Source organism: Miniopterus schreibersii (genome assembly GCF_964146895.1).
Source record: "Miniopterus schreibersii genome assembly, chromosome: 3".
Taxonomy (NCBI): domain Eukaryota; kingdom Metazoa; phylum Chordata; class Mammalia; order Chiroptera; family Miniopteridae; genus Miniopterus; species Miniopterus schreibersii.
Window position 1 is genome coordinate 4,169,569 of NC_138103.1, and position 62,713 is coordinate 4,232,281.

The 62,713-nt window shown below is 50.1% G+C and overlaps 1 protein-coding gene across 2 annotated transcripts; it reads right to left on the reverse strand.

Annotated features, from left to right (window-relative positions):
- Positions 1 to 3,140: 3,140 nt before the first annotated feature.
- On the reverse strand, positions 3,141 to 60,732 carry EEF2K (eukaryotic elongation factor 2 kinase). Of its 2 annotated transcripts, XM_081132229.1 has the most exons (18): positions 60,362 to 60,732; positions 45,721 to 46,042; positions 33,348 to 33,448; positions 29,317 to 29,377; positions 28,037 to 28,074; positions 27,455 to 27,626; positions 24,200 to 24,346; positions 23,764 to 23,896; positions 23,407 to 23,534; positions 22,500 to 22,701; positions 20,829 to 20,896; positions 19,340 to 19,417; positions 18,478 to 18,540; positions 17,004 to 17,138; positions 16,668 to 16,856; positions 11,237 to 11,361; positions 7,792 to 7,970; positions 3,141 to 6,487 (listed from the first exon to the last, which is right to left on the reverse strand). In XM_081132229.1, exons 2-18 carry the CDS (start codon positions 45,964 to 45,966, stop codon positions 6,378 to 6,380), a joined length of 2,175 nt encoding a protein of 724 aa, XP_080988355.1. In that variant the 5' UTR covers positions 45,967 to 46,042; positions 60,362 to 60,732; the 3' UTR covers positions 3,141 to 6,377. The 2 variants fall into 2 exon arrangements, with proteins under 2 accessions (XP_080988355.1, XP_080988356.1); XM_081132230.1 differs by lacking the exon at positions 17,004 to 17,138 and having other exon boundaries at positions 60,362 to 60,728.
- Between the last annotated feature and the right edge of the window lie 1,981 nt (positions 60,733 to 62,713).

The window sequence follows — 62,713 nt, forward strand, 5'->3', positions numbered from 1 at the left end:
AAGAAACATGTCACAGAGGAAAAAACAGAAGAAATCTCCAGAAAAGGAACTAAATGAAATAGAACCAAGCAAGCTACTAGATACAAGGTTCAGGATTTTGTTTATAAGGATATTTAAGCAGACTATTAGAGAAATAACTGAGAAAATCGATAACATAATAAAGTACCAATTTGAAACGAAGGCTACAGGAACTGAAATGAAGAATAATTTACAGGGAATCAACAGTAGAGTAGAGGACGCTGAAAATCAGATCAGCAATTTGGAACATGAGAAAACAAAAAACACTCAACCAGAAGAGCAAAAAGAAAAAAGAATCCAGAAATATGAAGATAGTATAAGGAGCCTCTGGGACAACTTCAAGAGGCCCAACATTCGTATTATTGGGATACCAGAGGGGAAGAAAGAGAAATTAAAAACCTATTTGAAAAAATAATTACAGAAAACTTCCCCTACCTGGGGAAAGAAATAGACTTACAAGTCCAGGAAGCACAGAGGGTCCCAAACAAAGGAACCCAAAGAGGCCCACAGCAAGACACATCATAATTAAAATGCCAAAGGTTAAAGATAAAGAGAGAATCTTAAAAGCAGCAAGAGAAAAGCAATTAGTTACCTACAAGGGAGCCCCCATAGGACTGTCAGCTGATTTCTCAACAGAAAGCTTGCAGGCCAGAAGGGAGTGGCAAGAAATATTCAAAGTGATGAAAAACATGGAACTACAACCAAGATTGCTCTACCCAGCAAAGCTATCATTTAGAATTGAAGGTCAAATCAAGAGCTTCTCAGATAAGAAAAAGCTAAAGGAGTTCATCACCACCAGACCAGCACTACAGGAAATATTGAAGGTTCTTCTTTAAGAAGCTAATGAACAAAAGAATCTGACGAACTAAATGGATCCAGAGACATTGACGCAGGCAACAGACGATCATATTTCAGAGAGAAGCGAGAAGAGGGGTGGAGGGTGGGAAGAGATTAACCAAAGAAGTTATATGCATAACCCATGGACAACGGGGTGAAGGCCTGGGGACGGGGTGGGAGCGAGGTGGAGGGGATCAATTGGGGGGGAAAATGGGACACCTGTAATACTTTCTACAATAAAGATAAATTTAAAAAGAAAAACAATTACAACTGTTCCCCTGTGGAACAGTAGTGCAGCCGAGTTTGCCTGTTCCTCCAACTCCTAGAATTTTCTCTTTTCCTGGGAGATTTCCTCAACTATTTTCCCACCTTTGTTACTCATTTTGGGGGTCACATTTCGTTTACAGGAACACTTTAGTTGTGAGTTCTTATAGTCACATCTTGGTCTCTTTCCATGGATACCCTATCCTATGTAAGTACACTAATAACTTTGTTTTTAAAAGTTTTCTTCTCTCTGGTTTCCTGCAAGACATTTTCTTCTGTTGCTTTATGTGTTTTATATGACATGCCTTCCTTACATATGGACATTCCTTACATATGGCTGTTTTTTTCATGCTTAAGAATGGGCTCTCCTAAGTTGTCTAGGGATTTCTGTGGGTGTGGGTAGAACTTGGTGGCTGCGGATTCTCCTGTGAGGTACTCCCGCCAGCCTGTTTCATTAGCCAGGAGCACCTCTGTCTTTTATCTTTGGTCAGATTCCCTACAGATTTCTTCAATTGCTGGCCTCCTGTCAGGAGGGCCAAAGTCAGGCTTCCAGTGCCTGGGAGCGCAGGGGAAAAGGCTGGGGGAGCCTCCACATCCATTATGGAAGCTTCCACTTAACTCTCCTTTCAGTAGAGTAGCCTGTCTACTGTGGTTGGTGTCCCAGCTTCTGCAGGCTGAGAGAGAGGCAGCGGGCTGGCGGGCTCTGCAGGGGAGCACATCTACTATTTTGACTCTTGAATAGTCTTTCAACTGACCCTACAGTTTTACCCCATTTTATTCTCACTTCCAGAATGTAGACAGTACCTCTTGCCAGTGCCTCAGCCCCTTGGGGGTTCTTCAATGATGACAACTGGGTTGTTCCTCAAACTTCCTTACTGCTGACCTCAGATTTAGTCTTCTTGGAGACATTCCTAATTGCTAATTCAATTGCAGTCCATCTGCTTTCCAGCATCCAAAGCTTTGTTGCTTGTGATGCCTCTTTATCGTCATCCCCTTGGGCTTATGCCATTAACACAATCTCTTTCTTGTCATGTTCGTGGGGACTTAGGAGCATGCACCTAAATATGTTCAACCTACCGTCACAGCTACGCTAATGTGCACATTTCTTAAAATTAAAAAACATTCACTTGAAACGAATGATCATACCCGTAGCCAGGATTTTCTTAAGCTTTGGATCACAAACCATCTTTAATATGCATATTCTTCTTTGAAGCTGATGACAACTCTGTAATGGTAAAGATTATTCTTTGTTTTATAGCTGAGAAAAATTAAAAAGAGACTCATATACTTTATCTAAAGCAGAGGGACAGCACCCGGGCCAAATCTGGAAGGCTTTTAAGAAATCAGAACTGGGCCCGGCTGGTGTGGCTCAGAGGTTCAGTACCAACCTAGGATCCAGGAGATTGGGGTTCCATTCCTGGTCAGGACACAAGCCCGGGTTGAGGGCTCAATCCCCAGTGGGGGGCGTGCAGGAGGCAGCCAATCAGTGACTCATCATTGATGTTTCTCTCTCTCCCCCTCTCCCTTCCTCTCTGGAATCAATATGTATTTTTTTTTAAAAATGAGAACTGGGCAGGCTGGTGTGCTCAGTGGTTGAGTGTCAACCTCTGAACCAGGAGGTCACAGTCTGATTCCAGGTCAGGGCACATGCTGGGGCCGTGGGCTTGATCCCAGTAGGGGATATGCAGGAGGCAGCCAATCAATGATTCTCTCTTATCATTGGTGTTTTTCTCTCTCTCTCTCCCTTCCGCTCTCTGAAGTCAATAAAAGTATTTTTTTTTAATCAGAACTTATTAGAAATGTTAAAAATCAGAAGACCTTGCATTAAAAAATTCAGTTTTCAAAAGCTCTTGAAACACCAGAAAATGGGGCAACACTGGGCACACACTCTTCATGGTGACAATTATTTGGAGCTGAACCACAGTTGCCCCTTTACAGCCCCCCCCCCCCCCCCAGTTTACCTCTGCCTCCAGCCAGCTCCTCCACGCTTGCTAACAGGAGACAATGAATTTGAGACCAGAAGGAAAGAAATTGCTTTATTTGGAAACACGAAATGGAACTTAATACATATGCAAAAATAAATCTATATTGCAAGCCACTTCTCTGGGCCCACCTTGTCCAGGTTAAATGGTTACCCCAGAGACTAGAAACACCAGTAACAGGTACAAATCCACACAGAGAATATGCATATTTTGTCATCACCCCCCCTCAGCTGCACATACTTATGTAAACATTTGTTGATTAGTAAAACATGTCCAGTACTGCAAATAAATGTGCAGTGGCCGGGGACAGGAAGAAATGAAGTCACTAAAATAGCAAAAGGGTAGTTTATCTGGCTGGGTCATCAAAGCAGCATTCAATGATAAATTCCCACAGTGCCTCAAATGAGGGGGAAGGAAGAGGGATATTTAGATACACTGGGGTTTGGGACTTTTTTCCCTTTTTATATCAATACAACCTTAAAAAATATTTTTTCTTTATTGATTTTAGAGAGATAGAGACATCAACTTGTTGTTCCACTGATCTATGCATTCATTGGTTGATTCTTGTATGTGCCCTGACTGGGAATCAAATCTGCAACCTTGGTGTATTGGGACGATACTCTAACCAACTGAGCTACAGGGCCAGGGCCAAGGCTTTTTTTCCCACCTGTAGCAAAACTGAAAGGGACATTACAGTCCAGTTTAACTTTAAATTTTATTCCCAGGATCTTCTACATAACAGCAGCTCTCAAATCCCAACTCCAGCTTAGCAGCCAACCAGCAGTGTCACTGTGAAAGGTTCTACCTTCCAGAACCTCCGTTTCTCCATCTGTGATCGAAGGTACCAGATATCCCCAACTCTCCTTATCTAATCTCAAAGACTGTCTGATATTTTCTAGTGGGGCTGGACTGTCCTGGGATTTGGCAGGGGGTAGGGGGGCGGCAATTGTTTGCATGCTCAGCATTTGTGGTAAAAGAAGATGCCCTAACCAGTTTTAGAAGGCACAAAACTAGGTTTTTGAAGGTGAAGTTCTGCTGGCTCGGAAGGACCTCAACATCCTACAGATCATCCTACTCTCAATGGTCCTTAAGGAAGCATTTGCTTAAACCTATATCCAGGCCACTGCAACCTCTTGGAGAAGAGGGCACCAACAGCTGACACTAAGGCCATGTGGGTGGCTGGGTGGAAAGGCAGGGGTGGTGGTTCAAGCCAATCCAGACAATGAATCATTAACTGGATGGAGGAACCAGAGCTACAAAGAGTGAGTGCAGTGACTAGCATTGGCTCTCCATTTGTTCACATTTATTGAGTGCCTACTCTGTGCCAAGGCACAGTGTGTTTGAGCTGGCAGTTGGAAAATTGTGATACCTCATTCCTAGAACTTACTATAGTAGCTCCCAGTCAAGGATTAGAGCAGGGGTGGGAAAACTACAGCCCAAGCAGGCCACCTGCTTTGGTAATAAAGTTTTATTGGAACACCAGCCACACCCATTGGTTTAGGTATTGTCCATGGCTGCTTCTGCTCTACCACAGCAGGACTGAGGCCCTGCCAAGCCCATATGGCCCACAGAGCCTAAAACATTTACTATCTGGCCCTTTACAAAAAAAGTTTGCCGATCCCCCGTGTTAAAGGAAAGCACTAATGCGCGTAACTAAGAAAGGACAGAGGTGGTCAGGAATCTGCATCATAAAGTCTCAGAAAGAGCAGATTGGCTGAATTAATGACAACAAAGGAGCATGAATTATATGAGACTTGATTACTTTGAAGATATTAAGTCACAATAAAGTTGCTTGTGGCTTACATTTAATAATGCAATTTAACTGTATGCACTGGTTTAAAAAACAAAAAACTACTACTTGATCTGCTGCAAATGGAAAAAGAGTGATCAGCTCTAACTTCTAAAGGGAACTGGCTGTGACAAGTCCACATACAAACGAGGGATACTGTCATTTATAGGTACGCTAGGGGTGATTTTAGCTCTGCTTGGTTTTCCTCTGGGCACGCTGGACTTTGGAACCCAGTGCTTGCACAGGTTCATGGCTCCACAGCAAGGCCTTTTCAATGAACAGATCAGAATGGTTTATATGTCACACTCTGCTTTATGTTTTGACTTTTCAACAAATAAAGAGAAGCTCCTTAACCACCTGGTGATCAAAGCAGTGTTTTCTTTGCTATTTGAAATACCAACTGAAATCCTACTGCTACTGAGGTCTTTTTAAAGAAAAAGCTCATTATGTACAATTAGCCACTGTCTGGCCATGTGGAAACTATTGTTAGTTCCTGCTCTCTCATTCTTCAACGTGGGAGGTAAACCTCAAGGTGCCGCTGCTGAGTCCATCCTGCTGTGACTGACAAGAAAATCCGCCTCGCTTCAAGCAGAAGATGCCAAGGATGAGGGCTGGACATCAGATGCTGAGAGAACACGAAGGAATCCTGTACCAGGGGCACTTGAGTCACACTGTGGATGCCGCCAGAGGCGCAGAGGACAGGGCCGCTTGAGGAAGGCCTTCACCATGCCAGGCCACTGTCCTTCCACGGGAAAATCTCCAGGTACACCCACTTCTACACTAGCTTACAGAGCAGAGGCAGCCAGTGGGTGCATGCAAACATCAAACTGTTTTGTAAAGCCCATTGTAGAAAGCATGCTTAAAAATGGAATTTGGCTGTATTCCAGGAAATCAGCTGCCATTTCGGGAAGGAAGTTGAACCACAAGATGAGAAAACAGTCCATGTGGGCCGGGCCCTCCGCCATGGCAGAAGGGGGCCAGGGTGTCGCACCATCTCACATTCAGAGCTACGCCGTGCATGCTTCCGAACGCTGAGGGGAGGCTGTGCACTGTCGGGACCGTCCACGCCCCCACGGAGAGCTCGCGCGCAGCCACACAGCCCCCTCCGGCTCAGGAAACTCGGGCTCTGTGGGCCTGAGACTGCCGTCCGGCCTGAAGGCGCCGGTGAGCGAAGCCCTAGTATTTTCCACGGCAGAAAAGCACTTTCTCACATCTCGTGACAAAACAAAACGAGGGCCTCAAAACGATATGCTGGTCCGTTAGGCTGATTTTTCAATCCCCACTCCCCCAAAATACTGCCCTGGGGGACAGCTACAGTGTCTCTGCTGAGAGCAAAGGCATTTTCAAGAGTCAAAGAAACATACAAAAGTTCATTTACAACACACTAAAAATACTTGCCCCTTCCCCCCAAAGGACCCCTAAGTAGCCTGTGGGTCCTTTTCCCGCGCAGCCCTGTCGCTGGGCCTGGCCCGCAGGTGTCCCGGCCGCTACTCCTCCATCCGCGCCCAGGCCTCCTCGGCCTTCTGGTAGTACTGGTTGGCCAGCCGGCCCTTCATGGCTTCCATCGCCGCCTCGGCCGCCCGGGTGTACAAGTCGCCTGCAAGACAGCAAAGGGGGCCACAAACGGCTCAGCCACCCGGCGTTTTTGGCAGCCCCGGGACCCCGACCGTCCCTGGGAGCAGCACCCCAGCTCCTGTAATTCCCTCTCGCGCCACACCACCTGGGTGGGGCTCTGGGTGGTCATGTGATCCGAGTCTGACCAATCAAAGCACCTCATTCCCCACCAGGCCCGCAGGGATTGGCCCAGACTGAGGCATAGCCAATCAGAGTAAGCCGTCTGGATGGGCACCGTGACTGGCTAAGGGGCGGGCGGTGGTTCCCTTTGAGCCAATGAGAACCAGGCGGCGGACTTCCGCGGGGCTAGTGGGCGAATGTACGGAAGCGGAAGAAATAAAGACCAGCAGCAGCCACGCGGCGGTTGTGGGCGGGTTTGGCCGCCGCATGAATTTGTGCCGCACGAACAGAAGCGCGTGGTTTTCAGACCTTTGGGGATTTAGAAGTTTCAAATAAGGGGTTATAGAATTGAGTTATTTGCTTGATCTTTTACACACCCTTAAAATTTTTCTTAAACTCATCCCATACCTGTGAAATAAGGAAAATATTATTGAGTTCAGTGTGTTTATTATGTAACAGAAAAAAAAATATCTAATGTGTGTGTCAACTGCTGAATGGATAAACAGGACATAGTACATCTATGCCATGGAATATTATTAGGCAACAGAAAGGAACAAAGTACCAATTCATGCTACACCGTGATGGACCTTGAAAGTACTATGCTCCGTGGAAGAAGCCAGGCACAAAAGCCACGTACTGCATGGTTCCATCTATATGAAACGTCCAGAGCAGGTAAGTCCACAAAGACAAAAAGTAAGCTAGTGGTTTCTAGGAATGAAGGGGCGGGGGAGGAAGTCACTGTTACCAGGGACGGGTTTCCTTTTTGGCCTGATGGAAACGATCTGGAATTAGACAGTGGTGAGGCCTGCACAGCATCCTGAAGACACTGAGCACCACCGAACTCGTACATTTTAAAATGGTGAAGTTTAGGTTACAAAAATGTCAGTTCAATTTCTTTTTAATTGTAAAAAAACCCAACAACCCCCAAACCCAAGTCCCTAATATATAACCATTACAACAAAAATGTTCATCTGCACACCAGCTCCATGAAGCCCCCGCCTAAGCCAGCACCATGGGGGTATCCCGCCTGGCAAAATAGAGGGCCTGTATGCACCCTCCTCCCACCAGTGAGAGAGAGACTAGCCTCACGTCCTGCCATAATTCCCAGTGGGACAGGAATCACGTCCCTCCCCGTCCCACCGCAGGAGCAGGTCTGCCCGGCCCTACCTGATCTCTGCGGGTCCTTCTCCAGCCCGAAGCCGCCTGCGAACAGCATCTCAGCCTCCCTGGCCAGCAGCATGTACCGGGGTTCGTCTTGCATCCCGTCATACTCACCGCCCTCGTCACAGTCCGTTGTCTCCAGGACAGTGTTGTACCAGTGCAGAGCCTCTGGCCAGTCTTGGGACCTTGGCAGGGGATAAAGGAGGGAGGTTACCGTGACAACCAGGCAGGAGGGAGAAGGCCCATCAGCAGGAGGAGCAAGTCAGGGATCCTAGGGGGGCCACCAAATATGAATCATGACCCACAGCACCCGATGTCACCATATCTAAGGGGCATCGTTCACACCTCAGATTTGTAGATTTACTGAGAGAGCGGTCTTTAGCTTTCCCTAACAAAACTGGTATATTACAACAATTTTCCAACAGTGGTAGTAAAGCATTTTGAGGAAGAGAGGCATTTTTCCAGTTTAAACAAGGTATCACCCTGTGGGCCAGCATTAGCAGTGGCTGGTATCCCAGTCAATCTGCCCTCTGACTGGGTAAGAGAGGAGGTGAGTGGGGGCCCCTGTGTAAGGCCTCCAGAACCATGTGAGGGAAGGGTATTGTGTGGCCCCATCTCATGGCAGGCCTGTGCAGCCAGCTCCGGCTCCCCTCCAGCACTGGGCAGGGCCTGCCGGGGAAGAGCTGGCTCCCTCTTGGCTCTGGCACTCTAGCCTCAACTCTCTCTCCTGCGGCAGCACGTGAATGGCCAAACCACCAAGGGCACACACAGGTTCCAAGCAAATCTAAACACACAATACAGAGCAAACAGGGCAGCGGGCTTTCTCTTTGGGTGTACTAACTGTATTGCCAGGCACATCAGGAAAGAGCAAAGAGACGCAGATAAGAAGGTTCCAGGAAAAACAGCTACAATGACTTGCGGTCCTCTCCTCCGAGGCGCTCCCTGACCTGGCGCAGCCCCTAGTTTTAGCTCTTGCTGACCCCGCACGCCAGGCTTTCTGTTCCCAGACACACCAGCTCCTACCTGCTCCCTGGCATTTGCCCCTGCTGCTCTGCTTGGAACGTTCTTTCCCCTTCTTTCCACACCTGGCTCCTCATCCCTCCAACCTCAGCTCATGTCACTCCTTCAGAGTGGCCGTCCCCAAACACCCTATTTCTTACAATTGCCTCAGTCTGTGGATTAGTTTCCCCAAAGAGAACGGGAGCCCATGGAAGCAGGCACCGATGAAGGGCAAATACATGCCTGGCTAGGACAGCCTTCAGGAGCTAACGCTGACTCCTCCTTGTTTTACAGAAAAGGGAAATCTTTTGAAAATTATTGGTGACTCATCTAACAAACTAAGGTTTTAACATTTGTCTGGAAGCCACTAAACTAGATTTTCACCCCTTTCACCTCTGACCCTCCCTGGTCTTGCAGGGCAAAGCAGAACTGCCTGGAACTATTAAATGGGAAGAGGGGAGGGCCTAATCTCTCTCTCCCACCCCAACCACCCCACCCCCACCCATCTGGCTCCACACCCAGTGGTCAGGGTGCCCACCCTGCTTTGGAATCTCCAATGACTTTTTCTTCCCCTATTAGGTGGCAACTTCTGAGGAGGTGGAAACCCCTTACATGCAAGTTTGGGCCTACATGGGGCCCTGCCTTACCCAGAGTGGCCCTTAATTAATGGTCCCTGAAGGGAAGAGGCTGGAGCTGCTTGGAATGAGGAAGAAAAATAAATGACTATAGTAAAAGCTATATATAAAAAACTTTGATAGGTTTAACTACATAAATATTAAAAATCAATGTATCCCCAAACCCATAAACAATGGTAACTGAGTGGCACCCGTGCCAGCCCCTGTCCCCCCACATCTATGGCAGTTATCTCTGAAAAGAAATTTTTAAGTCAACTCATGCTGAAGAGTTAATAGCATTAATATATAAAAAGTTCTTACAAATCAACAACAAAGACTATCATGTCAAAGAAAAAGTAGGCAAAAGAGACGTGAAAACACAAAGAGCAAAGATTTTAGGTGCCCAGCGCGAGCACCCCCGCCCAGGCCATGCTTCCCCACTGCACTCCATGGGCACCACGTACACTGGTGTTTGATCCGACACAATCATGCCGTGTCTTTTTTTGTTCACCTCCCCTCTGTGACAGTATAGTTCTGAGTCCACTAAGAAGCAGGCCATGTAGATAGTCCACTGCAGGAGAGGTAAGAAGACCTAGGTTTCAGCTCTGCCACTTACTTGCTCTTTTACCATGGGCAAGTCCCTTCACCTCTCAGAACTAGTTTTCTCATCCATAAAATGGGGCCAAACATCCCTGCCCTGTCAGTGCCAAAGAGATGTGTTGGTTCATTCATTCAAACAACTACTGAGCCAGGCCCTGTGCAGAACACTGGGACTGCAGACAGTGAAGACCCGATTCTTATTCTCAGTGAAATAAAATCACCACTGTGAAAGAGTGGTTAAGATTTAAGGGGGCAATACAGTAGGTGTCCGATACATTTTTGCACAATACAGGCAGCAGGTCACGTATCCAGATGTTTTAGACTCTGAGAGCTTGATATGATAAGAACCAGGATCCTGACTTTCCTTCCAAACCCAGTGAGAGGGAGATGAGACCTTGATCCACAAAAGAGGAACTGCCAGGTTGCTCCAACCCTGGAGGTTTAGATGATGAATGTGCTCACCCTGCTCCCTTCCAGAAAGCCACGGGCTCCTGAGGACAGCAGGGGGTAGCTGAGATCCAAGGGGAACCACAAAGTGTCCCATTACCAATTCAATTCCCCCAACTGTCTTCTGCTCAGCCTGGACTTCTGGGACGACTCACTGGTCCAGCCAAGGAGAAGAGATGGAGCTGGGCCATCCTCCCCTCCTCCCACTGCAGAAGCCAGTCCTGGCATCTCAGCCTGAGCGGTAACTGAAGAAGAGTGAACACCTGCAGTCCTACCCTTCAGGAGTCTCAGAGCCACTCTGGAAAACTCACACCAGGCCTGAGCTCACCCCTGGAGCTTGCCTCCTTCCCTCTCCTCCCTCTCGGGAGTGAAAAATAACAAAAATAAAAACAGGAAGAGTAAATTCTAATCACCCATAATCCTAACATCCAGGGACAACTCCTCTGGGCCCGACGCTGCTGTCCTTTCAGACTCTCAGGCAAATCTTTCCCTGTATCGGCTAAGCTGGCCGCCAGGTATCTCATGCTTTCTGGGCCAGGGACAGTGAGAATTACAGAAGCCATCCCATTTAACCCTCACAAACAACCCTGGATGTAGGTTCTATAATTATTCCCATTTTACACAATGAAGAAACTGAGGCCAGGGAAGTAAAATAACTTGCCCATGGTCGCTGGACTGTGACTCCGTGGGGAGCCAAGCCTGGAACCCAGGTCTGTGCTGATACTGGAGGAGGAAACTTCCACCTGTAGCCCAGGTTCCCACCAGCTCCACCTGAGTGGCGGCCACAGTACCTGTCTGGGCTGAGATTCTGGCCAGTGTCAAAGGCCCGTGCCACCAAGATCATGGACTGTCTGTCGCCAGCTCCAGCTGCCTTCAGTAAGTAATCAAATCCTTTGGTTTTATTTTCTTCTGTCTCCTGTCAATACCAACCAGAGAGGGGAGAGAAAAGGGCATGAGACTTGCACTGGCAGGGCTGCCGGGATCCCACTGATCAATCTTCTCATTTCTTGAATTGTTTCGAGATCTCTGGGCTGGGGCTGCTGTAGAACTGCACATTGTGAGAAAGGGAGAAGGGCTAGCACCCTGCTGCAATGAGCTCCTTGGGTTCCCATCAGGAGGGGAGACAGAAGCTTAGCTCTCTCCCACTCATTGTCCTCTGCCTGCTCTGATTATTCCAAAGAGCCACCCATCCCCTGCCTCCAACAGGGCACAGCTCTCTGCTTCCACTCTTTTTATTTTATTATTTTATTTTATTTTATTTTTTTAAATCCTCTCCTGAAGATAGTTTTTTCTATTGCTTTTCAGAGAGAGTGGAAGGGAGAGAGACGGAGAGAGAGAGAAACATCAATGTAAGAGAGACACATCGATTGGTTGCCTCCTGCACGTGCCCTGACCAGGGCCAGGGATCGAGTCTGCAACCAAGGTACATGCCCTTGGCCTGAATTGAACCTGGGACCCTTTAGTCCGTGGGCTGATGCTCTAACCATTGAGCAAAACTGGTTAGGGCTCTGCTTCCACTCTTTAAAAAAATTTTAGCAGCTTTATTGAGATATAATTCACATATCATACAATTCACCCAATTCAATCGTTTTAGTATATCCACACAATGTGCAACCATCACCGTAACAACTTCAGACAACCCAAACACCAAACCCCTTAACTGTCACCTCCAAACTGCCCCATCCTACCCAGGCCTGGGCAACCACCCATCCACCACTTGTTTCTAGAGACTTCCCTGTTCTGGACATTGAATATAAATGTCACCATACAATATGTGGCTGGCTTGTTTCATTTAGCATAAAGTTTTCAAGGTCCACCAACGGTGTAGCATGTGTCTGTGCCTCATTCTTTGTTGGCCAAATAACATTCCATTGTTTGGATAAACCACATTTTGTTTATCCACTCACCAGTCATCAGTTGATGGATATTTGTCCTTTTCCACTTTCTGGCTATTATGAATAATGCTGCTGTGAACATTTATGTACCGTTTTTTTGTGGGGATGTATGTTTTTAATCTCTTGGGTATACACTATGGAGTGGAATTGCTGGGTCACATGTAAGTGTATGGTTAGCCTTTGAGGAGCTTCCAGGCTGTTTTCCTTGGCGGCTGCATTCCCACCAGCTTCCATCCTGCTCCCCCAAGACCTAGTCCATAGCAGCAGGCAGAGGGAGGCCTTTGAAGCCCAAGTCAGGTCACATTACTCCATCAAAGCTGCTCCAAGGCTTCCTGTCTTCCTCAGAGACAAATCCAAGCCCTCATATCAGCCTCTGAGGTCCTTTTCAATCTTTAGGCTTTAGGAAGTGTGGCAGGGACTACCAGTTGTCCTCCATATCCATTCTCACCCACCATGTTTTTGCTGGTGCATGGCTGACCAGCTAGACTACATTTCCCAGCCTCCCCCGCAGCTGGAAACTGTGGCCTAATACAAAAGGCTCTACAGTCACTCTTGATCACACTCCCTACCATATTTTCTCCCCAGTGATACTGTTGTAATTAGCTAGTTATTAATAATAAGAAAGGAGCAAAGGAAAGGCCAGACATTATAGGCACGTAATCTGGGCAGCTTCACCAGGAAGCTGCAATTTCACACTCCCCAGGGAGCCACCGGCCCATTCCCTGGAGATCACTGGGGGAAGGGGTCCAACAAACAGGAGACAGATGCATATGCAGTGAAGTTGGGGTGATATAGGAAAGGTCCTTGCCTGTCAGTCACACCTGGGAACAGAGATCATTGGCCAGAATGGGTGTGGTCACTGCAAGCCCATGAAAATGTGGGAATGCATAATCCCCTAAACAAAGAAATTCTCTCTCTTGTGGCTCTTGCATACGGACCCCATACTCAATCAACTAATGGACTGCAGCTGGTCTGATGCTGGACTGGACTCTTCTTCAACATGGAATGGAAACTCTGGACACTGGCTCTAATTCTAGCCATATTAAAGCCACAGCTACACTTTTATGGCGGAACTGAGGGAGAGGGGGACTTTGGAAACTCAGGGATTTAATTCCACAGAAATAAAGCTTTCTACAATATGTCATCCTGCCATGGGGGCCTCCAGAGATGCTTATTCCTGCGGTACCCCAAGAACCCTATTTCCACCGGTAACTCCAGCACTTCAGAATAATACTTGGCACAGGAAATGCTCTACAAAGGTTATTTTTAATTCTGCTGGAAATTTTCATTTGTTAATTATTATCTATATTATATCCTTCCCCACCTGAGAAGTTTGCTGTTGTGAATGAGAAGTTAGGATGGTGCCCAGAGTGTAGAAGATGCTCACAAAGTATGTGCTGGATGAATGTCTTGGCAAGACAGCAGAAAACGGCCCCCAAACAGGGACACTAGGGAAAGTGGGACAAGGTTCCTAGAGCACACAGCAGCCCTCAGGGCTAGCAACCACTGTTTTCCTTGCTAAGCCCTAAGCCTGACTGAACACAGCTCACTTTCCGCCTGCCTGCCCTGCCCTAACCACACCACCCTATCCAATGGCACTCGTGCTAGGGGGAGCTGCCAGAGTCTGTACTCGACGGAAAGGCCTTTGGGACTCCTGCAGATGAGGAAACTGAAATTGTCTCTCGGTCTGCTTACAGAGTAGGTGCTAGGGTGCAGCTGGCATATATAGTCTGAGATCACAAGGACAGTTACCAGGGAGTCTCAGAGAGAGGAGATCTCCACCAGCCCTGACCCTACCCCTCATCCTGGGCCCCGGCATTCCTTCGCTCAGGCCTCGAAGCCTCCATGTGTCCTTGCTGGGCCAGGCTCCTTGCCACATGCAGTGGTCCACGGGAGCTGGCTCTAGAGGCTCAGGAGACTGACTAACATTTTCAGGGATTTTGAAAGCCATTATTAAAAATTAAATTATGTAAACTTACAGTTAAATGAATGGTAATAATTACTCAGTTCATCACTTCCTAATTATTTCACTATGTGTTACTGATTACGCTCTTGAAGTTATTTCCATCTATTTCCGGTTTCTCAGCCTCAGCACCAATGACATTCTGAATCAGATAATTGTGTGCTGTGGGGCACCCTGTGCCTTATAGGATGTTTAGCAGTATCCCTAGTCTCTGCCCAGTAGATGCCAGTTGTACTCCCAGAGTTGTGACAAACAAAAATGTCTCCAGACATTGCCAAGTGGCCCCTGGAAAGAGAGAGGGCAAAATGAATGGTTGAGAACCACCGTCTTTTGAACCCATATGGTGACACATAATGGTGTCTCCTGACATTTCTTCCCAAGTCCATGTTCAGTGATGTCATATTTACCATGAAGCCGGCCATAGTAGGAACATTTACACCACAGAAAGCCGAAAATGCTACAAATCAAGGTTTGTTTTGGTTGAAAAAAAGGGATAAGTCCAGCGGGCATGGCTCAGTGGTTGAGCATCGACCCATGAACCCAGGAGGTCAGGGTTTGATTCCTGGTCAGGGCATGTGCCCGGGTTGCGGGCTCGATCCCCAATGGGGAGTGCGCAGGAGGCAGCCGATCAATGACTCTCTCATCATTGATGTTTCTCTCTCTCTCTCCCCCTCTCCCTTCCTCTCTGAAATCAATAAAGACATATTAAAAAAGAAAAGAATAAGGAAGCTTTATCTGCACCACTGAGGAACCATGTCTGTAGGATGCTGTAGGGTGAGGAAGCCTAGGTCTGGGTGAATGTGTGGTGTGCCAGCTTTGGAGAAAAAAATTGGGTGAAAATACTCTGTGTTGGCATAAGGAAGCCCTGTGTACTGGGGTAAATAGCGTCCCTCCCAATTCACATCCACCCAGGACTTCAAAATGAGACCCAATTTGGAAATAGGGTATTTGTATAAGTTAATTAGTTAAGACGAGGCCATCTTGGAGTAGTGTGGGCCCTAAATCCCATGTGACTGGTATCTTTTTTTTCAATCCTCACTGGAGGATATTTTTCCCATTGCTTTCCAGAGAGAGCAGAAGGGAGGGAGAGCGAGAGAGAGAGAAACACCAGTGTGAGAGAGACACATCGAATGGTTGCCTCCCACACACACCGTGACCCGGCCAGGGATTGAGTACGTGCCATTGGTCTGCGGGGAGATGCTCTAACCACTGAGCCAAACCGGCCAGGGCATGATTGGTGTCTTTATAAGAGGAGAAGAGATACAGAGATGGAGACAGACAGAAGGACATGTGAAGATAGAGATGGAGAGGGAGTGATGAATCTATAAGCCAAGGGATGCTACAGAGGCCAGCACCCACGAGAAGCTGGATGGGAAAAGAGGGAGGAAGCATGGCCCTGCCAACACTTTAGTTTTGGACTTATAGTCTCCAGAACTGTGAGAGAATAAATTTCTGTTGTTTTAAGCCACCCAGTTTGTGGTCATTTATTATGGCAGCAACAGGAAACTAATACACTCTAGAATTCTATACAACTAACTAAGATTTTAAAGAAAATAATTTTTTAATTACATAAATCTCTTATCTGTTCAAAAAGTTAAATCAATAAAGGACCCTGGAGTACCTTCCACCCTTCACTGAGGAGGGCTGATGCCCTGGGCCCATGCTGAGCTGAGCCCTGCCCCGCCCAGCCACATATCTACGCACGCTCCTGGCCCACATGACAGACAGGATGGGAAGAGATACCCTGGGACCACACGCTCGACAAGCGTCTCTCGAATTCTCCAGAGAAAACTGAATTCAGACCCTGCTGGGACCTGTTCACTCATCCTTTCCTCACTGCACCCATGGACCAGGGAAGCAAAGAAGCAGCAGACCTCGTGGGCGTCCCACACACCCACACCCGGCTGCCTCGGGCCCACATCCAGCCTCCTCCACCCGCCACGCGCTCTAGCCGCAGCGGTCACCTCCAGTTCTCTGATCCGCCATCCTGTCTGTCACTCTCTGCCTGACTGCTCTCCTCTCGACGACCATCTGGCCTGTAAGTCTAACTTAAATACCACTCCATCACTGCTTTCCTAACAAACCCTGAGCACCTGCTGCTGCATGCTGGGCTGTTCTGGCCTCTAAGGACCCCGCTGGGACCAGCCCTCAGGAGGCAGGCGCTGACCCCTGGAGACCCCAGTCAGGGCCTGGAAATGGAACTGTCACCTTCCATTCATTCCCCAAGGGCAGAGACAACTTCTACTAGTTTCAACCAAATCAGACGCGCCTAACTGGTGATCAGGAACTGTCTGTGGCATAAACCCCAGGATGGGGGAAGGTGGGCCGACGGAGGCCACCCCAGCGGGCCCCAGCCCCTCTCACCTTCAGAGAGACGTCAGCCAGGATGTGGTGGGGCAGCTGCGAGTACAGGAGTCCCAGGCCCACGATGGCCTCCAGCTCGCCCAGGTTGGCCGCATGCTCCAGGTGGAAGACGGCCGACTCGCGGTCCCATTCTTCATTCTCCCTGCAGAAGCGCCCGCCCTCATGGTAGTGCACCATGGCCAGGTGGACCTGCCACATAGACATGGGTGTTGGCCGGCAGCCTGGGAGGCCAAAGCCTTACCCGGGGGCCCCAGCCAGCCTACAGGAGGAAGTTACGAGTGGAGGAGGTGAGAGCCGGGTTAGTGCGGAGGGCTCTGAAACAGGCATCACTGATACCTTCCCCAAAATGGACTTCCCGATTTTCTTTTCAAGGTCCAGAGCATTAAGCCTTTGCACTTCCAGGGCCACAGCCGAAGGCCTCGGCAGGTGGAGGCGGGAGGAGTTAACGAGATTCCACTTCTCCACACAGACCTGAAGGGAGAGAACCGGGCATGGCTGGTTCCAGGCCAGAGGGGTGGGAGGCTGGGGACGGACAGATTGCCAGCAGCTGTCAGCGGCTCCTACTACACAAGCCTGGCTGGAAAGATGGGGAGTGAACCCTGATGGTGTCAAGTTTTCTTGGACAAACGGAGCTCCACTTCTAGTCACTCAAATTCTGTGAGCTCGTGGGCACTAAGGGCCTATGATAGCAACAGGACACCAAGGCCAGCAGAACAGACCACAGCAGTTCAAAGAAGTGCTCTCCTCATTTGTAAATCTGGGTGGGCTAGGGAAGGGGGGGTTGGACTCTAAGCTGCTCACTGGTCAGCTCTCCACACAGCACCAGAGTCAGATGTCAGATCTAGCAGCATATTGGATTACTTTCCTCTGGGCATCAGCCGGGTGCGTCTGGGAATGTCTCCCAGCTAAAGACACCCCTGTCTAAAGGTCCTCAAAGAACAGAGCCAGGCAGCTGTGTGTGCGCCAAACATCCTCCAAGGCACAGGGCAGTCCCTCCAGCAAAGGATGGTCCAGCTCAGAATGCTGATGGTGCCACGGTTGAACAACCCTGCCCCATGCCATGCTGAACCTTTGACCCACCCAAGAAACAAATGGTCAATATTCTGTGCTCTAGAGGGAGCAGGAGCGAGGCCTGCTGGGGTGACCAAGGCAGGCTCCTGGGGCAGGATGTGTTGGAGGAGCTGCAGGGGCCGGTGTGGGGGCGCAGGCAGGCTTGGAGGAGATATGCCCACAGGGGCAGGAAGAGCCTTGCAGGTGGGAGAGGCTCACCCGTAGCAAAGGCTGGAAGGTGAGAGTTTCAGGTGTGTTTCAGAGTCAGCTAGAAAGAGCACAGCGCTCCTGAGGGCTGGTCCCTCCTACACCTGCGAGATGGTGATGATCGCCTAGGATGCTTGTCGGAAATACTGGCCAGTAACCTGGGGAAAGTTGCTTAAGACCCCCGTTTCCTCATATGTAAAATGGGGGTGAGTAACATTAGCTTGTTTCATTGGGTGGTTGTCAGAACAAAGTGAATTAATACTACAAGTCACTGATATGGGCAGGACTTTAACAGGTGAGCTGTGGCTGTTTTGATCTCCCCTCCAGGGTGGGTGACCCTGGCATCCCTAATCCTCCCCAAAGGTCCCCCATCATCCCACCCAGGGCAGGGGCTCAAAAGTATTTGTCAAGGGGATTGGCTCCTTTGCAAAATCTTCCTTTAGATGCGTTAGGCGCCTGGGTAGGCTGCAGTGATGTGAGGGAGGAGAAACAGAAACAGAGTCTGGGGAAGGCAAGCATGCAGCCATGACAAGGGTTCCTCGGGGGGCATTACCCGTCCGGAGCTGCCCAGGCTGTCTTCATCCGACTCGTACCTCTGGTTACTGTTTGAGTTGCCCTGATGGATAGAGAATAGAGTGATCCGGAGAACAGCTCTTCCTCCCAAGACTGGTCTGGCCAAGAAACTCCTCCGGAGAAACTGGGCCAGCCCTCCCTGGGACCCAGCTCTCAGGGAACTGGCCTGACCCCTACCAGGGAAGCTGGAACCCTGCCTGGCAAGCAGAGAGGATGCTGGGTAGTAGGCAGGACTGATGTGCTGGGGAGGCCACAGCCTTCCTCTCGCTCTCCCTCTGTGCACAGACGGGACTCAAAGGCACAGGATCCCAGAGAATGGGCCAAGTCTTTACTCTAGCCAAAGCTCCCATCACATGCCTTTACTTGCAGCAACTAAGCTGAGACCAGAGGGCTCCAGCAAGACCGGCCTTGATGCTCAGACTCTGCCCCAGGGCTAAACCTTTAATGGCTGTGACACAGCTGTAGGCCACCTTCACCACGATGCTATGGGAGCTGCCTTGGAAACCTGTCCTCTGGGGTGCTCCCCAGGACTGCCAGAATCCTGTGCCTAGGAGCTGGGCCCTCCACCCATACCAGCAGTCTTGCCAGCCTATTGCCCAGCATCCTCTCTGCTTAGCCACTTTCAATCTGGTGTCTAAGCCCCCATACTGGGCTCCTTACTACATTTACTGGTCCCCATTACTCTGTTTTACCTTGTGCCCTGCATTCACCTTTTTCTGAAATCTTATTTAGTAATTTACTTGTCACGTTCTCATGACCCACTCGCATTCCCCCCACCTGTCTACCCTCCCAGACAATAAAGCAAAAGAAAACTCTGGTCTTATTTCCCAGGAGTTCCTTACATGTTCTTGGGGCTGTGCGTCATCCAGCTCACCCCGCTTCTCACTGGGGTATCCGCTGTCCCCACTGTTCTCAGAGTCCTGTGGAGAGAAGATGGCCCGAGGGTCTCAGTGGTCCTCTGTGTACCTGGTGGTGGTGGTGACACCTGGACATCACATCCCAGCCATCTGCTTTCTCTTCTTTGTCCCCATCATCTCACTTAACATTGTCCTTCTCTTGCCCTTGCTGGTTGGAACAGTAAAAAGTAGAGGTGAAGAGGTTGGGCTCTGGAGCCAGACTCCTTGGGCTCAAATCTGAGCTCTGTGACTCACCAGCTGTGACTTCTCTGAGCTTTAGTTTCCTTAGCTTGGGGATTTAGTAGCACCTACATCAAAGGGCTGTGAGGATGAAACCAACAGTGGGAATCACCCATTGTTAAATGTGGCTCACCCATTTCACAGGCAGGAAAACAAAGGCTGGTTTAAGGGATATAAGCCATAGACAAAAATGCAGCATTGAGAGCAATATTTACCACAACTAAACCCTCTGCCAGAAGGGCACAGGTCACCTGGGCATTTTGTTTGTTGTTCCGGATCTGAGTTCTGCTCAGAAAGGGAATCTGGGGTAATTTACAGCCTCTAGAACTACAACCATTTGTCCACCAGCGCTGAGTTCTGACATCACCTGCATCACCACTGAGCTCACACTGTCCTTTTTCCCTTCTTCATTTCACCGAAAAGAATTTCCAATGCACAAATGAGAACAGAGAACACTAGGATGCACTCCCTGCACCTGCCCTCCAGCTCCATCAGCTCTCAATGTTAGGGTGCACTTGTGGTCTGGGAAAGTATGACAATTCTACAAAGTTTGTTTTAAAAATTCCTATGAATTTAAGCCAGGCCGGGCATGGCTCGGCGGTTGTGCATCAACCTAGGATCCAGGAGATCGCAGCTCGATTCCCGTTCAGGGCACACGCTGGGCTGCGGGCTCCACCCCCAGTCGGGGGGGGGGGGGCAGGAGGCAGCCGATCAATGACTCTCTCATCATCGATGTTTCTCTCTCTCTCTCCCTCTCCCTTCCTCATTCTGAAGTCAATAAAGATATATTTTTAAAAAGAAAAATTCCTATGAATTTAAAATTTGACACCAGGATATGTTTGCCTGAATGCAAATACAATGCTTTCAGTTTCTTACCACTAAGTCACCCAGAGGCTGCAAGAACCTGTTCCATTTTCCAACCTGAGCATATCCCAGCTGACTGTGGCCCATCTGAACTCACCATACCCCTCCCCCAACACAGCTGTCCACACAATGTGGCCAAAAGCTCAGGGCTGAGCCAGCAGCTAGCAGGTCGCACTGCTGCTGATTTGGATCCCCCTCTTCTCTAACCCCTGGGGGAAGGGGAGGACCCAGACCTGGGCTGCTCACCTCTGAACCTGAGCATTCACCTTCAGTTCCCCCTGGGACTGAGTCCCCTCCTCCCAGCCCTGCTCCTCCACCCCTCTCCACTCACCCGGTGGTTGTCCAGATGGTCGTGATCTCGGGGGGCCATGTTATCGAGGTCGCTGAACACAGGCCAATCTGGGCAGGGGGGAAACAGACAGACGATGTGCTGGGTGCGCTGCTGGGCAGTTCACAAGACCAACCTACATCCCAGAGCTAACTGCACCTGGAGAAGCCCTTTTGTACTTTAAATTTTTAAAAGTGCAAAAAAGGGAGAGAATGTTGTCAGTACCTGGGGCTACCCTTCCTCCCTGAGAATTTTTCCAAGTTGCCCACTCGCCAGCCGTGCGCCCTGAGCAAGCGGCTTTGTCGGAGTTGTCATAATGCAAACATGTCTGTGTGACGCGTGTGGAAGCACATGGGTGTGGCCCACGGTGGGCCCTCATGGGGTGCAGCTGTGAAGGCCATTTGTACATTTGGGGCTCAGTGAGGAGCTATAAGTGGGGGAGCCCCAGATGGCTTCAGAACCAACCACTTCCTGGTGGTTCCCAGTCTCTGTCTCCTGCCTGGAGCTCCCGTGAGCCAAACCTGGCTTGTCTCCTGTTTTCACATGGTTTTTTAAGAATGGTTTTTACTTTTTTTAATTTTTAAAATTTTATTTATTGAGTTTGAGAGAGAGGAAGGAAGGGAAAGGGAGAGAGAAGGAGGGAAGGAGGGAGAAGGGAAGAGAGAGAGAAAAAGAGAAAAAAAACACCCATCGATTTATTGCTCCACTTATTGATGCATCATTGGTTGGTTCTTCTATGTGCCCTGGCCGGAGATCGAACCCACAACCTTGGTGTATCAGGACAACACTCTAACCAACTGAGCTACCCGGCCAGGGGTGACAACTTCTAAATGGTTGAAAAAAGTCAAAATAATAGTATCTTCTGATATGTGAAAATTATATGAAATGGAAACTTCGTGTCTGAAAAGGATTGTTGGAACAAGAGCCGCACCTGTTTGCTTAAGCCTTGTCTGTGCTGCGGTCCAACTGCTAAATATTTACTCTGGCCTTTTAAGAACAAGTCTGTGGGCTCCGGCTCAGACTGCTCGCAAGGCCTTCCCGAGATGGCTAAAGGCCCTAATATCTGACACTGAAATCTCCTCTTGCTCCCCTGCGGCCTCCGCCAGTGGAACCAGTGGCTACCCCACCCTTTCAGTTCTTCAGGCCAAAACCCTGGTGTCAGCCTTGCTTCCTCTTTCTTGCAGACTCCATGTCCACACCCTCAGCTGTCACTTCAACTTCAGAAATAACGATTTTCTCCTGTAACCTATTCATATGATATTAATCCATGTCCCACTGCCGAGCACCCCTCAGGTTCCTGTGAAAACCCTATGTGACTATGACAGACGATGCCCTTAAGACACTACCAGTCTTATTTATCAATACCTTATTTAGAATTTCTGTAGTACATATTTATAAGTGCGATTTGAATATAGTTTTCTGGTGTTTTGTCAAGTTTTGCTAGTTTCATAAAACACTGAAAAATGTTTTCTACAACATGGGTTGTTTTATAGCATCCAATGACGTGCATCTTGGACGTTTCTTGAAAGGACTCACCCGTAAAACCCTCTGGGCCCTGAATCTTTTTGGTTAGTATGTCTAGTTTTTTAAAGTTAAGTGAAAGCCAGTTTAGCTCTGTAGGCCTGGTGCCTGCTCCCTCCAATCACAAGGACCAGGGACCAAACCATCACTCACGGAGGTGGTCCAGCTTCTGGCTGTGCGGTGTGGCTGAAGATGGGGAGGAAGAGAGAGAGTCGAAGGTCATGTCACTCATGTTCTCATCTCCAGAGTTCTCTGAAAGGCGGAGAAGCAGGGGTGGCCGGCTCCCAGAGAGGGTCTTCACTTGGGGGCTCCCACACTTTTCTTCTGTCCCCCTCAAGATGGTCTTGGCTGATTGCTGGAGAATTAACAGGGACACTCATGTCACATAGGCACCCTCTGGGGAATGAGGGACTCTGCCTGTTACCTGTTGTTGCCCCGAACTCTGAGGCCCTAGGGTTCTTATACATGCCTGTTTAGGGACTGGTAGAAAAATCTAAAAATAATCAGTGAGGATTAACCCAAAGGGGCATCTGGGATAGGAGCCAGCCAGCTAGCATTCCCCGAAGCGCTGACCACACTTCCAGCCCTGAGCTGAGGAATTCATACATATTCAACATCCCAAGCTGGTCTTGGCCAACATTCTCTTGTATCCATCTGGGCCATGCAGTGGGAGTGGAGTGGGCACATCCTGGACACAGCGAGGTGCCCAGACAGCCAAGTCCAAGTCTAGTCCAGCTATTTGTCAACACACACAAACTCACGCAAACACACACCACACACCTTTCTCCCAATCTCTGCTCACCTGGTCTTCTCAATCTGGTCAAAAATGGGCTCAAATCAAGCAGACTCCAGTTACTCTATTAGTGGGACATTCAAGAGGGCTTTGTGCTCTGATTTGGGACGGGTAAGGGGCACAGGAGGGACTGAGATCCCCCCTCCTTGATTCTCTTTGATTAAGCCCCTGCAGGTGGGGGCCGCTGTCACACAGTGAAGTGTGGCTCGCCAGCCCCGGCAGCAGGAGGTCCCCACCAGTCCCTGCAGGCTCACGCCAGGCACCCACCAGCAGCTTGGTGTTCTGATTCACTGCATCCTGCTCTCTTGGCGAGAGGTCGAAGGGAGTGAGGCCCATGCTCTTGCAAATCTGGTTGCAGGCGTGGGAGTAGAAGAAAAGCGCCATGCCCCGGACACCTGTGGACAGAGCAGTGGTGCTGGGAGCGTGGCTCTGCTTTTTGACAGGCGTGAACACAAACCATGCTAAGGGGTGGAGGGGGGCATCAAATATCCCAGGTTCCCACCGCCACAACCTTGGCAAGGCCCATATGCAGACTCAGCCTGTTTTTCCTGAGTGTACAAGAGCTGGGAGATTTGAGGGAGGGGTGTGTGGTTTCTGTGGAAACGGGCTGGCTTTCCCATCTACCTAGGTTGCCATCTCCAAAGTCAGTGCCCTTCTCGGTGTGGATCTGTGGGTCGGTGTAGAGGTCACCCACACCCTGGATGTCCACCACAATCAGTTGATGGCCCGAACGCTCAAATGTGAAGTGGCTGAAGGCCTATGGGGGGAACAGGAAGAAAAAGGTGACAAGAGACCAGGCTGTGGGCTGTGTGGACATTGGCCAGCCACTACTCTGAGAGACTGGGACACTGCAGCACTGCCCACGTGGGCCTTCTCTGCAAAGAGGCGTTGCTTAGAGGAAAAGACAGAGAAAGGGGACCTGTCTAATTTGGCAGGGACCTCAAAGGGGCTGACAGAACCGGCAAGGGGTAAAGGGTGTCCTTTAGGATGTTCCACGGGTTTGAGGGCCTCTGGGGGTGAGATCCCTCCCCAAAGGGACCCTCCTCTCCAGGGGCCTTACCTGCGGCGTCAGGCGCAAGTCGTCACGGACAAAGCCCGAGTTGGAGTTGTACTTGATGTACTTGCCCTCGATGTAGTGCTCCAGGTGGAAGAGGGGTGCGCCCGGCCTCTCCTTCAGCTCCACCACACACATCTGCATGATGTCCACCTGGTGGGGGTTGGGGGTCAGGGCCCAGGCAGCAGAGGAGCCGAGAGGAGCCAGCCCGCCAGGGCTCCATCACTTACCAGCTCTCTGCTGACTGTCCCCAGAATCCACTGCCCCCTTTTCCTCTGAGCATGAAAACCCACGCTATGGCCTGAGTGTGTTCCCCTCCCCGAACTCACAGGTTGTAATCTTACCTTCAAAGGTGATGGTATTAGGAGGTGGGCCCTTTGGGAGGTCATTAGGCCATGAGGGTGAAGCCCTGATGAACGGGATTAGTGCTCTTAAATAGGGACCCCCAGCTCCCTTCCTCGCCCCTCCGCCCCGTGAGGACACGGCCAGAAGGTGCTGGCTACGAACCAGGAGGAGAGCCCTCGCCAGGAAGCAACCATGCTGGCACCCTGATCTTAACTAGACTTCCCAACCTCTAAGACTGTGGGTAATAAACTTCTGTTGTTTATAGGTTACCCAGTCTGTGGTATTTTGTTATAACCGTCCAAATGGACTAAGACAACCCCCACTCTGAGTTTTAACAAGATGCACAGCCACCCAGCAGGGATGCTGCCGTGTGACCGAGCCCGGCCAATGCGAAGCGAGCAGCAGTGCCGACGCAAGTCCAGCTCCACCCCTCCTCCGGTCCCTTCCTGAGGCTGAAGGCGGACAGAGAGCCAGAACTGACCCCAGGTCCAGAGCAACCCCAGGGGATGGCAGAGCAACAAGACAGAAGGAACCAGGCCTCTGGATGACTTAAGGAGGCAAGGGACCAGCCACCCGGAGCCCTCACAGTCCCCCCACCCCCAGCAACGAGGGATTGTTAGGTGGAGGAAAAAAACAATTCACATTAGCACACATTTGTGTGTCTGTCTATGAAGTAATTTAGCTTGTGCGTTACATTAATACTGAGTCTGGGCAAGTTATTTCACTTCTCTGTGCCTCTGCTTCCTCACCTGTGCAATGGGGATCTCAGACTCAGTACAGGATGAAATCTGCTGGTGCAAGGTTCGCTGATGTCCTTATCACCAGTGGACAATTCTGGAGTAATATACGCCAAACTGTAAACAGTGGGCGACTGTGGGGAACTTAGGCATTCCTTGCTGAATTTTGCACCAAGTGTATGTTTAATTTGTACATGGAAGAAAATGTGTCAGTGCTGTGTTGGATGTGAGCGGGGTAGGGAAGACCTACGACTCTAACCTGTGCTCTGTCACACAAGGACTTGCCCACAGCACCAGGCCCCCTCAATGTCACCCACAACAGAAGGGGCCAGGTCGGGGCTCCTCAAAGCCAGGGAGCTGCTTGGCTGTCACCAAATGGAAAGACAGCAGCTGCAGAGGCTGAAGGGGCCCAGGGCTGAGGGCCAAGAGCTGCCCCAAACAGCCTGTTCCAAGAACCAGCCTGAGGGGCAGGCGGAGCCAGTTCTCAGAGGGTTTTTGCCCAAACGCTGGCTGCCTCCCTACAGGGAAGCCTGTGGCCTGCGGGCCACTGGCCTGGCCGGAAGGCTCACTGGTGAGAAGCATTGGTAGGGGTGCGGCCCAAGGAGACAGCCAGGTCCTCCTCAAACACCCACATTATCATTTACTGAGCACCTAGGCACTGGGGTACAGGGCAAACAAGACAGATAAGTCCCTGCCCTTGGGGAGAGAAGCCACTAAAATATTAACGAGAGGAACAAAACTCCTTCAGATAGTGCTAACTGCTACAAAAAAAAGAGAAACCAGAACAAACAGAATGAGGCGGCAGAAGGTAACAACGGGGGAAGGGCCACTTCGTTAAGGATGGTCTGGGAGGTCTCTCGGAGCAGGTGACATTATGTGCTGTGACCTGAACTAAGAGAAGGAGCCGAGCAAAGATGGTGGAGACGGAATGCAGGCTGGGGACGGCCAGGGCAAAGGTCCTGAGGCAGCAACAGCCTCAGGAAGGAAGAGAAGGGAGGCCAGGCCAGAGACCAGCCAATCACTGAGGAAGTCGCAGGCCCTGAGGGTAAAGACTGGGGCTTCTTGCACCCACCTCACATGCACTTAGTTAAGGACCCTGCAAACAGCAGGCACTCAATAAATTCTGCCCGTTGCCTGGGAGCGTGGGTCTCCTGAGGGACCCAGGAGAGTGCCCTGTATTTAGTAGGTGCTGAAACAGTGGGAGAGCTAAACTGTGAACTGAGTCCTGGCAGAGGCCGGGAGCCCTGTCCTCAACTGCCCACAGGCCACAGGGACTTCTGCTTCGCCTCCAGTCACTCAACACCTGGGGCTCAAATAAAGAAGCCAAACAGGAAGGGGCTTGGAAAGCCTGGATTTGAGCCCCGGCTCCATCTCTGCCCGTTAAGACAGGTCACTTAACCCCCTTTGGGTCCTGGGTCCCCAGGAATAGAAATCCATTCCCCCCTTCCCCTTCTGCTTCTTCTTGGGAGTCACAATCTCAGTGCCAGAAGGACCCACATTCCTGGCTCTAACAGTGGGCACATGGCTCAGGTCAGCCCAATCTGCGTATTTCCATCCCCTGGCATTGTGATTGGCTCAGAGACAGGCGCCTGCCTTAATAAGAGCCCGTGAAACCCAGTTCTGAGACTTTCATTGGGACTTCTGGGAAAACTGGTGCTGTCACTTCACCTCGGTTGCTAAGAGAAAGCCAGGCAGCAGCTGCTGGTGGCTGGCACGCCACTGCAAGTCGAGAAGCTGCCTGGGAGTGATGCCCGCAAGGGACACAGAGGCTAGAGATGGAGGAAGATTCCCAACAATCTCAGCTTGGTCCTGGGTCCTGCCATGCCTGTGCTCAGGGCAATTTCTCAGTCCCATGAGGCAATAAATTTCCTTTTTGTATTAAATCCCCTTGTTTTGGGTTTCTGATATTTGCACACAATAATCCTATCAGATCCCACCTGTAAGTGGGATGAAGGCATTCCAACCCACCTTAAGCAACTCGAGCCCTGTTTTTAGGAATAAGCGACTCTGCGTGTACAGCACCTGGCCCTTGGTGCTCGATAAGTGGTGGTGGTTATTAGCTACTACAGTCAAGACAGTGAAGAAGGGAACCTGTGACTGGCAGCGCCAGCGCCCTTGTCTCCTGACACTGCTCCTGGCTGCCCTGGTGGGGGCAGGTGGCAAGGAGGGCGTCACACACCTGCTTGGGGGGCTTGTGCCGATTATACTCCTCTCCCCAGAGCTTGGCCTCCATCTGTAGACGCACGTCCTCAAAGTACACATCCCTGTCCACCGACTCGATGTAGCGCTTTGCCACGTAGTTGGAGGCCCCCTTCCACTGCTGGGCGTGCAGGAAGTTGGACAGCTTCTTCCTGGGGGGAGAGGCAGCAAGGGGGCCCGTCTGGGCACTTGGGTTCACCAGGGACCCAGCCCTGAGTCCTCAGGAGGAGACCTGGCTGAGTCAGGAACAAGATGCAGCGGGAGGTAGGAGGGGCTTCCCTACTGCACCGCATCCTTCCAAGAGGTGGGCAGGGGACTTAAGGGACATTGGTAAAGGTCTCTTTTCCCACATCCCTTGGCCTCCAAGGACCAGAGTGGAGATGAGTAGGATACTATGGAGTTCATCATCACCACAGCCAGGCCCAACGTGTGGTCCTAGGGAAGGCAGGTGGAGAGGAGCTTGGGCCACTGACCATTCCCAGGCCAGAAATGTCACAATGACCCAGCTCAGGAGCCTGAAGGAATCTGGCAGGGCCCCCCCAAGAGCCAGGCTGTCACTTACGTCCTGAAGCACTCCCTCATTGCTCCACGGCTGAAGGGCTGAAAGACAGCACAGGGAGGGTTCTCAGTCCCCATGCCCCACCCAGAAGCAAACCTGAGTCAGGAGATGTCCCCCTTGGATGGTACCCACCAAATGGACCTCATCTCAAGCCTAACATCTCTGGCCCTCAGTCCTGCCCCCCAGCACTGAAGTCTGATAGAACTTCAACCTGGAGGCTGTGCGATGAGAGACCACCTGTTCCCCCACCCCAGCTGAGCAGAAACCCCCCGGGGGTGAAGGTGTTATGGGGGGGACGGAGCGGAGAAGACAGTGCGTGTGAAGGGATGTGCGTGCAGCCCTGCCTGTAGCAGAACCCGAAGCCCACCAACAGTACAGTAAATACAGTACGTCAGGTGTTCACGTGAAACACTGCCCGGCAAGGGGAATGAAAACACTGCAGTTCTGGCAAAACCAGGTACAAGGTTCACATACAACATGTTGAGCAAAAGCTATGCTGAAAAGCACATTTTACAAAAACGGGCAAAACTGACCTAGGGAGACAGCGTTCAGGCTGGTGCCCACCCTCAGGGGTCAGGGATAAGTGACTGGGCTGAGGGGCCCCTGGGGTGCTGGTGACACACTGTCTAATCTGAGTGCTGGCTCCACGTGCGTTCACTCCGTGAAACCCACCAAGCTGTGCGTGTTTCTGCGTGTGCAACACACTAAAGGAAGTTTCACACAACAATCCCTCCCCTCACTATACAGGAAGAGCTGTATTTTGTGGTCAGTTTCTTTTTCCAAAAGGCTGGTGGCCAGCCATTGAATTCACATTACCAGTCAGTAATAGGTGGCGACCTGCGATTTTATGACTATTTACAGCCAACTGATTTTCAACAAGAGTGTCAGGAAGGATATTTTTATAAATGATGAATATATGAAATGTCCAGAATAGGGAAATCTAGAGAGACAGAAGGTAGCTTAGTGGCTCCCCAGGGCTGGGTGCAGGGGAGGGAACTGGGTGCTGACTGTAATGGCTACGTCCAGGGTTTCTGGAATGCTCTGGACTCAGTCGTGGTGAGGTTGCACGGCTCTGTGACTATGCTGAAAACCATGCATTTACACTTCAAATGGGTGTGTTGCACAGTGTGTGAATAATCTCAATAAAGCTGCTATAAAAGTTAAATATGCAACACTTTAGAGAGCTCCCCAAAGGTAAACGAACAGAGGGTGTGGAGCGGGACACGGACTGAAAGCAGTGCGAAGAGGCGGCCCAGGCCGCCCAGGCTGGCACACCTGCTCACCTGAGAGGCCATCTTCACCAGGACCTCGTCCTCCAGCCACTCCCCGGTGACGGCGTTGTACCTGCAGAGAGGGCCCCCCCGGCACAGGTCCATCACCTGATCCTGTCACTGGCCGAGGGTGAAGGCCTCCCTGGGCCCCCCGCTGCCTCGGGATCAAGCCCACTTGCTACTCCAGGGCCCAGTCGACCTCCTGGGTTGGGCTTGTGGGCACTCTCCCACCCTCCCAGGCTCCCCCCACACCGGGCTCCTTCCCTCTGCCCAGGCACAGGGTGCCCTGTCCACCGTGCCCCCCCAGCACTTCCTGCGGTGCTGCGGGTGGGCTGCCCCCGGCTGTGACGCCACCCAGGCAGGCCCAGGTCTGTCTTGTTTACTGGGGGGCCTGCTGTGCGTGAAGGCCTAATAAGTGCACAATGAATAAGTGACTGAATAAGTAAATGTCCTCATTATATCCGGGCTACGTAACAAACGGCGTGTCCTAGGACAGGAGGCGGCAGTGCCCTCCACTTGCCAGCACCTGTGCGCAGCCTGGCCCAGGTCGCTGGGTGTGTCTCGTCATGTCCAGCGTGAGCCCAGCCAGGAAAGGGGCTGCTGGGTGCACATTCCCTCTCTCCTTTCCCAGGCTCCTCTCTCCACCGAGCCCATCTGCCCCTAGGCCTGCCTCAAACAGGTTTGCCTGATAGACAGCATCTCCGCTCAGTAAATCTCTAGCCTAAAACGTGCCGCGGCGCTGAGGTGTTCTCAGCGCCTGCAGAGGCCTCCCCGGCCCACCTCTCGGTGGGGACAGGCTCGAGAACACTCCCAGCCCCAGTGAGAGCAGCTTCTCAGAGCCTGAAGCCTCCGTGAGGAAGACTGGCAGAGGCCTGGGAGGCAGCCTCCCCCCGCCTTCCCCCCGACGGGAGGAAGGCTCACCACTAGCCCGTGCCAGGTACTACGCTCAGTAAATAATAGCGACGATGATTATTACTATGTAGAGACCAAGGGAAATAATCTTCCCTCAACTTCAAAAGAGACTGAAAACTGAGAGGCACCGGAAGAGGCGGGGTGGGGGTGGGGGTGGGCCGCATCTTATCCATCCCTCAGGACCACTGACACCGGAAAGGTCAGAGCTGCTCAAAGCGCTGAGTGTTCACTGTATGCTGGCTGCTTAAGCGACTATCTTCCACCAGCCTTTGCAGCAGCCCTGTAGACTGGCAGTTACTGTGCCCACTTTCTAGCTGGGGAAACCGAGGCTCAGAAAGGCAAAGTAACCTGCCTGGGAGCCAGGGTTCAAACTCTGATTGGTTTCAACCAGAATCCTGCTCCTACGCAGCCTGGGTACAACCCACATGAACAAAAATTCCCCTTGCATCGGAGCGCTTTCAAAACCAGAACACAGGAGGAAGCCTCCAATTTAGAGACCTCTGGAGGTAGTGGCCATCAGTGCCTGACCACCCTTCCCAGCCAGGGCAAGTAAAGGCAGACACTTTGGTTAATAAATACATTTTGGCTTGGTCCCTGGTCCCAGGTCCCCGCAGAGCTCTGGGACATTCAGAGCCAGCCCAGGATGTGTGTCCTGCTTTCCCAGGGGCATCCCTGTGTGGCCTGGTGTCCTCAGCCTCGGGGCCACATCTCACCAGCCAGCCACCACGGTGCCCTTGCAGGCAGGCAGGAACAGAGCTCTTATCCTCTCCTGCAGGGGCCCCCACAATGCTGACCTCAGCTGCTAGCACAGACCCCAGAGCGCACTAGGAGGTGGGCCTCTAGCAGTGGGAAGGGGGTGCATTCCAGGCTCTAAGCCAGGAGTGGGGAATGTCCGGCCCACGGGCTGTATACAGCCCGTGAAATCATTTGGTCTGGCCCTGCCAAGGTAACCGCAAGCGGGACTCAAAATTCAATAAATCTAGGAGCTTTTTTCATAGCTAATTTAAAAAAAAATTTTTAAATCCTCACCCGAGGGTATTTTTTCATTGCTTTTCAGAGAGAGTGGAAGAGGGGGAGAGAGAGAGAGAAACATCAATGTGAGAGAAACACATCGATTGGTTGCCTCCCGCCCCGACCGGGGGCTGGGGATTAAGCCTGCAACTGTGGTACATGCCCTTGACCGGAATCGAACCCAAGACCCTTTGGTCCAAGGGCCAATGCTCTAACCACTGAGACAAACCAGCTAGGGCTTTATAGCTAATTTTTAAGTTGATAATTTTATCTGGCCTGAGAATGATGCTATAAATAAGTATCCACATGGCCCTTGGCAGAAAAAGGTTCCCCACCTCTGCTCTAAGCCATCTCCTCGCAGGGTGAGAGCAGGAAAATGTTGCTGAAAGGTGGAGAGGCTTCCACTGTTTCTGCATCTGTCTCCCTTCTTCTGGCAACTGCACATCAATTTTTCTTCAGGGAGCCCTGTCGTCCATTTTCAGAATATGTGGCCTAGCTGAGGCTGATCCCCAGCACCCCCTGGCTTGTGGTATGTCAATCAGAGCAACACTCCCTGGTACAACACTCCCTGGTTTAGAGATGGGCACATAACCAAAACCAGGTCAGTGAGAGTCAAATATGAAATTTTTGTTTCAGCCCAGCCAGGCGTGGCTCAGCGGTTGAGCATTGACCTAGGATCCAGGCGATCAGGATTCGATTCCCGGTCAGGGCACATGCCCGGGTTGTGGGCTGCAGCCGATCAATGACTCTCTCATCATTGATGTTTCTATCGCTCTCTCTTCCTCTCCTTTCTTCTCTCTGAAATCAATAAAGATATATTTAAAAAAAGAAAAAGAAATTTTTGTTTTAAAAAACTTGAGAAAGAAAAGATTCTTTTCCACTGGGTGCAATGAAATGTGGGGCTCTGTGCCACTGATATAAAAGAGTCTGTCTGAGGTCAAAGTCGAAAGCATCCTTGGAGCATCTGGAACCAGCCACACCTGAAGCCCACACACAGGGTAAGGCAAAAGTAGGTTTCCAGTTGTTTGTATGGAAAACAATAAATAATTAATAATAAATAATAATACAAGCATAAACTCTGTTTCACGTATTCACAACTATAAACCTAATTTTGCCCACCCTGTACATGAAACAAACATTCCCTTTTATCCTTAAGCCACTGTGATTTGAGTTCCTGTTACCTGCATTTGAAACAGAGTTCTGACTCATTCAAAGGTACTGGACTAACCCTTGGCAAACTTTTCTCTCCCTGGGGCAATTAAGGGAACTGAGAGGATTGGCCTGGATCACTCAGAGCTGGAGGGGTCTACAGAGGTATGGAACAGCGGCGGGCTCCAAGGCAGGTCCATGAGTCTTCTAAAATTACGAGCAAAATTAGACATATGTGTGCAATTTTCTGAGATGGCCCTCATCAGATTCTCGAAAGGGGTCCCAAATGCTTGACATGTTTTCTACTCAGGCTTTCCTAATGACTAAATACATACCGAGTGCTTGAAACAGTGCCTGGCATGTGCAAGACTCAACAAGCAAGGGCCACTCAGCACCACTGTCTTTTCTATCATTATATTACCGGTGGTGTTTTGTGGTTTTTTATTTTGTTCTTCATTCTCCCTGAAACTCCCTGAAAATACTCTTCCCTCCCTTTGCCTTTTCAAACAGGAAATCTAGCTGCTCCCAACTCCGCTTTGCAAATCCTCCTGGGGCCAAGGCATTGAGAAACTGTGTGCTCTTCTCCAGGCTCTTCCCTCTGGTAGCAACTGCACAGCCACAGATGGAAGCCTGGATCCCTGCGCTGCCCTGGAGAGCTGCTCAACTCTCATCTACCTTCATCTGAGCAAGAACACACCTTCATTACATTAAACCCCCCAGGGGGTACTTGTTACTGCAGCACAGCTCAGCCTAGCCTGTCAAACACATTCCTTATAGGACCACGTGGAGAATTAAATGAAACAATGAAGAGTGCCTTAAGCATACACACTCAAATATTGGCTTTATCATTCCCTTCTCCTAGACCTCCAAGGGCATTTAGGTCTCACTGATTGTGAGCAGAAGCAGGAACCAGACCCCCAAGGACTCCTAGAGGCCTGGGGCCATACAGCAGCCCCGGACAAGCCGCTGACCTGTGACGCGTGGCGTACTCGGTGGCAATGTCCTCCAGGTGGAACTCAGCCCAGGGGTCGGGCATGTGCTTGGCCTTCTCGACTGCATGCTTCCAAGCTTCCTGCAGAAGGCAAAGGGTGTGTTAGAACAAGGGCTTCTGGGACAGGGCAGCCCAGCCTCCTCTAGCCTGGGATTTCCCGGGGCTCCCCCACCTCTGGGTAGGCGGACAGCATCAGTGACAGAGAAACAGTCCTGTCTACTATCCTTTCAGGAACATAGTCCCCGAAAGATCCTATTTACTCAGCCCTCCTGGGGCAGAAGTGACATGTCTTGACCACAAAACTAAAGAAGAAACGTGATATGCACAGGAAAACACACACCACTTCACTTGTAATTAAAAAAAAGTTGAGAATGAAAAGGAGACATCACACCCCATCCCACCCACCCCCACCCCACCCAGCCAGGCAAATATTTTCACGATTAACAGTGAGTGCTGGCCAGGGTGTGAGAAGCGGGTGGGGCCCTCAAGTGCTGTCCACAAGTGTGCCCTCCTCTGAAAGGTAACCTGGTAAATGAAACATGCATCCCTTTATTTTCACTCAGAGTTCTCCACATAGGAATGCGTCCTATAGAAAAACAAGCACGTGTGCAGTCATACACCCAAGAGGTGTCACTGTGTGACTGCAAAGCTGGCCTTATAAATATTATCTAAATTATAAATGTACCCATTTTACTGTCCTAAATGATATTCGGAGATAATATGACCCTCTAAACTCAGAGTATATCAAAATCATACAAAAGATAGCCTGCCTTTACATTAACATAGTGCTCAGTTCTGGCTCAGATCATCAGGAACAGGTTTCCATGAGATGTGCCAAGGTCCTGGGGACACAGGAAAATTCAACGCCTGTAGAGTCCCCCCCATTCCCGCCCCCGCCATGGTTGTGATGGCTGAAACATCCTCCAAAACTTTCAAAACTGTTGCAGACCAGGGCTCTTTCGGAGCTCCTCGGAAAGACAACGAAGCCACATTATAAAAAAGAGACAATTCTGATTCTCAACAGTTTCATGGTACAACTCCATTTTTTGTTTTAAAAATCTCATTTTATTGCTTTTATATAACCCCAGAGTGGAATCCTTCCCTGTCCCCACCATAAAAGCACTCCCGACACCCATACTAGGTGATCCTCTCTCTCTTTTCCTGAAGAACTTGAACCTTTGCCCTGTAGCCCTTACTGGATCAGAGACCACAATTCCCTTCCGGGCCCCAGGCCTGAGCCCAGGGAGGAGGCTGGATGGTGGGCTGGGCAATGCCTGGGCATGGCAGGCCCACCCCGATTCCAGACCTCCTTCCCCTCACCCCAGTATCCCTCAGTCATCTGGACCAGTTGTGCAGGAGCCCACTTCCCACAGACTTGGCCCAAACAGGACAGCATCCCACCCATGCCCTTGCCTGAGCCCCATCGCTGTGATCCTGCTCAGAGACAGGACAGAGGAGCTGGGGCAGAGGAGATAAACAGGCAGACACAGACACACAGACACACACACACACACACACACAGCCCAGGCCTCCTCCCAGGGGCTTTCTAACCTTTCCAGAGTCCAAAAGTAAAGCCTGTAATTTTTTTCTTCTAATTTGCAAGCTAATTCACATTTAATAAAAACACTTGGGAAAAAAGAAAACAAAAAAACAACTAAAAAACAAAAAAAAGAAAAAGAAAAGGAAAAGCACTTGGAAAATATAGAAGACCAAGAAAATTCAAACCCGCCACAGGCCATCTACCGAGAGCAACTATCGTCAGTGGTTCGGACTAACTAGTTCTTTCCAGATCCTTCCCGTAAATAAGACTGGAATGACACTGTCGGTGTCATTTCCAGCCTTGGCACTTTTACTTAGTGATCTTGAGTTTTTCCTGATTCCAAACGTGTGACCTGCTTATATGGTGACACTGCAAGCGCTACAGAATTCGGGTCAGGAAGGGGAAGTCCTTTCGAAGCCCGTTCTCCGCAAAGCACGCCGACCGCGGGGTAGACACCTCACTGGAGCCTGCGGGCCTGGGCGCACACGCATCCCGCCCGCATCGGACTTAACGCAGCGCCCAGAGCGCCTTCCCGTGTCACATGGACAAACGGGCTGGGCCGAGCGCATTCCCCTCCATGCTTGTAAGACACATAATCGTATAAATGTGCCTCGAGGTATTTCTCCCACAGTTCGCGGGCAGTGGGACCCTCTCCAACGCGCTCTAGTACAAGCGGCGCTGAGCTGAACATCTCGTGTGTGAACCCGTGTGGACCTGTGCAGGGTCTCAGCAGGGCAAGCCTCTCAGAAGTGTAATTGCTGGATCACGTTGAAAATTTACTTATTTGGAGTTTTCCTCCAAGAAGATTCTGCTAAGTTATACTCCAAGAGGCAGCAAACAAATTCCTTACATTTTTATCACAAACATGGCATAATGAGTTTAAAGGCGGTTGGCACAGTAATCCACGGTACGGGTTTGTCATTGTGGACTTGGCCATTCACCTACGATTCGCCATAGTAGACTTTGAGCTTGTCACTGGCTTTTTCCTCTGTCACACATCACCCTGCAGCTGACATGTTTACAATTAAGAGAGATTCTGAATTTCTGCACTTTACAAAAGTGCCAGTCCTCTCGAGACCTCCAGCTTCTGGGAAGGGCAGGGCCGGCCACCTGCCCACCCGCCCAGGAGCCTGCCCTGCTCCGGGTCCCGAGCAGCAGCCGCAGCCCTCCTGAGCATGCCTGCCCAGCCCTGTCCCGTGCCCGAGACGCACAGCTTTCCAACTGCACCTCTCTCAACTGGAGACTCAAATGCTCCCCAAGACACCAAAGACAAGGGCCCCCGCATTCAAAAGTGAGGACCAACAGAATTTACCTCCTGGCTGGAGGCTGTGGCACCAACCAAAAAACAGTCAAGGAGAAAAGAATTTTAGAATTAGAGTGTTATTTTACAGCATCAAACTTACCTTTTTCTCAAAACCCAGAAAAGACGCACGCCACGCCTTGTTGGCAACAGATGGGTTTAATGCAACTGCGTTTTTTAAAAACATAGTATAAAAAGTCCTGCACTCAGACCTGGCTCCCTGGACTCTAGTTCCCACCCACGGCTGACTAGATGTTGGAACATCCACTTTCTTGTGTATAAACACCAATGAAGAATGTTTTGACTACTGGTGGTCAACTTTTTTCCTGCCCCAAACCTGACGCAGCAATATTCCCACCAGAAAGAGTGGCTCGTTGAGGTCACAGAGTAAACAACCCCTGCCTGAGCTGAGAATCACAGGTATACTCTTTTACCCATCAGGTTAGGAAAAACAGGTGTTCAGGACTCTCAGACACTGTGAAGGGAGAAGGAGCAGCACTGCCACCCGGGGTTACGAACCTTCCTCGCTGACATGGGACCCAGCCATTCCGATCACCTACCCAGGTGAGCTGGCTCCAAGATGGTCAGTACTTACAATGCTACATAAGGGTTGAGCACTTCAAACAATCGGCCCATCCACGGGGAGATGATTTCATACACTTGGTGCATAAGAACGTTTCGGTCAATGACAGTGGTCCCAGAAGATTCTAATAGAGCTGAAAACTCCTATTGCCTAGTCACGTAGCTGTTGTAACATCACAGTGCTTGACAATGACCATAAGTTACTACATTGCTCCCTTTATGTATTCGCTATACTACACTTTTGCTTTTCAAATCCACACCAGAGGATAATTTTTCCATTGCTTTTCAGAGAGAGTGGAAGGGAGGGAGAGTGAGAGAGAGAAACATCGATGTGAAAGAGACACATCGATTGGTCGCCTCCCGCACGTGCCCTGAGCAGGGCCGGGATCACACTTGCAACCGGGTATGTGCCCTTGGCTGGAATCGAATCCGGGACTCCCAGTCCTCAGGCCGATGCTCTAACCATTGAGAAAACCGGCTAGGGCACTATACTTCACTTTTTATTGTTATTTTACAGCATACTCTTTCTACTTATAAAAAGTACATCTCATGCTTACCGCATTCTGGATTGCATCACTTTCTCTCACGCTTGATTTAATCTCCACTGCTTTACAGGGTCCGTGCAGCCTGAGTGCACAGCGTCACAAAGCACACAGTAGTGGGCAGTGATGTCCTGGCCTTCACACTCACTCACCCTCACCACTGACCCTCAAGAGCAGCTTCCAAGCCTGCAGGCTCCCTCCGGAGAAGTGCCCTAAAGGGTGTACGCAGCACATTACACGCTGCATGGGCTTGCAGCCTAGATGTGGGGCAGGCTGTCCCGGCCAGGTGTGTACAAGTGCACCCCGATGTTCACACACTTATGCAATCACCTAACGAGGCGTTTCTCAAAACGCACCCTGTTGTTAAGCCACACATGACTGCACTTGTACGCAGCCGTTAGAAAGATCAAGGTGCTGACATGGGCAATCTCCAAGACATTGTTTAGGGAAAAAAGCAAGTTGCTACATAGTGCAAACAGTAGGACCCCATTTAATGGTGGCGGAGACCCACAAATCGCTACCATAGATTTCTAAGGGTGCGTGTGTGTCTGTAGCTATATACATAAAAGTCTATTTATATATAAATGCATTAAAAGAAAGAGGTCTGAAAAGTGACTTACACCAAACGGACACAACGCTTCTCTCTGGGAAGAGGAGGGGATGAGAGGTTAGTCAAGGAGACTTCGGTTTTTCTCAGCAATGTTTGTTTTTTAGATTGAGAATGTCTTAGGTATTGCACGTGTAAATCAAAGTTCATGAAGGCCGCTGGGTGGGTGATTCCCAGGCCCTGTCAGCTCTGACATTCTCTAGTTCTAAAGATCCTAACACTCAGCCATAGGCGACTGATGAACCCTGCACAGTTGGGAGGTCTGGGGGTTTCATAAGAAGGAAAACAGAACCTTGCCTAGAGAGCAGAAGGGATTTGGTTCTTCCAAGCTGGAGAGCACAAAATAAAAATGTAATAGAAATAATAAAAATAAATTCCCTGGGATATGCCAGGAGTGAGGCTGGCTGTGTGTGTCATGCGGCTGCTGTTTTTACATCTCTGCTCTAATGATCACGGTCACAGCAACCACGCGCCGCCCAATCTTACACGAGAGAGCACCAGGGGCTCCCGGGGGCCTCCTCCAAACATCGCCATCACTTTCACCAACTGCATGCTATAAAGTATAAAGTCCATATATGAGACTTTGAGCTGTGGCTCTATGCCAGCCGGCCCCGGCCCTCCTAGCAACAGTAAACCACACCCAAGGACAAATAAAAGAAGTGGGAAGAGGGCGACAGCTGGTCACAGTCTGAAATGAGAAGAGGCCCCGCTCTGGCCACACCCATTTCGAGGTTTCCTATAATTTCCAAGAAAGCCAGCACTGAATATAGGAGTAAAAAATGAAGTCTCCCACTGGAGGAAACGCTTAAAGAAATGTGGTATATCCATACAGCGGGCCTCCATGGAGCCACTGAAAAATGACACACTAGATCCACGTTTACTGATGTGTGGCGACAGGCACCATCTCACGTGTTGAGGAAACACTGGTGACAAGAGCATACAAAGCACTTATATTGTAATAAAACCTCCCTAGTTATTGATTGGCGTCTGTATTTATACTGAAATATGCACTAAGATCTTAATAGCAATTTTATATCTGCACTTCCACTGTTTTCTGCAGGGAAAACGAATTCCTCTATGACTCAATAAGATGAATAACTGAAAAAGAAACAATGCTGAAAATCCTCAAGAAATCTTTTGGAAAATAGTAACGGCAGCTGATCCCTCCCCCACCAGTGGGGTTGAGTCACGGCTGGAGAGGACAGGGTGGGAAGGCTGGGATAACAACCAGCAAGGCCACAGCGAGAGGACGCACGACGCCCTTGCCCCCTCCGGGGAGCCCTGTCCCTCACAGAATCTGGGCAGCCCTGTTAAGGGTGGACAGGCAGGCAGGACAGTGCCCAGTCCACTGGTGGGGTACCCGAGGCTCAGAGAGCAAGGAGGTGACTTGCCTGCAGATGTGCAGGCCCGGGACACAAACCCAAGCTTGCCACGCCCCGGCTGCCTGCTCTTTCACAAAAACGGAAGGTATGGCCACAGGACCCAGCAATTCCACTCCTCAGCATCTACCCAAAAGAAATAAAAACATGTCTACACAGGATCTGTGTAGCACTACTGACCACGGCCAAAAGGGAGAAACAACCCACAGTGCACCAGCTGACGGATGGGTAAACAAAATGTGGTCTATTCATACAAGGGAGTAACACTCGGCAACCAAACCGGAGGAGGTAACAGCCAGGCTGAGAGTGCAAAGTGCTATGCTGAGCGAAAGCAGCCAGACACGAAAGGCCACTGTTGTCTAGTCTTATTTGTATGAAACATCCAGAAAAGGCAAACCCACAGGACTGAAAGTAAATTAGTGCTTGCCAGGGGCTGGGTGGGATGGGGACACTGGGGGGGGGGAGGGGCTAAAACGTACTGTGTTTCTTTCTGGGGTACTGAAAACGGGCTAAAATTGATTGTGGTGATGAACGTATAATTTTATGAATATACCAAAAGACATTGAGTTGTACATTTTAAATGGGAAAATTATATGGCATGTGAATTATATTTCACTAAAGATGCTAAAAAACTTTAAAAAATAAAATAGAAGACAGGGGACCCTTGTGCCCCAGAATTTCCACAAAGGATGTGGGCACTTTAGCATAAATACACACTTTGGAAACATGAGTCCCCACAGCCTGACTCGAATCTCCTCTGCCTCCTGCTTTCCAGAGCCCTGGTCACCAAGTGCCCTGCCCAATGCCAGCATCACTCTCTTTCTCCTTCATCTGCCCTGCAGGCGCATATCTTGCTGGAGCCAAAGCTTTTTGGACCCAGAATGCCTAAGCTTCCCTTTCTGAGCCTGCATTCCCAGGGCAGCAGGCAGAGCTCAGAACTGACCACTGCCTCTGGGTGTGCACAGAGCTTACTGTGGTCACTGGGCAGGGGCAGAAGCCCAGTGCTGCCAGGGTGTGGCCTCCCAGGGTTCGGGTGGGCAGGGATGCCTTTCTTCCCAGTGAGTCATCGGACACTGGCTCCTCCGTGTCATTCCTGGTAATGGCCATCTTTGGACCAAGCTCTGAGAGCCACGCTGGGTGAGTTGAAAAAAATCAGTGTCATCACCAAAGTCTGCCAACAAGGGTGTGGGAAGCAGGGGTGCCCATGCATCTTGGGGGGCACAGATGCTGGTGCAACGTCTTTGCAGGACAACCAGCAATGCCCACCCAAGTTCTAAACCCACAAACATTTTGCTTCAGCCATTCCCCCTTGGAGGGGTTTACCCGGCTGCACACCCTGCATGGGCCCAAGAACAGGGATGCTATGGAAGCACTGATTTTGGTAGCAGGAGATTGGAAATGACCTGCATACCCATCCACAAGGGACTGGCTAAATACACGATGCTGCTTCCAGAAAATGGCATGATATCAAGCCATTAAAAAACAACAACAGCCTTGGTTGGTGTGGCTCAGTTGGTCAGAGCATCATCCCGTGTCCCAAAAGGCTGCGGGTTTGATTTCCCGTCAGGGCAAATACCCAGGTTGTGGGTTCGAACCCCAGCCCTGGTGTGTGCAGGAGGCAACCCATCGATGTTTCTCTCTCACATCTTTTCCCCTCCCTCCCTCCCTTCCTTTCTCTAAAATCAATTTTAAAAACTTTAAAAACTACAATAAAATATGCAAGACCACAGTCATGAAAAGCCCCAAGTGGTTAAGATCGTAGAGACTCGCGTTTACTGTCTGTCAAATGCTCACCACCAAGGTCTGCTGTGCAGGTTAAATGAGTTGACATGAGGAACGCATGCAGAGCGGCACCTGGCCGACCCACTGTGCCTGTTAGGAAAGTTCTGGCTGCTATCAGCTCACCCGTGCAAGGCAAGGCAGCCCCAGGGAAACAGGGGTCAGAGGTGGGAGGTTTTTCAATGTATATAATAATTCCTACAGCTTCAATTCTCTTTACCTTGTTCATGTGGTATTTACATATTATAAAATATATGCACTTTAAACTTTGCTTAGATGTATGTAGAAGCACGTTTATTACAGCACTGCTTATGATAGGAAAAAAGGAAACAACAAAAGTGTCCCTCAGGAGGGGGGCCGCCTGAATAAATGCACACACCTCGTGTGACGGAAACACAGAGGAGTGTGTTCTGACACGGAGCGGTCCCCAGCATAGTCCCAGGCCAGCAAAACAATTTTTTAAAATTAAATTTCCCCCTCTGTTAAAAAATGTAACACATAGATATGCTTATTCTGGAAAAGGGAGAAATGGGAGAGTTGAAAAGGAGTGAACCACTCCTTACCAAAGACTGTCCCTGTCGTGTGGGTGGACATCCCGCCAGGCGGGTGTCTGTCAGAGCTGTAATGCAACTCTGCATCCAGCTATTTAAATTGAACTCCGGAGCAGAAGCACTTTCCCACGTTATGATAAACTCTATGAATATCCCCCCTGATGTTCTGCGGAGCGTGCTGCGGAAGGCCCCGGCCTCCACAGAGACAGATCCACCATTCCCAGTACACGCCAGCACCTGCCAGGAGCACACTGGAAGAATGCCAGGTTGCCATGTCGACAATAAATTAAAAAACATGTTAGGTTTTTGAGTGCCAGGGAGAGTGAGGTTTGGAAAACTGAGCAGCTATCTCCCTCCAAAGTCACCACCGGCCAAGGAACCCCACTGAGCCTGCTTCCAGTGACCTAGGACAAGGGCACCCAGGAGCTCCACCTTGTCCATAACTGTCACCTCGCAGTCAGGGGCTGACTCATAAACAGAGAATGACATTAGAGGATGACAGGCTCACAAAGCTCTGCTACTAGCCCCAGGGAATGCAAAGGAGATGGCCAGGGCACTTGTCTTCTTCTTTTTTTTTTAATCCTTGCTAAAGGATATTTTTTCCATTGCTTTTTTCAGAGAGAGTGGAAGGGGGAGAGAGACAGAGAGAGAAACATCGATGAGAGAGAGACACATTGATTGGTTGCTTCTGGCACCCACCCTGACTGTGGCGAGCCTGCCACCCAGGTACGTGCCCTTGGCTGGAATAGAACCCGGGACCCTTCAGTCCACAGGTCTACGCTCTAACCGCTGAGCCAAACTGGCTAGGGCCACCTTGATCATTTTAACAGACCACAGAGTCACCCGCTGAAAGAGGTTTCAGGCAGAGGCAAGAAAAGCAAAGCCCAGAAGGTCCCTGGGACCTGGGGCGCCCATGCTCAGTGAGGACTTTGAACTTTGCCTTCTTGATTTGTTTTTTGCTTTTGGGAGGGATAGTTCTTATTTTTCTTCTAAAAACAGGTTTTTTTCTGCATACAAGTAGCACTTACATGTAGTTTTAAAAGCTCCAAATGTTTAAAATAATACATAAAGTAGGTCATCAAAGTCCCCCTTAACTACACCCTCCCCCTTGGAGAGAATCGCTGTTTATTGTTGCATGCAAAATTCTGCCAGTTTCTGCCATGCAAACAGTAATATATGTGTATATATATTTACATAAAAGTGGGATCACATTATATTTCAACTTGCTTTTTTACTTACCAGCATATAAAAACAAAACAGCATATGAAAATCAAAACTGGACCATCACTGCACCAAGGGCTTTTCACAGATTCCCCCCAGGAAACATTTATATACCTTGGCCTGGTTTCCAAGTCAAACCACACAGGAAGCTCATCTCTGTTCTCATGTAAATACAGCACTCTGTTAGAACACCGGTTTGTAAATAGAACCCATTTTTTTCTTCATCACAAACAGTTCCGCAGAGCACACCTTTGAATATGTAAATCTGAGCACAGCTGTTTCTGTACTGGTTCTGGATGGAGGGCGGGACCCCCTCATGTGGGCTTTGCAAATACACGATGGAGAATACTTTGGGTTGTCATAAAGCGTGGGGGATGTGGCATTTTGTGGGCAGGGGCCATGTGTGCTGAACATTCCACAGTACAAGGGACATTCCTACCTAATAAGAATTGTCCCTCCCAGATGCCAACAGCACCTCGGGTGGGAACACTTTGGCTGAGGATGAGTCTTGCAGATGAAGTTGCTGTCTGAGCTATGAATGTTTTATTTTAAAAACCACTCTCAAATGGCCCACAGGGGTTTATGTTTACGTAAATACTATCTTCCACGTGCCCTTTAGAGAGACAGCATCCACAGTGAAGTGAGCTCAGCATTCAACCATCGCCTCACTGATTCCAACTGAAGCACCTACTGTGTGCACAGCATGGCTCTAGGCCCTGGGGTGAGTGGTGATGGCAACAGGGTCCTGCCCTCACGAAGCTCACACTCTAAAACCACACCTACAGACAAACCCCCTCCTCTGGGTCACTCGGTCTGTGTTTCCTTTAAAAGCCTCACCATAATGCGTTTTTTGTGGTCAGAGACTGTGCCCATCAGTGTCTGAGACCCTTCAGTTTGGGGACCCACTCAATGTGTGCTAGAACCAGACTCCTGTTTCCTGATAAGAGGCAGCTGTGGGTGGAACCCCTCCTGGGTCTGCCCCCCAGGAGACCACCAGGACCCTCCTGCGCTGCAAACAACCCCTCTTCTGTGACCCTAACCCCCATCCCATGCCCTGGCCACATCTGACTGTCGCAGAGATGGATTCCAGATCCGCCACCCCACCCCCGGAACTGGGATGCAGAGGGTCAAATTTAAATCTGTCTTTGCATGTGGCTCCATCTGTAATGAGGGGACCATGGGCTGTGGGGTCCATTTTCTCACTGGGTAGAGCAAGGGGCAGAGAAGAATAAAGGATAGGCAGAGAGGCCCTGGCCGGGTAGCTCAGCTGGTTAGAGCACCGACTCGATACACCAAGGTTGCAGGTTTGATCCCCCGTCAGGACCCACGCAGGAATCAACCAATGAATGCATAAGTAGAAAAACAAATCGACATGTTTCTCTCTCTCTCTCAAAATATCAATTAAAAAAAAAGAACAGGCAGAGAGATTCCAAGGCGAGATAGAGACAGTCCTACAGCAGCCGGTTCCTGGATCCGTTCCCTGAGAACCAGACATCACTTCTACCCCTGGGCCCCAAGAAACACTCCTGGACTATTACAAGAAATTCCCCCTTTCCCTTGGGCCACGTGAGCTGGCTCCTGTTTCACAAGCCCCTCCGGCCCCCTCTGGGACAGGACGCCACAGGAATCCTCATGTCTTTGAGCCTTTCTTATCTAAGATGAACAGACAGGAGGCTAGACGGCTCCCCCAACCTTCCCATGGGGCTGGGTGTGCTTCAGAAGCCTCCACAATACAGGAAAGTGGGTCAAGTCACAACCTCAGAGGGGACCCACAGGGCTATTTCTGGAGCTGCCTGTCCCAGAGGGACTCAAACTAGACTTCTGGCCCTGAAAGGAAAAAATATCCAGCTGTCCAAGAACTTGAATTATTTATTAATTTTCTAAAAACAGATAATTCTGAAGTTAGAAAAAAATGCTTTTAATTTCAAATCCCTAATGGTAATAAGCATTTTGCCTACTAGGCATTATATCTGTTTGTGAGGATTAAATATAAACAACAGTATTGCATTAAAATTTTTTTCACCACCAGTTATACAGAAGTCCAATAAAGTTTCCCTTCTTCCTCTCCTTTACACAAGCTTTGCCATGATAGGAACACAAACCCCTAACAAAACAAGTCCCTTTTCCTCAATCCAGAAGAAGGGTGCCCAACCCAAGCACTGGCTTTTAATACTGCAGCCAACACGAAGGACTACAGTTTCCATCACATCCCCTGACCACACACGCACACACTGGGGCGAAATAAAGATATTTAATTGGTCCGTTATGAAAAGCTAAGCTGATCACCACATTTACATGTGCAAAGGTATGCAGACAAAACGTTCCAAAAAATAAGATCTTTACAATGTGTAGTGCCCCCCAGTATTTTCTAGTCTTCCATTTCTTTCCCTTTTTTTAACTCCTCACCTGAGGATATTTTTTCCATTGCTTTTCAGGGGGGATGGAGGGAGGGGAGGGAGAGACATCCCGCATGCAACCCGCCCGGGGCCAGGGAACAAGCCCGCAACCCAGGTACACGGGCTAGGCCAAAATTAAACCCGGGGCCCTTCAGTCTGCGGGCCGATGCTCTAACCACTGAGCCAAGCCGGCTAGGGCCCCCTCCAGTTCTTAAAAAGCTGGTCAAGGTTTTCTCAACCTAGGAGTGGATCCTGAGCAGCTGTTTGAAAAGCAACACTCTACAGTAATGAACTTGCTCTAACCTGACAATCAGCTTCGCAGGCATAGACTCAGGCCCAGAATTTACAGCGCTGTCCCATCTGGAAACACAGGAGAGACCCTACCCGGTGGCCCCGGCTGCCCATCCCTGCGGGGGCGACCTGGGCTGGGGCAGATGGGGCAGGCGGCCCACTCACCTTAAAGCTGAAGGAGCTCCCCGGGGAGGCGCTGAAGCTGCACTGCTCACTTTTCACTAGGTTGCCGCAGTAGTTATTGACCTTGGAGTTGCCATTCTGATGTGTCCTGGGGTCATCGGTGATGGGGCAGATGAAGTAGCCTTCCTCATCATCGCTGTCTGCGTCAGAGTCCCCGTCGTGGCCAGCCCTGGAGGTCTGGCCGCCATCAACGCCCTCCAGGCGGAAGATGAGGTCTTCGTCTGCCATGCTCCCAGGGTGCCCGCTGGACCCAAAGGGTGGGTGTCACAGCCAGAGTTCCCGGGCAAATGCTGCAGGGAAGGCCCTGAAAAGGGGAAGCAAGAGAGTGGGTGCTGGGGCCGGGGACAGGTTCACTGGTGCCCCGTCTGAATGCCGCTGGTGACAAGAGCTGGCACCCTCAGACTGAAAACTGCAGCTATCTTTGGGGGAGGCACTTGGCAGGCATCATGTAGTAACATCTTAAATGCACAAACTCGTCGACCCAGTAATTCTACTTCCAAGAACTCAGTGCTTAAAACAAGTCAGGGAAACGAAATGCTTCTTTAAGCAACTGGAGTGATCTTTTTAGGACATTTAGATCACTCCCACCGCTTCTCTTCACATTCTTGATAAAATCTAAATGCCTTTTAAGGTTACAAGGCCCGAGTTATCCGGCATCCTCCAGCTGTGGCGGCTCCCCACACACACTAGCTTTCTTCCCATTCTGTGAACATGGGGAACCCATTCCCACCTCAGGGCCTTTGTACTTGCTGTTCCCTGTGCCAGGAACAACCTTCCTAATCTTCCAACACTGAGTTCTTCCTCATCACTTAGATCTTCGCTCAAAAGTCACATTTCTAGAAAAATATTCTCTGACTCAATTAAAACAACCCCTCTCATTTCTCAAAAAATTAAAAATAGAACAACCTTATGACCCAGCAATCCCACTTCTGGGAATTTATCCGAAGAAACCCAAAACAATAATTTGAAAACATATATGCATGCTTATGTCCACTGAAGCATTATGTACAATAGCCAAAATATGGAAGCAGCCCAAGTGCCTATCAGCAGACAACTAGATAAAAAGAGGTGGTACATATACACAATGGAATACTACTTGGCCATCAAAAAGAATGAAATATCACCACTTGTGACAACGTGGATGGATCTAGAGGATATTATGCTAAGTGAAATAAGTCAGACAGAGAAAGACAAATATGATTTCACTTACATGTGGAATCTAAAGAACAAAATAAACAAAATAGAAACAGGCTCACAGATACAGAGAATATTTTGAGGGTTGCCAGATGGGAGGGGCTTGGGGGAGCTGGGTGAAAAAGGTGAAGGGATTAAGAACTATAGATTGGAAGTTACAAAACAGTCACAGGGATGTAAAGTACAGCATATGGAATATAGTCAATAATATTGTGGTAAGTATGTATGGTGCCAGGTGGGTACTAGGCTTATCAGGGGAATTATTTATAAGTTACATAAGTGTCTAACCACTGTGCTATACTCCTGAAACTAATAAAACACTGAATGTCAACTATAATTGAAAAATAAAGAATTATTTAAAATGAACAAAGAACCCCTCTGAAACACACACCCAATCACTCCCCTAACACATAGCCTCTTCACAGACTTTCCCAAACTGAAATCATCTCATTTACTCATTTAGAGTGCCTCAAAGAGCGCCTGACAGAGTGGGGACTCAATTCACATCCCTGGAATGAATGAGTGGCCCTCAGAGTGTTCTCAGTAGCAGCCCACAGTGCTCATCAGTGGAGGCCTGCTCTACACCAGGAAAGGCTGAGTGACTGTCACAATGGGAGCTCTGGATACACATAGACATGCAAAGATAGCCAAGAAAGAGTTCATCAAGGTTGTAGGAAACAAAAATCAATATTATTTCTATATACTAGCAATGAACAATCCAAAAATGAAATTAAGAAAACAACTGTACTTAACAAAACAAGTGTATGACTTGTACAATGAAAAACAAAACATGTCCAAAGAAATTAAAGATCTAATTAGGCAAAGACTTCTTAGAAACAACACCAAAAATACAAGCTACAAAAGAATAGATGAACTGGACATCAAAATTAAAATCTTTTATGGTTCAAAGGACACCATCAAGAGAGTGAAGAGACAACTTACAGAATGGAAGAAAACTTTGCAAATCATGTATCTGATAAGGGATTACATAAAGAACTCCCATAACTTAACAATAAAAAGACAACCCAAATAAAAATGGGCAAAGGATTGGAACAGACATTTCTCTAAAGAAGAAACACACATGGCCAACGAACACATGAAAAGATGCTGCACATCAGCCATTAGGGGAATATAACTCAAAGCCACAAGGGTGGACACAACTTTAAAAAATGGGAAATAACAAGTGTTTGCAAGGATGTGGATCAGCTGAAACCCTCACACAGTGTTGTTGGTGGGAATGTAAAATGGTGCAGCAAATTTGGAAAACAGTCTGGTAGTTGCTCAACAAGTTAAACACAGAATGATCTAGCAATTCCACTCCTAGGTATATGCCCGAAAGAAATTAAACATGTCCACACAAAACCTGTACGCGTTTGTTCAGAGCAGCACTATTTATAACAGCTAGAAGGGAAAACGACCCAAATGCCCATCAACTGATGAATGATTAACCAAATGTGGTCTCTCCACTCAGTGGAATACTACTGATCCACGAAAAGAAATGAAGTACTGAGACATACGGAACCTTTAAAACATCGTATTGCCCGGCCGGGCGTGGCTCAGGGTTGAGCATCAACCTAGGATCCAGGAGATTGCAGTTCACATTCCCAGTGCAAAGAAATTACACCCGGGTTGCGGGCTCCATCCCCGCAAGGGGCGTGCAGGAGGCAGCCAATCAGTGACTCTCTCTCGTCATTGGTGTTTCTATCTCTGTCTTCCCATCCCTTCCTCTCTCTGAAATCAATAAAGATATATATTTTTTAAATGTCTTTAAAACATCATGTTAAGTAAAGGAAGAGAGCTGCAAACGACCACATATTGAATGATTCCATCTCCCTGGAATGTCTGGAATAGGCGAATCTATAGAGACAGAGAGCACGTGGTGCTTGCCTAGGGCTGGGGGAGGGGAGAGTGGGAGGAAACCGGGAGCAACGTGATAATGGGTTTCTCTGGAGTTGGTGGAAATGTCCTAAAAGCGACGGTGTTGGTTGCATGACTGTGAGCCTGCTAAAAAGCCCTGCACACTTTAAATCGGTGGAGAGTAAGGTCTGTGAATTACACTCCAGTAAAGCTAAAGTTAAAGACAAAGATAGTCAGGAGAAAACTGTTGCAATTAGAAAGCAAGCCGCAGAAGAGCAGCCGGGACAGTGATCCTCCTCCTGTTACAAGGTAAAGGATCCTTGTAGATGCAGAACTTCCCAGAAGGACTCACGCAAACTCACGGGCACTGTCACGGACTGTGGAGCCGGGGGCCCTTTCTAATATTTTGTACATGTCTATACTCTTTTAACCTTTTATGAAACTGGACTATCTTCAATATAAAATTATAAGTAAGTAAAATATTTTTCTAAAATTTTAGATCAAGGCAATCATTCCAATTATTCTTAGCAGCTCTCTCCGTGGACAGGCAGCCTTCTAGCTCCGAGGTGGGGCACGTTCTTGGGGAAAAGTGTGCTCAGCTTTACTTTGCACAATGCGCTCTGCCTCTTTCTAGTCGGACGGTTTCTTTTGTTGTTGCTGTTCTTTCTTTTTCCTCAATGCATCACATATACTTACTTCTCGACTCAGTTTGGCAATCACTGCTCTGGGCATCCACTGCCAGCTTTGTTTCTTACCCTCGGGGCAAGACACAGTCACTGCCTGGATTCAAAGCCTGAGCCACTGATCCTGCTTGGCACCAAAACCTTCCTGGGCCGGGCTCCCGTCTCCCTCTCTCCCCAGCCCCAGTGCCCACTCTGCCCTGGTCAGCCCATGGCCAGAATCCCTGCTGACCGCAGTGGCGTGGAGCCTGGAGCTGCGAGTAGGCCCAGCCAGGTGACTGACCTCTGGGGCCAGGTTGGGGCCAGGGGAGGGAGCCACAGCTTCAGCCTGCAGCCCTCCAGGAAGTGTAGCTCAGTGGTTAAGAGCCCGGACTGCTGGTCACCTTGACCAAATTAATCCATCTTGCCAAGTCCCCCATTTGTGAAGGGAGCTGAGTGGGGAAGTGTCCTGAGTGGGGTTCCATGGAGTCAGTTCACGGGGGAATCATCACCAGAACTCCAGTCCATGGCCACGTCCACCACAGACCTGACATTCTCCTCGGCCGTGGAAAATAAAAGCAGCTGGGGACAAGCAGCTGTGGCCCCACACGGCACGGTGCCTTGTACTCAGCAGGCACTGGTATGTATTCCAGAGCTGAGTGAGTGGGACCTGTTTTATGGCTCTTCAGTTGTCATAAATTTGCTCTTAACACAGCTGTAGCAGCACCTGCTAACTGTCCCCCAGCAGCTGTTCTCTCCTTCTTAATAACAGAGACACTGGTTTTTGGCTAAGCACATGACCACTTAGAATAAGGTCTACATTTCCCAGATTCCTTTGCAGTTAGGTGTGACTGTGTGACCAAGTTCTGGCCAAGAGGATATAAGCAGGACTGTTTTCAACTACAGGGAAGGGTTTTTAAAGGGAGGGAGGAAGCGTGCCCTTCTGCTCTCCCTTCGTCCTGCTAGCTGGACTGGAAGTGTGGCGGCTGGAGCTCAAGCAGCTATGTTTAACCATGAGGAAGCCACTGGCTGAGGATGGCAGAGCCATGAGAAAGAGGGGGCCTGGGCAGCATAATCTTATATCATGACGCGGCACAACAGTCCTGGACTGACAGTCTTCAGACTTTGCTATTCAACCTTATATAATCTACTGTAATTTTCTTTTTTCCTTACTACTTGCTAATTCTGTCTGGTCCAGTAGCCCTCACTCCCCCCCACCCCCATATTATAAAAAGTCACATCACATCTCTTATGACAAGTTGATGCCTGGGTAGCTTGCGGAAACTGTGGCCTCAATCCAGAGTCCTAATGTGACAGCTGCTCCCACACTGGCCATGAAGACTGGGCACTGGGGGACATTGGATTCTCCTAGACAGGCAAGGAGCCCCCAATGGGCAATAAGTCAGCCCCGCGATGCCTGTTCCAGTACTAACCAGGGCACCCAGCTTCCTAGGAACCTCCATCTAACTTGGGCTTCCCTGGGCCCACAGAAGGGGCTGTTCCTGTGAGTGAGAGACTGAGACCAGCTCCCAAGACATCAGGATTCTCTAGAAGGTTCCCTCTGCCCTCGCTCAGGCATTCACATCTTCCCCTCCTGGTCCCTGACACACCCTGGAAAGAAGTTTCTATGGAGCTGCAGCTGCATGGGGTTCTGAGTTAGGCAGACCTGAGCCCAATCCCTAGCTCTGCCACTTACTAGCTGTGTGACTTCATCTTTTTGTGTGATTTCACCTCTTGAGCCTCAGCTTCCTCAATATAATCTGGGTGCAGAGTTGTGCCCATCTTGCTAGCGTTACAGTGAGAGCACAGAGCAAGCCCTAGGACACAGCAGCTGTTATTACCATCATTTCCATTAGCATAAATAAAGGGGGCTGAGCCTTGGGTCCCAGCCACGTTGGTGACCTGGATGTCTGATTAGCAGCCAACCAAGCTTCTTCAGGGGTCTTGAGGGAACAGACTATTTTAGGCTCTGGCCACGGAACCACACTGCTCTCACTGGGTCTTGCTGCAAAGGGCTCCTCTGGCAGCTTCTGGGGCAGGAACAATGCTTGCAATGACCAGGTCAAGGCTGCTGGTCCTCCTTGGGGCTCCTCTCACCCTCAGGAACTGCCTTCCTGTTGTAGAAATGAGCTGAACTCTCCCACTCACCACTCTGGGAGCCAGCACCGCGAGCCAGTACGGCCAGTGCACACACTGGTCCTTGACTGCAACCACAGTGGAGAGAGTGACTTATGGGCCACCTCGTGTCATGCACCTGCTTCTGTTCGGGGACCTGCCTACCCCCTGCTCTCAGGCTATGTACCTGGGGATGGGGATCCACCGCGAACTACCCGGGGATGTCCCAGGGCCCAAGTCAAAGCAGAACACAGAGTTCCGGCACCTGGCCACAGTGGCTCAGAGATGGGCACGTGACTCACGTCAAACCAACCTGGCCAATCACAGGTAGGCCTGGAGCTTTGGCTTGAGTGACTGGACAAGATTAATCCTTTCCTACAGGGCAGGGACTGAGACAGGGACTGAGGCCACCAGAGAACAAAGCTGATGTTTGGTGGAGAGCAGAACAAGAGAGAAAGACACAATGTAGTGTACAGATGATGTAGAATTGTGCACCTGACACCTGTATAATTTTGTTAACCAGTGTCACCCAATAAATTCAATAAAAAGGGGGGAAAAAAAGAACAAGAGAGACAGAGAAAAATGAATAGTGATGACATCACTTGAGACCCTAAATCCAAACGTGCCTGAAGCCAAACTACCCGCCTGGACTTCTGCATATGATACAATAAACCCTTGCCCGCTGGGGGTGGGGGACAACTTGGCTGGCTACACATGGGTTTTTTGTCACCAGCAATATGAATGTCCAAACCCAGCCAGGAATTAGGGCGACTGTATGTTATTTCTATATGATTAAAAAATAACATTTTTATTAAAGCACATGGTTAAAAATAACACTCCTGTCCTACTAGGGCCACTGCGCATGACCATGCGGGCAGGCTGCACTCGCCTCCAGCGAGCAACCTCTGCAACGGTACGTGGCAGCCCTGCTCCCACAGCAGAGACACCTGTTTCCGATTAGTCCAGACGCTACTTGTGGAATTATCTCCACGTCTCTAAATAATAGGCGTGTTCTGCTACTGATAGGGGGAAGGGCATGTAATAAGAATAGAGCCACAGATGTTTAATAATCATTCACCTTACTAACTATAGATAAGAGATTTTTCTTCCACACCCTGGGGAAATGGAGGAAGAAACAAAGCTGTAAAAAGATAAGATGCCTCGGTGGGTCCATTACTGAGAAAAGAAATACATTTTGAGAACAGACCAAGGACAGTACCCGCTTTGATTTGGTTGCTCTGCCTGGACCCTGACCCCCTCCGGGAGTTTGCCTCAGGAACGCTGACCGTTCTCCGGTCCCAGGAACGGGCTGAGCTGTTGGTAACATCCTAGATTAGCCACCTGGTTATCAGACTTTGAGCTCCTGAAGGCACACTGCAGGCCCTCCCCTGCCCTTTCCCTGTTACACTTGCAGCTCAAAGTTGCATGCAGTTATCTTTTCCCTCCCTGGTATACAATCAGCCAACGGCGAGGGGGTCAGAGCAGAATTCCCAGGGTGACCGACTGCTCTCCCATACTGCCGGCATTATTGGAATAAACTGTCAACCCTGTCTCTGCTTAGTTTGGCTCAAGTGGTGACAGGCAGCCAGGACACATTATGTTTGGTATCATCGCTACTTCTTAATTTATCTAGCTCGGTTCTTATCTACTGATTTTCTGGTATAATAAATGACACTGAGCTTCCCTTCCCACTGCACCCCTAGGCTAGTAGGTCTTCTGCTAGCTCCTCTAGACACCATGCCAAGAACTCTCTCTTGTTCCACCAACCAGAGGGAGCTATGGGTTTCTCAGTTTAGCATGAGTTCATCTCACCTCGAGAAAGGAGATGTGGTTTTTGTTCTGCAAACGAGTAACGAGAAAGCAGAAGAGACCTTTGCTTCTATTGGCCTCAAAAATGTGTAACTTCCTGAAATAAGCAGACGTGTAACACATGTGAACAGCTTCCTGCAACCCAGGCGTCACGCTAAGCACTTGACATAGACTTTGTCATCTGCCAATGACAGGAGCTGCAAGGCAGAGAAGGGGCTGCTCCCTCCGAGGGGGCCCCCCTGGGGATGGAAATGGGCAGAGCTGGGCTGCCCTGGCTGCACAGCTCAAGCCCCAGAGTGAGTCCTCAGTTCCCTTCAAACTGGAAAGAAAACTATCTGCACAGCCATGTTCCATGCAGCATTAGTCACAACAGCCAAGGGATGGAAACAACCTGTGTGCATTGGTGGATGACAATGGAATATTATTCAGTCTAAAAATAAAAGGAAATCCTGTCATTTGCAACAACATGGATAAACCTGGAGGGCATTATTAAATGAAGTAAGCCAGACACGAAAAGACAAATATTGCATGAAACTAAAAAGCCAAATTACAGAAGCAGAGAGTAGAACTGTTGTTCTCAGGGGCTTGGGGCGGGGGAAATGGAGAAGTTGGTCAAACAGTACAAAGTTTCAGTTATGCAAGATGAGCAGGTCTTGGAGATCTAATGTACAGCAGGGTGGCTACAGTGAATAATAATGTATAGTATACCTGAAACCTGCTAAGAGAGTAGATCCTAAGTGTTTTCACCACACACAAGGTAACTGTGAGGAGGCCTATGTGTTGATTAGCTTGATTGTGGTAACCATTTCCCAATGTGTACGCATATCAAATCACCACATTGTACATCTTAAATACATACAATTTTAATTCGTCAATAATACTTCAATAAAGCTGCTGGAAAACAAAACAAAAAAACAAAGCCCAAGACAGTGATGGAGACCCTGTGCTCTGTCACCACGTGGCCGGGTCTGAATCCCTGTCCCTGTTAGAAGGTGGGCCTGTCTCACACGGCAGACTGAGGGGCCAGCTGTGACTTCCCCCAGGCTCTGGCACTGAGCAAGGATCAACAGTGCCATCAAATGCATCTCCTGGCTGTGTTTTATTTCCTTCCTGGGGGTGGGGAGTGGGAGTGGTAACAAATGTGCAGCACTGAGACTCATTAAATCAAGCCAAATCAAGCCCCAAGCCAGGAGTTGAAGTTGGTGTCTTATTAATATCCGTGCCCTAGCAAGTGATGGGTGTTGACACGTAAACATTTATTTAAACTACTGTGAGAAAGAACAGTCTATGTCAGAATAAAAGGACTGACTTACAGATGTCCACACCCACCTGCCCCTTCCCTGCCATCTCATCTCCCCCACTTGCCCCAACCAAGAACCATTCGCCATTCACAGCCATGCACACCTCCCTGCCCTTACACCCAAGGACCCTCTTCCTAGAATGCCTGTCTCACTGACTGCCAAACCCCTCTGTTCCCTTCCAGATCCAGCTCAAATTTTTACCTCCTCCAGAAAGCCTTCCCCGGGTGGTTTCCTCATCTGTACAATGGGGGCAGAACCAACCCCAGGAGTTGTTCTGAAGACTCAATGAGATCTGACACGTGGTGCCTGCCAGAGAACTGGACTCAAAAGTATGAGCTGCTGCTGTCCGCTGCTATCCCCATTTTCCTTCTGCCTAAGTCACTTCCTTCCTCCCAGGCCTTCCATAAGTATTTCCATTATACCTAGAAACCAACAGTTTATGTCGTAGGCAGACCAATGGCCCTGTCCATGTTCTAATCCCTGGAACCTGTGAATATGTTTCCTTATATGGCAAAGGCAACTTTGCAGATGTGATTAAATTAAGGGTCTTGAGATGGGAAGATTATCCTGGGTCATCCGGTGAGCCCAATGTAATCACAGGGTCCTTATAAAAAGAAGCAGGGGGGGCTGACTCAGAGAAAGAGAAGTGACAATGGAAGCAGGTGTCATAGAGAAGATGCTATGTGGCTGGTTTTGAAGCTGAAGGAAGAGGCCACAAGCCAAGGAATGCATGGCCTCTAGAAGCTGGAAAAGGTGAGGAAATGCCTTTCCCTAGAGCCTCTAGAAGGGACACAGCCTTGCTGACACCTTGACTTTTGAACTTCCGACCTCCTGGACCATTAAGAGAAGAAACTGTGTTGTTTTAAGCCACTAAGTTTGTGATGTGCTATAGTAGCGATAGGAAATGAATACAGTCCAGAACAGTCGTCTTCAACTTGGGGCAATTTTGTCAACAAAGGGACACTTGGCAATGTCTGGAGACATTTTTGGTTGTTGCAACTCTGGGATGCAACTGGCATCTAGTAGGTAGAGACCAAGGATGCTGCTAAACATCCTACAATGCACAGGATGCCCCACAGCACACGATTATCTAGCCAAACTGTCAAGAGTCCCGAGGCTGAGAAACCTGCTCTAGAATGATTCTGGTGAAATTCCAAGAAGCCTCTCCCACCCGCTCTCCTTCCTGTCCTGAAAACAAACCTCCACACGTACCAAAAATAGGAGAAATGAGCTTACTCACTAATGAAGCAAGAAGCCAAGTCAACATTGGCGCTGCTAAGGCTCATAAAAACATCACTGTCATAACCAGGGCTTTGTTCATACAAAACTATTATGGTGCAAAGACTATACTATGGTTTTAAAAATCAGAAAAACACATTTTAGAATACAAAGCAAAAATTATTGTCACTGTAGCTTTGATTAACAAAATGCACACGAGGGCTTGAATATTAATTTTTAATAACTTGCTGGGCACCTTTCTCCTGTACCTAGGACACTGTGTACTGCAGGAAACCAGGGCTACAGCTTGTCTCACTTCTCAGAGGGAACTCTGTTTACACAGCCTCTCAGTGTCCAGACCACGTGAGCGCCTGGAACAAAAGGGGCGGTGTCTCATTCCTCTATCCCCTGGCCCAGGGCACACTGCCTGGCACACACTAGGTCCTCTGTAAATGCACGCCGCATGAACTAACAAGTAACTGGAGGAAATGGGCAACTTCTGCTGATATAATGGGCACTGCAGGCCTGGAGGAGTGGAGGAACTATGGGACTACAGCTACAAGGTGTCTGGGGGTTAGTTAGCCTGAAAGCACAGCTGAGGTCCCGAGTGGAAAAGCTTGGATCATGGGACGCCTGCAAAAATCACCAAAGACCAGGATTTGGCCTCACAGGCTTTTGGGACAAACAGATCTGGGTTCAGGTCCTGACTACAACTAGCTGAGTTACATTGGACAAATTACTTAACCTCACTGAACCTCAGCATCCTCATATGTAAGATTCATTCAATCAAAAAAGTGGAGTGGAACGAGCAAGGTGAAGAACTGAGAGGTGGCAGGGGCCAGAAAAGGCCACTGTGGCACAGACAGCTAGCTCTCCGCCATGAGGCTCTGCTCCCTGCCCAGGCAAGGACTACATTTCCCAGCACCTTCTGCATCTAGGTGGGGCCATGTGACTGCATTGGGGCCAATGGGATGTGGGCAGAAGTAACTCGAGCTGCTTCCAAGCCCACCCCAACAGCCCATTTTCCCCACCACGGTCATGTCCCCTCCACTGTGATCCTGCCCTGAGACAGCATGGAACAGATTCAGAGCATTTCAGTATCGCTTACAAAACACCTGCTTGGTCACTCCTCTCAGCTCCCTGGAGGACAGGGGTCTCCCCGTCCCTAGGCTTTGCTCACAATGTGCCCTCCGTGTGACACACATCCCAACCTGCCTCCCTATCCTCTGGCCAATTCCTCTGCTCATCCCTCAGGCCTCAGCTTACATGTCATCTCCTCCAGGAAACCTCCCTAACCCCTAGGTGGCAGGCACTATTAGCTTCATCCTACCAAGGACACACAGGAACAGAGAGGTTAAGCCCCACTCACACCCCCAGACCTTGCAAAGAGCTTACAGGGCCCCATTCTCCTCAGCAGTAGCCACAAACCACCAGGGGAGGCGGAAAGAAGAGGCTCTGTCCACGGTCACTCAGGGCCCCAAAAATCACACAGCCAGGAAGTGGAGGATTTGAGTTTGAAGCCAGTGCAGGCTGAACCTGGGGCTTTCCCTCAGCCGTCACCTGCTAATCCAGTCCTAAAAGCATGGTCCTGGGACCACTAGCAGCAGGGGGAGCCTCACCGGGAACCTGGGCGTGCAAATTCTCGGGCTCCACTCCAGCCCTACTCAATTAAACTCTGGCGGTGGATCCAGCAGTCTGTGTTTCAACAAGCCCCCAGCCGCTTTTCATGTGCACTCAAGTTCAAGAACCACCGGCCCAGAGAAATTTTCTGCAGTCAAACCACTTGCTTTTCAGCTGCTCCCTGTGGTGTCCTTGCTAGGTCTAGAAAGTGCCACAGCTGAAGAACTGAACATCTGACTTTCTAAATATTTGAAATGCTACTCTGGTACTTTGGGGACCCGAGGACTGTCGTCTTCCCCCTTATCATCAGCGTGTGTGTGACTCGCTCCTTCCTCTGTCTCAGCCTTGGCTACGAGAGTTTAATCCAGAAACGCTTTAAGGCCCAAGCTGCTTTCAGCCCATGGTGATCACTCTAATCATCTTCTGGGAAATTCTAGACTGTTACTGGGGTAACAGTCTGCAGCTTTTTATCAGCAGAGCTGATCTCCCCAACACAAACATTCCCATTCTGAAGAGTGCAGCCAGCCGCTATTACTCTGAATGTCAATTTTTCCTGATGGTCAATTTTTTCCTGCTTCAGCTTCAGAACCGAACCTGAAAGGATGAATCCTAGAGAATGAGCTGGAACAAATCCAAGTTTATGCTGTTGCCCTTCAGCCTCCTTCCACACTGCTCCCAGTGTCCTGGCAACCGGACGCAAGCCTGCCAAAGACTGGACAGAACTTCTTTGGGAAATCTGACCAGTGTCAGGAAAAAAGGCATAAGGATGCCCTTCCCCAGTGGCATGGCCCAGCTAGAGCACTCCAAAGAGAAGGCCAGGGCCAACAAGCCCCACTCACACCCCCAGACCTTGCAAAGAACTTACAGGACCCCATTCTCTTCAGCAGTAGCCACAAGCCACCAGGGAAGGCGGAAAGCAGAGGCTCTGTCCACAGTTGCTCAGGGGCCCAGGCTCCTTTAGGCTAGTGGCTCTGCCCTCCTCTAGGCCTTCAGAGTCCTTTTAACTCAGCTGGTAAATGGGGGAAGAGTGGCAGGTTTTTAGGGTCCAGGCTTGAGTGAGGCACACACTATTTCTGCTCACACTCCATCAGCCAAATTCAGTCACAGTGGCCCACCAAACTGTAAGGGAGCCCGGGAAATTCATCCCCGTGATACTCCAAGAAGGAGAGAGCATGAGTACTGGTGACCAACAGCTGTCTCTGCCAGATAATACACTCAAAATGTTGAAAAACTGGAATCAGTAATGTATCCTTTATCAACCAAAAAAGTACTGTTCTGTCACACACAGCACAAAAGAAAATAAGGGTAAATCATATAGACTGCACACAATTGATTATTGTTGGGGAAAGCCCCAAAGTCTAAATTCAGGATCAATGCCGAAGAACTGATACGTAGCCTTGCTCAAATTCATAAGCGCTTTAATAGGGGACACTTACACACACGCTGCCCTGCCAGGGTACGGAGGTGTCCCCTATCAAAGCGCTTATGGCCCTGGCTGGTATGGCTCAGTTGGCTGGACCACTGTCCTGTGCACCAGGTCATGGGTTCGTAGGGGAGGCAACCGAAGGAGGTCTCTCTCTCACTTCCGTGCTTCTCTCTCCCTCCCTTCTTCCCTCTCCAAGATCAATTTAAAAAACAAAAAAGCTCTTATGAATTTGAATAAGGCTACGTGTCAGTTCTCCCGCACCGATCCTGAATTTAGACTTTGGGGCTTTCCCCCAACAATTGCACATACATTGAGGCCATTTCCACCGATCAGCAGGCCCCGACTTCCCGCCTCCCCCACCCCCTGTAGAGGGTAAGGACTTGGGGCCCGGCCTACCCACCCCCGTTGAGAAGAGGACTGAGAGGGATGGGGGATGGCAAGCCCAACCACGTTCCACTGAATTCACGTCCTCGGGAAGTTTTACTGCACTTGCTGAATTCACACATGAACACAGGAGCGAACGCAAGCTGCCGTGGAGGCTGCGGGGAAGCCGCCCGCACCCCCACCGCTGCGCCCCGCCTTCCTGCGCCCGCCGCGGCCCGTCCGGCTCGGCCGCGCACCGCCTCCCGCACGGAGCCTCCGCCCCCGCCCCCCGCCCCCCCCCCCCGGGCATCAGCAGCTCCCACCTGCGGGCTCCGCGTCGCCACCCCCACTCGGTCCCTCTTGCTAAGAGTTTGCCCTGGCCGCCCGGGCCTCGGTTTCCTCCTCGGCCGTGCCACGGGGTGCGCTGTGTCGCTCCACTTCCCGGCTGAGCGGCTCCGAGGCCCGCAGCGCCGAGGCCGCGGCGGCACACGGCAGGCACCGCTCCCGGGCAAGCGCATCTGCCACCCGAGGGGCGCGGGCAGAACTAGGCCGGGACTCACCCCGAGGCCCGGCCCCCGCGCCGCCACCCGCGCATCCGCGCCCCCTCTGGAACACGTGTCAACCGAGCCATCGACCCGCTCCTGCGGCCAACAACCGTGCCAAGGCGCGTCTACACTGTCCTCGCGGTTACGACAATTCTGGCCTCTTGTTCGGCGCTTGAGTGGGATGTGCGGCTCCGGGCCCTGCAGGCAGCGCCGGCCCCACCCTCCGCGGGCCCCGAGGTGCCCCGGGGGAGGCCCCAAGCTGCCTCTCCCAGCCCTTCGCGCGCCAAGTGTTTCCCAGTAGACAGCGCCCGTTAACCTGCAAGATGCGAGACTTCCCATTTTACAGAAGCCTACACTGCTCCCCAGAGTCTAACCAGAGGAGAAGCGCCCCCAACACTCTCCTTCTGCACCGCCTCGGGCCCCACGTCCAAGCGCCAGGCCCAGCACCCTCGGGTGCCGGCCCAGGGGCGCGCAGCCCTGCAGCGCCCGAGCCCGCCCCGGGGCAGCCGCACCTACCTCCCTCGGGCGCACAGGAGCGGCGGCCGACGCTCAAGGCCGCGAGGATCCAGAGGAGGTGGCAGAGGCTTGTGGCCCGGCGCTCCAGGGTGCAGGGCGGGTGGGCCCCCCGAGAGTGCGGGGGAGCGGCGAGCGGGGCGCGCGAGCCGGCGCTCCGGGGAGGCAGCGGGGCCGCTCGGGGCGGACGGAACGATCGCGGGGCACGGGGCCGCCGGAACGATCCTGGGGCGCGGGGAGCGCACGGGGCCTCTGGAAGGATCCGGGACACGGGGAAGCGCGCAAGGGGCAGGAGCGCAGGCGACCGTCTGCGGAGCCGGGGCAGCTGCAGGGCGGGTGTGCGGGCGTGGCTCCGGGAAGAGCCGAGCTCGGGCAGGGGCGGGGCTGCGGGCGGGCGGGTGCCAGGCGCCGCCGTCACGTGGTGTCCCCTCCCCCGCGCGAGTGGCCGCCGCCGCGTCCGCCGCCGCCCCGCGCGCGTCTCCGGCTCCAGCGCGGCAGCGCGCGCTGAGCCCGGGGCTTCCCGGCCCGCTGAGTGCGCCGCGTTCGTATCTGACGCGGGGGGCGGGCTTAGCACCTATGGGTGGGGGGCAGGGAAGGACTCCCTCCCAGGGGGTAATTCCAGCAGAGGCCGCCCACCCCGGTCACACACCCGCCTTCCATTCCCGTCTGCTGCCCGCCTGGTCCCTGTATTCGGTCCTTTCCAAAACCATTGTATAAATTTCTATGCATAACTTTAGAAAATGTTTATTGTAGGAAATTGCTTGTTTTTTCATGATTTCTGCTTCATAAAAACGTAGGCAGTTCTGACAATTGCAGTTATTTGCGTCACTATTTGATTAATAGCCCCTCTAGACGTTCCTCTCCTGTCCAGGGCATTGCTGTGTGCCTGCCTCTTAGCACAGGCCTAATAAATACCTGTGGAATGAATGGGGAAATGGGGAAAGGTGTAAAGAAAAGGAAATGCCACTAATGATAACCACTGTGAGCATTTTCATATTATATCCTTCCAGACACTTTTCTAGTGAAATTTTAGAAATTTCACAAATCTTATAAATAATAATAGTGGGGATATTTATTGAGCGATTTATCTCATTTCATCTTCACACCAGCCCTATGAGGTAGGTTTCATTAGCTCTGTTTTACAGATTATAAAACTGAGGCCTATAAAGAGAGATTTGCCCAAAAGATTTATAAGTTGGCTCTTTTTGGCAAAAGGCATGCATACGTCAGGGCTGTTACATCCCACAGGTGAGAGGGAGGCAGGGAGGGAGAAAGATGGGAAAGGCTTCCAGTAGAGCAGTGATTTTCAACCTGTGAGCCGCAAGAACTTTTAAAATATGCAATACCTGACTGTTTAGTCAGGGGCACTGACCTCTTTTTCCTTAAATTGTCAAATGAAAAAATGACAACAGCTAGCACAACAATAACTGTGAGGTGTGAATGTCCTGTCTGGAAACATAAGGTCATTTAATAGAGTTGCATCTTATTGGTCACATCGCATAAAGTCTGATTGGTTAATTCTTGGCACCAGAAATCCTTATATACAAGTTATAGGTGCGTGATTTTTTGAAAAGTCATTTTGGAGCAAAAAGGGTAGGCAATTACTATTATTTTTTTAAATATATCTTTATTGATTTCAGAGAGAGGAAAGGAGGGAGAGAGAGAGATAGAAACATCAATGATGAGAGAGCCATTGATCGAGCCCACAACCCGGGCATGTGCCCTGACCGGGAATCGAACCCCGATCGCCTGGATCCCAGGTCAACGCTTAACGGCTGAGTCACGCCCGGCCGGGGCACTATTGTTATTTTTTGTAAATCAATCAAAGTTACACCAAAGTTTTTGTCAGATTGGCAAAAAGTATATTTTGGGGTGTGCTGCAAATATGCGTAATTAGTTTGTGTGTGCCATGAGATGAAAAAGGTTGAAAACTGCTGTAGTAGAGGAATGTCTAGTGGGCGATGTTTAAATACTTTGCTAACCCCACTCCCTATGCCCCAAAGAGTTGGTAGTTGAAGCCTCCTTGAGCTGCAACGGTGTGTGACCACATTCTCCTGTGGAACAAGAGGAAGTGCCGAGGCTTTGTGAAGGTGAGCCCCAGGCAAACACGGAGAGCACTGGTGCTCGCAGACCGGAGACAGAGGGACACCGACACCTGGGTATGCGTGTGGATAAACCGTTGACCCTGAATAACACGGGTTTGAACCTGTACTGTTTTTGATCTGTGGTTGGGAATCCGTGGATGTGAAGTGCCAACTGCACGCCCTGAGCCACACCGTTTCATACAGGGGACTCAAGCAACTGTGGATTTTGGTATTGGTGGGGGTCTTGGATCCGAAGATACCGAGGAACAAC

Excerpts from the sequence above, each read along its gene's own strand:
- EEF2K (XM_081132229.1), bottom strand. The coding sequence starts at position 45,966 with ATGGCAGACGAAGACCTCATCTTCCGCCTGGAGGGCGTTGATGGCGGC. Across the intron at positions 28,075-29,316 it reads TGGTGAAGATGGCCTCTCAG|CCCTTCAGCCGTGGAGCAAT; the intron begins GTGAGCAGGTGT and ends GCTGTCTTTCAG. Across the intron at positions 20,897-22,499 it reads CCAGAAGCTGGACCACCTCC|ATTGGCCTGTGTTCAGCGAC; the intron begins GTGAGTGATGGT and ends CCCCCTGCCCAG.